The 70,045-nt window shown below is 51.1% G+C and overlaps 2 protein-coding genes across 4 annotated transcripts; both read left to right on the top strand.

Annotated features, from left to right (window-relative positions):
* The first annotated feature begins 21,102 nt into the window (after window positions 1–21,102).
* On the top strand, window positions 21,103–35,175 carry LOC142005027 (high affinity immunoglobulin epsilon receptor subunit alpha-like). 3 transcript variants are annotated; one of them, XM_074982706.1, is made up of 7 exons: window positions 21,103–21,243; window positions 21,341–21,379; window positions 26,059–26,352; window positions 30,460–30,759; window positions 33,292–33,550; window positions 33,887–33,988; window positions 35,105–35,175. In XM_074982706.1, the coding sequence occupies exons 1-6, from the start codon at window positions 21,213–21,215 to the stop codon at window positions 33,945–33,947; spliced, it is 984 nt and encodes a 327-aa protein (XP_074838807.1). In that variant the 5' UTR covers window positions 21,103–21,212; the 3' UTR covers window positions 33,948–33,988; window positions 35,105–35,175. The 3 variants fall into 3 exon arrangements, with proteins under 3 accessions (XP_074838807.1, XP_074838806.1, XP_074838808.1); XM_074982705.1 differs by having other exon boundaries at window positions 21,105–21,243; window positions 33,292–33,621; XM_074982707.1 differs by lacking the exon at window positions 26,059–26,352 and having other exon boundaries at window positions 21,110–21,243; window positions 33,292–33,621.
* A 3,782-nt stretch (window positions 35,176–38,957) lies between these two features.
* Window positions 38,958–67,115, top strand: LOC142004601 (immunoglobulin superfamily member 1-like). The gene is made up of 14 exons (XM_074982221.1): window positions 38,958–39,317; window positions 39,442–39,480; window positions 42,582–42,887; window positions 43,727–44,115; window positions 51,713–51,782; window positions 51,912–51,950; window positions 53,560–53,856; window positions 56,304–56,597; window positions 57,458–57,763; window positions 60,761–61,066; window positions 63,128–63,418; window positions 64,691–65,020; window positions 65,519–65,623; window positions 66,290–67,115. Exons 1-14 carry the CDS (start codon window positions 39,047–39,049, stop codon window positions 66,349–66,351), a joined length of 3,105 nt encoding a protein of 1,034 aa, XP_074838322.1. The 5' UTR covers window positions 38,958–39,046; the 3' UTR covers window positions 66,352–67,115.
* The last annotated feature ends 2,930 nt before the right edge of the window (window positions 67,116–70,045 follow it).

The raw sequence follows: 70,045 nt of genomic DNA, 5'->3' as shown, positions 1-70,045 counted from the left end.
GGTCTTCTGGTGCTGCTAAAGGGGCTTAGGCACTGGGGTGGGGGGAGGAAGAGTGCTAAGGAAAGGAGACGGCCAAGGCAGGGCATGGAGCTGAAGTGTGAGTGGTGGGGAATTGGTCTTGTTTGTCCAGCACCTGGTGGGCCCAGAGGACAGCAACTCATCAGCACAACCATCGTTCACAAATATCCAGCACTGTTGCAAGTGAGATGAGAAACGAAGTTGGAAACGTCCCCCCCCTTTACTCCTCTTCAACCTTTCTTCTGACTTAACAGTATCGAATGAGCCTTGCTCTGGGTGGATCCCTCCTGCCCCCTTCTGGAGAGGATGTGTCCTGTTACACGCCCCCGCGCAGGCTGCTACTTACTGGCTGGATGTTGTTTAGACATGGGCCAGGCCGACACTAGACGTTAAAGGCAATTGTATAGAGACAACACTAGTCCATTCTAGCTATGAAATGGATGGATCTGGATGTCCTCTGAGGAAAGCCAAGAGGAGACTCTTCCATCGCCCTCCCTTTCTCCAGGAGGTTGAGTAGAAGGATTGACATCTGTGTGTGTCCATCCCCACTAGGAGCAGGAAATAAACTCCAGGAGATTGTCTTCACTACCTGGAAGATTGACACTGACAGTGTCGGGGGGGGGGCTAACACCAGAGGCTTCAAGGTGGGTTTCATCCCATAGCCTAGGGATGCCTGGATGCACACGGACAGGACCTCTCTCCCAGGATGCAGCATCTCTGTGACCCAGTCCCTTTCTCAGCAAGGCCAGGATCTGGTGTCTCTGTGTTCTGCCCTTCCGTCTCCAGAGAGGCCACTGCCAGATTGCTTTGCAAGAACTAGAATCAGACTAAGGCCTGCTACCCATGGGCTGAGCCCATGAAGGGAGAAGGTTGTCCTTTGAGCAGATGCTATGCTCACTTGGGACTCCATCTGGAAGAGGAACAGAGATGAATGCCCAGAGCAAGAGGTCAGTAAGAGAAATACAGCCCCTATCCCACTCACAAATGCATCTGTCTCCCTCTTCGTGCTGTCTGCCGGGTTGGCTTCTGAAGAACGTGGCACTGGCCACCACCAGCCAGGACACTGGGACAAATGGACCTTTGCTGTTAACCAGGATGGTCACTTTATGTTTTTATGAGCTGCCAGGGGTAATGGGGGGCCATGGGATTTTGTGCTGATGTCGACACTTTCAGTACAAAGTTGGTTGTTTTTTTTTTTTTTCAGGGTGATGTATTGCCTCAAATGACAAATCAAAGCTATTGGTTCTGAAATGGTCCAGACGGCTTGTCCTCCACCTGGCTTACTTGGAGGGCAGGGTTTTTTCTGAGCCTTTGGCAAAATTGATATGATTTTTCTAAATATTTGTTTCAACAGTTTTCCAATCAGCTTTAGCTTTTGTTGCAAACAGGAGTTTTTGATTTACTGGTCACCATCCATGATGTCAGCAAGTCTCCACTCTGGCAGCGAGATTTAGAATACCGCTGGTACCCCCTAGAGGGGAAGTCCTTCTCTCGCATTGTGTGAATCTCAAGCCAGTTGAGTCCCTACCCTGGGGCCAGATCAGAGCCAGCACACACCAAAACCAGCACCCCCCAGAGAAGAAATTCCCCCATATCCCATGCCGTGGAGTAAACTAGCCTCCCACTGTGAGGCCAGATTGGACACAAGGCCCTCTAGAGGGGACAGACCTCATGTTCTGTTTCTCTGAGTCAGTCCAGCATTGAATTATAGAGTCATGGGGTTGGAAGAGCTCTCAGGAGATCGGCTCCGGCCCCTGCCCAAAGCAGGGCCAATTCCAACTAAGTCACCCCAGCTAAGGCTTGGCCAAACTCCACCTCGTAGTACGAAGCTTCCACGCCCTCTCTAGGTAACACATTCCAGTGCTTCATCACCTTCCTAGTGCCACAGTATTTTCCTAATCGCCACCCGAGATGTTTTCCACTGCAATGGAGACCATTGCTCCTTCTTTCATCTGCCACCACTGAGAACAGCCTCTCTCCCTCCTCTTTGGAACCTGCCTTCAGGTAATTGAAGGCTGCTATCAAATGCCCCCTCTCTTCTTGTCTGCAGAACAAGCCTAAATCCTTCAGCCTGTCTTCATAAGTCACATGTTTCAGTCTCCTAATCAGTTTAGTCCCCTTCTGCTGGACTTTCTCCAATGCATCCATATCCTTTCTATGATAGGGAGCCCCCAGAACTGGATGCATTACTCCAGATGTGGCCTCACCAGTGCCAAATAAAGGGAAAAGAACTTCCCTAGAGCTTCTAGGCCAGACTGGAACTGCAATGGACTTAGATGAAAGATCTCAGCTTGGCATGTTGGGACCTGGTGTTCACGAGGTCCTGCCCTAGGGCTCAGTGAGCTGGTACGTCCACCAGACTCCATGTTATTGTGCATGTTAAGTTCCTTGGGTCAGACAGGGACAATTTTGCAGCCGTTGCTCCGGGAGTCACATGCATGCTGGGGAAGGGGTGATTTGTAACCCAGCTTCCTTCCTGTTCTCAGACACCACAGAGGAGCAACAGCGGAGAGGCTACGGCTGAGTAAACCAGCCTGGGCAGAGCGAGTGAACCAAAACAACAGGACTTGATGATACGGGGAGAATGAACAGGAATCCCTACAAGAACCAAGGGAATAAACTTTTCTTTAGGGTATTCAGAGAACCCCAAATCTGCCTCTTTCCCCCTCGCTTACCTTCCTTTGCTGCTTTTCTTTCTCTCCGAACTTGTGGTCCAGGAGCTCCCATCATTTGAGGGATCCCAGCCACGCCAGGGATTCTAGCATCACGGGGCTCCCAAATGCAGGGGTAGACCAGGAACTGGAGCAGCACTGCCTCGCCCCACCTTTGAAGCTCCCCCGTGGGATTCATGAGTCTCATGGGCCTGTTGGGGAAACTGAGGCATGGGGGACCCCGACATGTCTGTCTGCTTTTGCCCCAGGTCTCCCTCCTGGCGTTTTCCTTGGTTCATAACTGAACTTCCCCAAGGGCCTCCACAGCCTGAGCCTGTCTCGGTCTGTTTACAACCACAGCTGTAGCAGAGCTCAGCAGCCAGGCTCAGGGAGATCTGGCTGGGTGGTGAAGGGAGTGGAAGAGATGCTTTAGGGGGCCCACAGTATTTTTGTGGAGCAGCATCAGAACTGATTATAGAATCCCAGGGCTGGAAGGGACCCCAGGAGGTCATCTAGTCCAGCCCCCTGCTTCAAGCGGGATCAACCCAAACTAAATCATCCCAGCCAGGACCTTGTCAAGCTGGGCCTTAAAAACCTAAAGGGATGGAGATTCCACCACCTCTCCAGGTAGCACATTCCAGTGCTTCACCCCCCTCCTGGGGAAGTAGTTTTTTCTAATATCCAACCTACTTCTCTCCTGTAGTATCGGACCATTGCTGCTTGTTCTGCCATCTGTCACCACTGAGAACAACCTCTTTAGATCACCCCTGGAGGAAGTTGAAGGCTGCTATCAAATCCCCCCCCACTTACTCTTCTCTTCTGCAAACTAAAGAAGCCCAAATCCCTCATGTGCTCCAGCCCATAAATCATTTTTGTCGCCCTCTGCTGAACCTGCTCCAGCGCTTCCACATCCTTTTTATACTGGGGGCTCCAAAACTGGACACAATATTCCAGATGTGGCCTCACCAGTGGTGAACAGAGGGGAGTAACAACCTCTCTCGATCTCCTAACGCACCCTAGTTTGCCGTTAGCCTTCTGGGCTGCAAGGGCTCATTGTTTACTCATATCCAGCCTTTCATCCACCATAACCCCTCGGTCCCTTTCCATCGTACTGCTGCTGAGCCAGTCGGTCCCCAGCCTGTAACGATGCTTCGGATTCTTCCGCCCCAGGTGCAGGACTCTACACTTCTCCTTGTTGAACCTCATCAGATTTCTTTGGGCCCAGTCCTCCAATTTATCCAGGTTACTCCGGATCTTGTATCTACCTCTCCCCCTAGTTTTGTGTCCTCTGCAAATTTGCTGAGGGTGCAGTCCAGTTCCTCATCCAGGTCATTAATAAAGATGTTGAACAAACTGATATTATCATCCCAATTCCCTGGTGCCACGTAAGGGAGCGTTCTGCTGCAGGGAGTCAAGAGGAGCTTGACAGCTCTGATCCTCGCCCTAAGCCTGGGGAGAGCAGCATGCGGGGGGGCAGGTAGGCTGTTAACAGCTGCCGCACCCCACACCAGAAGCAGCTGCATCTCGTCAGAGCTCAGAAAAGCACAATACAAGGGTGCTAGTTTTTTCTCACACGTGCATGCACCCTCGGCAGGAAATTGGCCAGAGCAAATTGTGGCAGAGACCAACACCACCCCAGATAACTGCCTAACCTCAGCCCAACCCTGGTTCCTTCCAGGTCACTTCCCTTGTCTCTGCAGGTGAGAGCAGGAAATTGATGATGAAAGATTCCAAAGCCAGGGACAGCAGAGGGCTGGAAAAAGATGCTCGTTGACTTCTCCTGCCCCAGCAATGGAATAACCCCTGGCGTGGGTGCTCTTGCTGCCAGGAGGGAATGACCCTCAGGGCTGTGAGCTTCCCTGCAGCAGTGCCTAGCCTGGGGACCACCAGACTGCAAGCTCCCCTGAAGCCATATTCTGCTGTGAGCTTGCCTGCAGTAGTCCCGTACCAGCCGTTAACCAAGACCCCCCACCCCGTGCAGTTGTAAGTAAATTTCGTTATCACTTCCTTATTTGCGTGTATTATCTTTTCATCAAAATGGAGTCAGTATTTACACAGAGAGGCTCTGTTATCTCTGTATCACTTCCTGCATATAGAAACGTTTTACTTCTGTTTCTCGGCACGCCCAGGGGTGTGTATCGAATCCTTTTGTAGAAATTGCGTATGAAGTCTATGAGAGAGAGGAAAATAGGTTAGAGGGTGGGGATAGGGTCCTGAGTGACCTACACAAATTGGAGGACTGGGCCAAAAGAAATTGGAGGTTCAACAAGAAGTGCAGAGTCCTGCCCTTGGGAAGAATCCCAAGCACGGTTACAGGCTGGGGACTGACTGGCTAAGTAGCAGTGCAGCAGAAAAGGACCTGGGGGTTAGGGGATGAAAGGCTGGCTAGGAGTTAACAGCGTGTCCTTGCAGCCAAGAAGGATAATGGCATATTGGGGTGCATAAGGAGGAGCATTTCCAGCAGCTCTGGAGAAGTTATTCCCCTCAACTTGGCACTGGTGAGGCCACATCTGAAGTATTGCATCCAGTCCTACCCGCCCCCCAGTATAGAAAGGATGTGGATGTATTGGAGAGGGTCTGGCAGAGGGCAAAGAAAATAATGAGGGGGCTGGAGCACGTGACCTGTGAGGAAACACTGAGGGATTTGTGATTATCTAGTTTGCAGAAGAGAAGAGTGAGGGGGGATTTGATAACAGCCTTCAACTTCCTAAAGGGGGGCTCTAAAGACCATGGAGAGAGGCTGTTCTCAGTGGTGATGGATGGCAGAACAAGGAGCCGTGGTCTCAAGTTACAGCAGGAGAGGTGTAGGTTGAATATTAGGAAAAACTACTTCCCCAGGCGGGTGGTGAAGCACTGGAATGTGTTACCCAGAGAGGTGGTGGATTCTCCATCCCTAGAGCTGCTTAAGTCCTGGCTTGACAAAGTCCAAGCAGCAATGATTCATTTGGGGTTGGTCCTGCTTCGGCAGGGGGCTGGGCCTGATGACCCCCACCAGGTAGGGGATAAAACCCAGCAACGGTTAGTTCCCTCCTTCCTCCTGGCCAGCCTTGATCTACTGGGTGATCAAACACTGGAACGAATTGCCAAGGGAGCTGGTAGAATCTCCATCACTGGAGATCTCTAAAAGAGGTTGGTTAGATGGCTTTCAGGGATGGTCTTGGTCCTGCCATGAGGGCAGGGGGCTGGACTCGATGGCTTCTTGAGGTCCCTTCCAGTCCTACTCTTCTATGAGTCTATCATTCTACTGTCCCCAACAAATGTCTCCCCCCTCTTGCATCTTTTCCAGAGTTGTTTACTTTGGGAGGGTCCCTGTAGAGCATGGGACACTGGAGTAGGGCAAGGGGCTGTCTCTGGGGCCCTGATCTAGGTGGAGGGACCAGCCCTGGTGAGGCCACATCTGGAATATTGTGTCCAGGTGGCAACAGACACGCGTGCACAGATCATGGCTTGTCCCCGACAGCGTGGAGAAGCAGTGGTACACACCAAGCAGGACTCATTCTCTCCAGCAGGGGGAAATAGAAGTCCATGGAGAACAGGTCTGTCAATGGCCGTTGACCAAGGTGGTCAGGGATGGCTCTGTGAGCCCGTCATGCTGCTGGAGGTTGGGTGTGGGTGACAAAGGGATAGGAGGAAAGGTCCTTTCATGGATCGGGAATTGGTTAAAAGACAGAAAACAAAGGGTTGGAATAAATGGTAAATTTTCACAATGGAGGGGGGTAACTAGTGGTGTTCCCCAGGGCTCAGTCCTGGGACCGATCCTGTTCAACTTGTTCATCAATGATCTAGAAAATGAGGTAAGCAGTGAGGTGGCAAAGTTTGCAGATGACACCAAGTTGTTCAGGACAGTCAAAACCAAAAGAGATTGTGAAGAACTACAAAAAGATCTCAGCAAACTGAGTGATTGGGCAGCAAAATGGCAAATGAAATTTAATGTGGGTAAGTGTAAGGTAATGCATGTTGGAAAAAATAACCCAAATTACACGTACTACATGATGGGGTCAAATTTAGCTACGACAGATCAGGAAAGGGATCTTGGAGTTATAGTGGATAGTTCTCTGAAGACATCCACGCAGTGTGCAGCGGCAGTTAGTAAGGCAAATAGGATGTTAGGAATTATTAAAAAAGGGATTGATAATAAGACAAAAGATATCATACTTCCCCTATATAAAAGTATGGTACGCCCACATCTCGAGTACTGCGTGCAGATGTGGTCTCCTCACCTCAAAAAAGATATATTGGCATTAGAAAAAGTTCAGAAAAGGGCGACTAAGATGATTAGGGGCTTGGAAAGGGTCCCATATGGGGAGAGGCTAGAGAGACTGGGACTTTTCAGTTTGGAAAAAAGGCGATTGAGGGGCGATATGATAGAGGTATATAAAATCATGAATGGTGTGGAGAAAGTGAATATAGAAAAATTATTTACCTTTTCCCATAATACAAGAACTAGGGGACACCAAATGAAATTGATGGGTAGTAGGTTCAAAACTAATAAAAGGAAATTTTTCTTCACACAGCGCACAGTCAACCTGTGGAACTCCTTGCCCGAGGAGGCTGTGAAGGCCAGGACTCTATTAGGGTTTAAAAAAGAGCTTGATAAATTTTTGCAGGTTAGGTCCATAAATGGCTATTAGCCAGGGATAAAGTATGGTGCCCTAGCCTTCAGAACAAGGGCAGGAGATGGATGGCAGGAGATAAATCACTTGATCATTGTCTTCTGTTCTCCTTCTCTGGGGCACCTGGCATTGGCCACCGTCGGCAGATGGGATGCTGGGCTTGATGGACCTTTGGTCTGACCCAGTATGGCCGTTCTTATGTTCTTATGTTCTTATGTTCTTATCGTTCTGTGATGACTCTCTTCCCTCTGAAGCATCTGGTAAAAGTCACTGTTGGAAGACCAGGATGCTGGACTAGGCGGACCACTGACATGATAACTTTGTTTGAAAAAAAAAACAAAAAACTGAGCAGTCCTGGAGCAGCTTCATCCTCACTAACAACTATGGGCTCAGCGCCCTTTGGTGTCCGATGCCTCCCTGAGTATTTCCTTCCATCTTCCTTTGTCCAGGGCAGAGACTAGCTCCAGACCAATCTACTATATCATCCATCCCTTCTCTGTGGGGTCTTCCTCTCCTGTTCGAGCCGTCCATTATGCCAAATACCAGGGTCTTGACTTTTTGCTCACCATTCGTTCTCCAGATGTGCCCGAATAGCTGTAATGTGCATTGTATAACCTTCGGCAGTAGAACAACAAGAAGTCTTGTGGCACCTTATAGACTAACAGATGTTTTGGAGCATAAGCTTTCACGGGCAACGACCCGCTTCATCAGATGCATGGGTGGGGGGTGGGGGTTTCAGAGAGGTATTTAAAGAGTGGGGTCCCAGTGAGAGGGAGGGCCAGAGCTGACGAGGTCTATTCAGCAAGGTGGAAATGGCCCAGTATCAACAGTACTTATCAAGAGAAGATAAAACAAGTCAGATCAGACAGGGGGATGTGAGCCTTTGTCAGAGGGTGCCACAGGGCTTCTTGTTGTTGTTCTCGAAGCTACAGACTAACAAGGCTGCCTCTCTGGTACTTCAGCCGTTGGTTCTCTTTCGGCTGTGTCTTCCTTTGATGACCTCCTTCATCCATGCTATTCTCGGCATCTTTCTATAACAACTTCTCTCCTACGCCAACATCCTTCTCTTCGAATCTTCCATTATCGCCCACGTCTTGCATCCATACCACACGGTGCTGAATACACACGTTTTCAAGATCCTCAGCTTTATTCCAAAACTCATCGCTGTGGGGGGGAAAAACTGCTTCAAGGGTTAAGTTTTTCACACGAGCCAGGCCTCACCCTGCAATGGAGGGTCATCTGCACTTCTTGGAAGTCCCTACCTTGCCACCTAGAGACGATTTATCCTGTAGGCTCCTCTGTCTGGGTTATCATGTACCTTTTTTAGTGTAAACTGACCTCAAGCACAGCTGGTTCTTACAGACACATCTCAGAGCAATTCTGCTGAGACTTTCATATGTTAGAGAAGACAATTAACGACTAAACTGTCGAAACGAACTGTACAAAGAGTCCTTGGAACTGGTTCTCAGGGCTCCCATTTCTTTGGAAGCTGGCAGCCTGCATAATAAATTTCCTTTAAGATCTCACTCTTGCCTCACTGCTTTGATCTCCAGCCTCGGACCTTTGGGGGACACTCTACCCCAGGGGAACGGGGTTCCCCAACATCGCTTTGCTTTTCCTGATCTTATCCATCGCCTTCAAACTCAATACTACGTTTGGTGTTCTACTTACTATTTCCTCCTTTCAGTCTAGATCGTATGTCGTGGTGTTCCCTTGATATGTGAACATCTGTAAGTTCTCTAGTTCACTCCCATTGATACTGATCTTCCTTCCAATGTCCTTATCTCCAACAACCGTCGTGTTCATCTTATCAACGTTCATAATCAGTTCATATTGCTTCTCTTCCTCCTTTAGCACCGGCATCATTTTTAAGAATGGGTAGATGATATGGTAGATTGGTGCGGAGCTAGTCTACAGAAACTAAGCCACTCTACACTGGACGGGGAAATATAGAAGGAAATAACGAGGGAGGCTTTGGACGGCAATGGGTGCTGAGCCCATGGTGGTTGGTGATGCTGAACAGGTCTTGGAGAAAACAATCTAATCTCAACATTTAAAATGGTGGGGGGTGTCCTTGGCCAGCTGTGCCAATGGCAAAAACTCCCACCTCTTTCTAGACTGAATCTCTTCAGTGCCAGCCATTAGAGCTTCTTAAACAGTTATCTTCTAGAGTGAACATCCTTTCACCAGGTTTTTGATCCCCTGGTAGATCTTCTCATGCTAAACTTGGAGTGCTCTGTCATGCTTTGGCCACCTATCCAGAGGGTATGCTTCCATAAGGATCATGCTCGTTTAAAAAAATAAGGGGTTAAAGTTATGGCTGAAAATTTCTCATTCTGGACAATAAACTCACTTGTTCTGGAGAAATTCTGGGATTAGGAGTGTTTAGGGGGTCACCTGGCAGTTTAACCCTGGCTGGTGAGACATAGGATCATAGGATCCTGGGCTGGAAGGGACCTCAAAGGGTCATCGAGTCCTGCTCCTTGCTGAACCAGGAGCAACCCCAAATAAATCATCCCAGCCAGGACTTTGTCAAGTTGGGACTGAAAAACCTCTAGGGATGGAGATCCCACCACCTCTGTAGGTCCCAGGTCCCAGTGCTTCACCACCCATTAGGACACTAAGAGGCTGTTAGTGAACGATGCAGGTAGGCCCTGCTTCAGCAAGACATTGTATGTCATCCACGGTTGCAGAGGTGCGGTGCTTCAACTCCCCCACGAGCCTGAATGTTAACATGGGACCAAGTGGTTTAGAGCAGGCGTGGGCAGGAGCCAGGACTCCTGAGTTCTACCCCTAGTTTTGGGCAGGAATTGAGGACGAGTGGGTTAGAACAGGGAGACTGGGATCCAGGACTCCTGGGATCTATTCTGGGTACGGGAGAGCAGTGGAGCCAAGTGGGTTAGAGCAGGGAACTGGCCACTGGGACTACTGGGTTCTTCTAGTTCAGCCAGGGGAAGCAGATGCCAGGCCCAGTGCACTGTCTGTTTAGCTTCTCAGTAAGCAAGAACACACTGAGAACAGAGTGTTTTGTAACCAGATAATTTAGTCTTGTAACATGCCTACACAAGTACAAGATATAGGGAATGAAAGCAACAGCTGCATTCAAGACTCTTCCTCCCATAGGGAGATCACAAACAATATCTGTGAAGACAAAACTGCAGATCCTCCACACAAATACGAAGAGTGTGTCCTAATAGGGATGAGACCTGGTGTCATAAAAAGTCTTCAAATTACAAGCTTCAGGTGTTTATGAACAGTTGCCTGAGGAAAGTCCTTCACATCGGAAGACAAGACTTGGTCACAAATGAGGAGTTTTGGAACACAGCAGGGCAAGAACCACTTGACGGTCAAGTCAAGAGAAGAAAGTGGGGCTGGCTGGGCCATGCTCTCAGAAAACCATCATCCAGTGTCGTCTGTCAAGCCCTTACATGGAACTTGCAAGGAAACGTAAAAGAGGAAGACATCAAACAACATGAAGAAGATCTCGATGACCCCCTGAGGTCCCTTCCAGCCCTAGGATTCTGTGATCCTATGTCTCACCAGCCAGAGTTACACTGCCGGGTGACCCCTTAAACACTCCTAATCCCAGAACTTCTCCGGAACAAACAAATGAGTTATTGCCCAGAATGAGATTGCAGAACAACAACTGGGTGACACCTGGGGTCAGCTAGAAGTTTGGACTTGAGACGAAGTAAAGTGGAAGAGATTGGAGTTGACTTTTTTCTCCATCTGGAGTGCAAAGGTTTTTCGGCAAGTCAAGTCACAAGATGTAGGCCTCAGACAAGCAACCAACAGCTATGTTGAAGTCTCGCCATCTTTGTTAGCATATTCTGATAAATTATAATACAGAGTAGAGTTAGTATCAGGAAGCGACTCTGTTGCTTTAGGTTTAAAGACTGACTGTACTACTACTCCTTTGCTGCTTTTCCATAAACGCCTTCTTTGTGTGAATGCAAGACAATGTTTGTTTCCAGAAGGATAAGAATGAAGGCTACTTCTGACTCTGATGGCCAAAGGTGGGACGGCAAGCTTGTCTTGATAGGGAACTGCTAACAACCTTGCACCAGAGGACAACACCTAGGAGGGGTTGACAACGTCCTGGTATCAGCTAACCGCAAGAACAACAGTCTGATAAACACGTTGCAGAAGGACTAGTTGTGAGTGAATGATTAAGGGGAAATGCATGGAGGCAAAACACTAAACGGGGTCGTGTTGTGTTGTATTGTCCTTCAGGTCTTGTTCTGTTGTGTCCCACTCTGGACAGACAGAACCTGGCTTCTCATGCCTGGCTTATCTGACCAGTAAGTTGGGCTGAGCAACAGACTGGTAATTGAACACCTACGGAACGTGAGAAATGGCCGTGTTAGTCTAACTTTTCAAGTGTTACTGGAGCGCTTTTCGAGCTACAGAACGCGTGCGTCTGTATGAAGCATCTGCTATTTTGTTAATTTACCAATCAGTGCAGCATGTGGCCTGACTCCTTGTGCTTCTATTAAGCATAACATGGTGAGAGTCAATCTTCACCAAGGGGAAAATACAGGCTGTGAAAAGGCTCGTGAATTCTCAGGAGGAAGGAAAGACGCGGAAGCCAGAGACCTAAAAACTGCAAATTGGTCACTTCTTCAGAACAAGCTCCCAAGACAGACTCCTGATGCTTTCCGTCCTGGAGTCGCTATCGCTCCGTGTCTCCCCCCAGCACTGGAGGCTCAAGAAAAGGTGAAAATGAGGCAATTTCCTGTTTCTAACCCCATGACAATGCAGGGTAACCCCAGCCCTCAACTCACAGCTAATGGAGAGTCAACAGCATGTGCCCTTCTAGACAAGAAGGCTAAGAGCATATTAGGAGAAGCATTTCCAGAAGATCTAGACAGAGTGTTGGGCACTGGTGAGGCTACATCTGGAATATTGCATCCAGTTCTGCCCATCCCCCCCGGTATAGAAAGGATGTGAGTGCATTGGAGAGGGCCCAGCAGAAGGCAATGAAAACGATTCAGGGCCTGGGGCACGTGACCTAAGAGGAGAGGTTGAGGGATTTGGGCTTATTTAGTTTGCAGAAGAGAAGAGCGAGGGGTGATTTGGAAGAAGCCTTCAGCTCCTGAAGGAGGGCTCTGAAGAGGATGGGGAGAGGATGGAGTGGATTCAGAACAAGGAGCAATAGTCTTAGTTTTTCCCAGTATCTAATCTAGACCGCCCCCTCTGCAACCTATTTCACTTGGAGGGTGGTGGAGCACTGGAATGTGTCCCCCAGAGAAGTGGGGGAATCTTCATCTCTAGAGGTTTTTAGGTCCTGGTTGGGATGACTTAGTTAACATTGGTCCTGTTTTGGGCAGGGGGCTGGACTTGACCTCCTGAGGCTGGACAAGAAGTCCTCACCAGTGCTGAAGAGACAAGAGTAACAGGTTCTCTAGATTTGTTGGAAATACTCCACCTAATACAAACATGGGAAACCCCCCCATTTAGCACTGAATGCTGAAATAACGGGTGTGGAGTCACCAGTTAAGTTGATTACAATGAGCAAAATCCCCCTTCATCTGCTGAACAGCTAACAAACGTCAGCAAAGCAGGAGCAAAATGTACTTACATAGTCACATCCAGGGTCTCTTCCTTACTCCTTCAAGTTCTCTGGGAATCATTCCTTCAGCCTTGGTTATACCTAAATGTTTTCCTGGCAGCTTTCCCCCAATGGGACTCTGCATCCTTGGTTAGAAAGTGTCGTGTGGCTGCTAGAAATTGAGACGACATTGCCATATGTAGGCTGTGCTGGGAGGGCAAAGCTTGTGGAGACAGTCAACAAAGAACTCTGAAGTCAGGAAATGAAAAACTTGGGGAAACCCTCCCCAGGAGGGTGAGAATTGTGTGTCCAGCTCTGAAAAGAAATGGCAGAAGAGCTGGGAGGATGGAGGTGGTGTAGGCACAGTTTTTTCTGAAGTGGAAGGGGAGCGCGGGCAGTGATCCAGGAAGTGGTCGCCCAAAGCCAGAAGTTGGGCTGTAGCAAGGAAAACAGATTGTGGTTGCTGCAAGATTTCCTGGTGCAGTGGGAGCTGGGGGACCAAGAGCTTTGGTCAGACGCCCTTGTGGAGGAGACCAGACTGGCGGCTGACCAAGACCTCAGCTCCCAGCCCAAGAGACCAGCTCAGTATGGTGGAAACTCTGCTTCTGCACCTGCTAGGTAAGTGACCTGCCTCATGCCCCATCCTTCTGTGTCTCTGTCTGGAGTCCCTCCCCTTCCTGCCCCATATCCTCCTCCGCATCACGTCCCCGGAGCTCTCGCCATCGTCAGAACGGAGGGGCCCATTCCCTTAATTGTGTGTAACCCACACAGCTCCTGGGTGTGAGTTACTGTCCCATCGAGTGGCACCCAGACCGCTTACAGCTACAGAACTAGCCTCTTCTGCAGCCTTAGCTGAGTGGCAGCTGGAATTTAGCTCAAACTGTAGAGGCTTCTGCTCTGAGCTCCAGAGGTCCCAGGTTCACGCCCCTCTCTTAGGGGTTACATGTGCTCACATGGAGAACAGCCCAACGTGGTGCTAACTCCTCCTCTTGCCTTTCCTAGGTAAGTGACCTCTTTCTCCTGTTACCCACTCCCCTCTCCTCCCAACATCCCACCTCCTGTGAACTTGGATCTCATCAGCTCTCCTCTCACTTCCAGCCTCTCTGCAGCTCCTTCCCCGGCCGGTGTCCTCTGCAGGTAAGACTGATCCCTGTCCATGCTGAGATGCCACTGCTGGGGCTGGGAATCTCTTAGGAGCCGGGGTGAGGTGTCCCCCCTCCCCACACTGAAGCTGTGGGATGTGGAAGTGTAGGCAGCTGTGTGTCTAGAAGCCTCTGACCCACTCTCTGCTCCTGACAACAAGCCAGCCCCTGCTCCTCCTGACCCAACAGGGCTCTCAGCCCAGAGCGGGTGGGACTCAGCCCAGGTCTTAGCTGAAAGGCTAAGGCCAGGTCAGACCCTGGAAGCTGAATGCCTCTTGGCCCCTTAAGGGGATGGGGGCCTTCCATGGGTGGGCTGGATTTTCTGTGTGTACAGGAGAATGATGAGTCGAGCTCTGGAAAATGCTGAAGCCGCACTTTCTCCTGGGAATGTGCAATGTGCTTTCTGACCCCTCCCCCTCTGCCCTGGCCCCATGCCTGCATGAAGCTCCCAGTTCCGCTTTCTCCTTCATCCCCTTTCCACCATGCCACGGGGCAGCCGTGAGGAGACGGGATGCCGGGAGGTCCCCCCCGCCCAGCTGTGTTCACCTCAGCCCTGTTGTATGAAGGCCAGCTCCCCCTTCTTCCAGCAAAGAAAAGGCATAAGAATGGCCACAGTGGGTCAGACCAAAGGTCCATCTAGCCCGGTCTCCTGTCTTCCAACAGTGGCCAATGCCAGGTGCCTGGAGGGAGTGAACCAAACAGGTAGTCATTGAGTGGTTCCTCTCCTGTCATCCGTTTCCAGCCTCTGACAAACAGAGGCCAGGGACACCGTCCCTCCCCATCCTGGCTAACAGCTCTGGGTGGCGCTAACCTCAGTGCAGAGCAGACTCTTAACCCTGCATACAAGGAGTTCACCTTAACTCTTGAGTTCTGGGACTCCAGAAGCAAAGCCCAAAGGAAAGGTCTGTGATAGCTCCAAGTGAGCCTCCCCACCTTGGCGGCTTGGAGGTCGGGCAAGTAGAAAGCTCTCCCTTGTGGTTGAGTCCACGTTGGTTATGAGCTGGTGACAAGGGACCTTTCTTGTCCCAGTGCTACACCCGGCCCCGAGCTTCTCTGTGACCCCGCAGCAGGATGAATACCTGTTTGGAGATGTCATCAACCTCTCTTGTTCGGCCCCCGCTATGAGAGATCGGCTGAGGGAATTCCACTACTACAGCGATGCGGGGTGGGGTGTGGCAGCCAGGGTGTCCTCTGGCAGGAAAGCCACCCAAAAGCTCGATATCGAGAGCTCACAGCAGAGTGGCTTGTACACCTGTGCCTATTACACACAGAAGAATGGTGCTTACACCAAGTCTGAGGAGAGCAATGGTGTCGCCATCAAAGTCGAAGGTGAGCATGGTTGGTCTGTCTGTCTGTCCGTCCATCCAACCATGAAATGATCCCTCCCCTGCTTCTCGTTCCCAGACTGGGGACACTCTTCCTCCATATCTTGTCTGAGGTCACTGATTGACCTATCCTCCCCGGATTTATATATCTCCTTCTTGAACCCCATAAAGTCCTGGTCTCCAAGACAACCGCTGGCAGCATGATGGCCCGGTTGAGCTGGGAACATGGCCACCACTTGGAGTGTCCAAAGAAAATCAAAGCCCAAAGGCATCCAGGAGTCTGGTTGTCCCACCCAGTAGCCGAATGGCTAGCTACACCCCCTGGAGCTTTTGGGGGAAGAAGTTCCCACTTCCAGCTTCAAAATCCTGCCCACGATCCTGAGCCTAACCCATTCCATTATCGAAAGCAATCTTGGCTGTCTTCCGTCTTCCACCTTGGCTGACCCCCATTTTGCTGTCCCCCCTCAGACCCTCCCCCAGCACCAACACTGACTGTGGATCCCCTGTCTGGAGAGATGGGCGAAGGGCACCCTCTGTCCTCTCCTGCACTGCCACCGGGGATGATACAGAGCGGAGGTTTCATTTCTACCACAACGACGCCCAGGTCCACCCCAAGGATGCAGGGTCGAACGTCAGCACTGTGGAGCCCAGCGCTGGAGTGATGAAGGTCTCCTCACTGAGCATCCCTCAGTTCAGTGCCAACACCACCGGGTGGTACGGCTGCCAGTACGACCAGTTGTACAGTGGCAGGTGGATCCCATCCACCAGGAGATGGTCACCTTGAAAGGTGAGGCTGCCCACGAGAAACACCCGGGCCTAGATGTGCAGACCATGTCCTACATCACAGGCACATAGACACGGAGAGAGCGTGGTTGATCAGTGAGGCAACCGAGAATTCAGTTCTCAAATGCTGCCACCCAACATGGTCACCCCATCCCTGCTCCCCTAGTGCCCATTATAGACTATAGATGCCCCTTTATTGCACTCGGCACTGGCGTTCCCTGGCTGACCTTCCCTCTCTGATGCTCCCCACAGATCCCCCTTCCCCGCCGGTGCTGAGCATGGATCCCCCCTCCGGAGTGGTGGCCGAAGGGCTCCCCCTGCTCCTCACCTGCACAGCCCATGGGGGCCCAGCTGAGCGGAGGTTTCACTTCTACAAGGATGGAGCAGAGCTGGTTCCTGGAGACGCTGGGTCTGATGTGAACATGACCAAGCCCGGCACCGGCTCAGCGAGTGTCTCCATGCTCAGCATCCCCCAGACCGGTTCAGACAGCGCCGGGATATTCGCCTGCGGGTACGAGGAGTCCGTGAACGGGAGATGGGTCTTGTCCCCCAGAAGCCAAGCGCTGAACGTCACCGTGAAGGGTGAGGCTGCCTCAGAATCCCCCATTCCAGGCTGGGTATGGGCAGGGCTTACTCAACCAGGGGGCGGGCGGGACCCTTGGGCATCGGTAGCTGTTCAGCTGCCCTTGAAGGGGAACAACACTTCAATGAGACAAACAATTCCACCACACGTCCACTTAATTCTGCCCATCGATTGCTCTAACGTCCCGTTGACTGACGTTTACCGTGGCGATGGGCTCGCCAGAGAGGTTTGCAAAAGGGCAGCGCGTGCAGCAAGCTAAACGAGGATCGAACGCATCCATGTTTCCAACCCGCCACCGAATACGCCGCCCGCCAGCGAGCACGGACGCGTTTCCAGCGTCTGCTCAACGCTGTGCCGGGGACGTTGCGTAAAGGTGGAAATACTGGGCACGGCTCCCCTCCCTGCCAGCCCATTGGAGCCAGGACTTGGCTTTGAAACAGCTGCGGTTCCCCCTCCCCTTTTGCCACAGCAGGGAGTGGGGGTGGGCTCTGTTACAGCTCTTATAGGCAAGGAAGCAGCATTTCAGCTGCCTCCCAGCACGAGCAGGGCCCTGTGGGGTCGGCATTTCCCCTCATGCTGGCTCTGCAGAGAGTCGCCCTGCAGGAGAAACTGATGAGCCCCTCATCAGTTGGGACTCGGGCAGCCTTGCTGCTTCAGCTCCAGCTGGCCTGGGGTCGTCTATTTCCCCCTTCCCAGTGGCTCTGCAAAGAGCCATCGGGGGGCAGAAATGGATGAAATTTCACGGCACACCTGAAGAATTCTCAGGACACACCAGTGTGCCGCAGCACACCAACTGAAAACCACTGCCCTATGTTGTCCCAAATTGCCTGCCGTCATGAAGACCTGTCCCTCTGCTGCCCTGGGTGCCCGTTATACAGTATAGCCACCGCTTCCCCCCCGAAGCTACCCTAGAGCCCACTCTACAGGATTGCCACCTATTCCCCACCCCCACCCTCTGCTGGCCCTAGTTATATGACCTTGGTGTGTCTCACACAATATGCGCTGTGGGTCTCTAAGTACCCAGGCTTATGTTCCCCTCAGAGCCCCCTCCCCAGCCACAGCTGCATGTGGATCCCCCTGCCGGAGCCGTGAGCGAAGGACTCCCCTTGCTCATCACCTGCACGGCCCCTGTGCCCTCTGGAGGGCAGAGGTTTCATTTCTACAAGGACGGGGCCGAGATCATCCCCGGGGACTCAGGACCGGAGCTCATTACCCCCAGGCCCGGCACCGTCTTGAAGAGGCTCAGCTTTCCAGAGGCCGGTCCTGACGCTGCTGGTGAATTCACCTGCACGTACGAGGAGAACGTGAGCGGGCAATGGGTCACCTCCCCCAGGAGCCAGGCTGTGACCTTTACTGTGAGAGGTGAGCGGCCTAATTGCACCCGTCGATCCCTAACGTTAAGGCACCCCCAGATCACACCAGCAGCCCGAGAGTTTGCAGCTAAGCATCAGAGGGGGTACTGAAAACAGTGCTGTAGTATCCGTGCTCAACCAACAGGTGGCAGCACTTCCTTTAGCAAAAGTCTCTGGCAGGCAGAAAACCATCCCTTAAAGGGATGGACGCTGCAATGCCCTGCACCAGCTGGTTTATTGTGATGGTAGGAGATTCTTATTTGCTGTCCTCCTTACCCTGTGATCACTGTCTGGTACCTCCTGCTTTTTTCCCTCTTCCTCCAGGTAGGACGTCTCTGCTCATCCCCCTGGTGGCTGGGTGCAGCGGCGTGGCTGTGGCTCTGATTTTGCTGCTGCATCTCATCTGTCTCTGCAGAAGGAAGAAGAAGAAAGGTGCGTGGGAAGGGGAGTGGGGATGGGAACTGGAAACCTGTAGTTTGCCATCGTATAAAGTCTATTAATTTAGTTGAAGCTTCTCTTTGGCCATATCTACACAGAGCCCTGGAGCCAGCAGCGTGATGCAAATGAGGCTTCTTGAAAAGATAAATGGCACAAATGCAAATTTTCATAGGCGTAATTTTCTCACGCACAAAATAGGATGCGGCTGCCGAAGGAGGATTGTGGCAGAAAGGGATCTAGGGGTTATAGTGCACCACAAGCTAAATATGAGTGAAGAGTCTGATGCTGTTGCAAAAAAAGCAAACATGATTCTGGGCTGCATTAACAGGGGTGTTTGTGAGCAAGACACAAGAAGTCATTCTTCTGCTGTACTCAGCTGGAGTATTGGTGCCAAATAGAGGGGAATAATAACTTCTCTAGATCTGCTGGAAATGCTCCTCCTAATGCACCCCAATATGTCATTAACTTTCTTGGAACAAGGGCACATTCTTGACTCATTTCCAGCCTTTCATATAGGTAGGAGGCTGGACTCTGACCTCCTGAGGTCCCTTCCAGCTCTAGGAGTCTATATGACCTATGCCTGTCACTGTTTACCACAATAACAACACGTTGACTCTTGATTCTTGAGACTGCAATACCCACCTGAGGAAGTGAGAAAACAAATCAACAGAGCCAGACGTGTGCCACGAAGCCTCCTGCTACAGGACAAGCCCAAGAGAGAAACCAACAGAACACCACTAGCCATCACCTACAGTCCTCAGCTAAAACCTCTACAGCGCATCATCAGGGATCTACAACCCATCCTGGACAATGATCCCCCACTTTCACAGGCCTTGGGAGGCAGACCAGTCCTTGCCCACAGACAACTTGCCAACCTGAAGCAAATCCTCACCAGCAACTATACACAGCACCACAGTCACTCTATCTCCGGGACCCATCCATGCAACAAACCTCGTTGCCAGCTCTGCCCACATATACACACCAGCAACATCATTACAGGACCTAACCAGATCAGCCACACCATTGTGGGTTCATTCAGCTGCACACCTACCAATATAATTTATGCCATCATGTGCCAGCAATGCCCCTCTGCTATAGACATCGGACAAACTGGACAGTCTCTACGTAAAAGAATAAATGCACACAAATCAGATATCAGAAATGGCAATATACAAAAACCCGTAGGAGAGCACTTCAATCTCCCAGGACACACAGTAGCAGATTTAAAAGTAGCTATCCTGCAGCAAAGAAATTTCAATAACAGACTCCAAAGAGAAATTGCTGAGCTACAATTCATCTGCAAATTCAATACCCTCAGCTCAGGATTAAACAAAGACTGTGAATGGCTGGCTAAATACAAAAGCAGCTTCCCCTCTCTTGGAGTTCACACCTCCAGATCTACTGATGACAATACAACTCAGCCTGCCTGACTGAGCTAACCTCGTTATCCCCAGCCTTGCTCTGGCCTATTTATACCTGGCCTTGCAGATTTCCAGGACCAGCATCTGAAGAAGTGAGTTAACTCACAAAAGCTCATGCTCTAAACTTTTCTGTTAGTCTATAAGGTGCCACAGGACCCTTCGTTGCTGCAACACGTTGACTGTCCGTCTGCTGCTTGCCAAGGAAGGAGATCATAATTCCACACCCCCACCTTACATACCTGGAAGCTCGGACCATCAGCTGCCCTCTCAGTGAATCCACCAATGAGGGACTCCTCATTGATCCTCCCTGAGAACTCCCTCGAGTCCTGAGCACCCGCTTCTCTGATGGAAGTCACCTATCAGCCTGCAAGATCAGGTCTCTACGTTCAGGTCTACTTACCACATTGGTTGTCCAGGGTAACTGTGGTGGATCTGGGCTTCATGTCTATTGGGGAAAGTGTTTCACCCATGTGTCTTTGATGTAATTGATTGCTGTTTGTTAAAGCTTTCCCCTTCTCAGAGGCTGTAAATTAATCCTTAACACACTTCATTTTGTTCTGGAATCACACTTTTGGCTCCTCGTTTTTGTGTTGAGAAAGGGAGACAACCTTCAGGGTAACACACAAGTGACAGACCCTTAATCAGAGGAACACGTGTCCTTCTTGGGCAGAAGTCAACACACTCCCACCCAGACACATTAAATCCTTTAGGCTCCTCTTTAACAACAGAAAGAGTCACCTGTTAAAAGAAAACACACAGTGCAGTATTAACCTCTGGGACTCCTCGCCACAGGATGTCCTTTTGAGACCAGGAATGAAGCAGCAGTCCATACAGGTTAAAACACACCCCTGTGACAGAAGACAGCTCTAAGGCCAAACAATTGAACCAGCTTCACCGAGGGAGCCTCTGAACTCTGCCAGCGCTGGCCCCGAAGGGGGCAGTAGGGGTCACTGCAGCCTGTCCTCTGGGTGAGGAGAATGGGATATGGGATTTGCTTCCTGTGATATCCCAGCCCAACCTGATGGACTCTGGCTGGAGTGTTTCTGTGGGAGGTCCGCTCGGAGCTTGGTGAAGGAAGTGAGGAAGATTGTAGCCCATTCCAGCCTGTCAGACCAGAAGGGAGGATTGGCTCATCTCAAGGCATCACATGAGATGGTGCTTCATTGGCAGCTGGCTGGCCTAGGTTTCCTCATTTCCGAGGGGAAGCCAGATGCTTGGCTTTGCTTCTCCTTTTCCAGCCAGAGGGGCATACAGAAGGCTCATGTTTGTAATATGCAGTGAGGAGACAGCATCGGTGTCAGAGCTGAGGACCAGATCCTGAGCCACCAGCCTTTCATGGCGCTGAATCTTCTTCTGCCCGTGCTGGGTAAGTGACCTCCCTCAGCCCCGTTGGTCTATCCTGATCTCTATACACTTCCCCCATCAGGAGCTTTCACTCCTTCTATTTTTTTTTTCTCTTCCAGCCTGTCTCCAGATCTTCCCCTGGCCAGAAACCATTGCAGGTAACATTATCTCCTAAAGGAGAAAGGGGTTGTCTACCCAGAGCCCATGTCCATGCCAGATGGTGGCTCAAAGTCCCCTGTAGAAATCAAGGTCCTTGGAGGTCACCCAGGACAAGTGCAGAGTCCTGCCTTTGGGATGGAAGAAACCCAAGCATTGTTACAGGCCGAGGACGGACTAGCTAAGTAGCAGCGCGGCAAAAAAGAACCTGGGGATTACAGTGGATGAGAGGCTGGATATAAGTAAACAGTGTGTTTGTAGCCAAGAAGGCGAATGGCATATTGGGGTGCATTAGGAGGAGCATTTCTAGCAGATCTAGAGAAGTGGTTGCTCCCCTCTATTCGGCACTGGTGAGGTCACATCTACAGCGTTGCATCAACTTCTGGGCCCCCCATTACAGAAAGGAAGTGGATGCATTGGAGAGAGTTCAACAGAGGGCAACCAAAATGATGAGGAGGCTGGAGCACATGACCTATGAGGAGAGGCTGAGGGATCTGGGCCCCTTAGCTTGCAGAAGAGAAGAGTTGAGTGGTGATTTGGTAGCAGCCATCAACTTACAGAAGGGGGATTACAAAGAGGATGGGGAGGGGCTGTTCTCAGTGGTGACAGATGGCAGAACAAAGAGCAGTGGTCTCAAGTCACAATGGGAGATATCTAGGTCAGATATTAGGAAAAACTGTTTCACCGCCCTCCTGGTGAAATACTGGAATGAGTTACCTAGACAGGTGGTGGTATCTCCATCCTTAGAAGTTCTGAAGTCCTGTCTTGACAAAGCCCTGGCTGGCATGATTTAGTTGGGGTTGATCTTGCTGTAGGCAGGAGGCTGGACTCCATTACCTCCTGAGCTCTCTTCCAGCCCCAGGATAGTATAATTCTATGGTTTTCGTTTAATTTTTAGGGGAAAAAACGAAATTAGTTGAATTAAGGGCCAAGTAATGCTGGATTAGTCTTCTACAGATCATATAATCTATGATAGTTCTTGTAACCCTGACCCACCCTTTCCCATGGGGAACTGCTCATCAATGGTTGAGATTAAGACTAACACTCAGATGCTCTTGTAATTGCATAAAGGTCTCGCCCCGCTTTGAATCTTGCTAACACTTGGCTTCTGGAACTTCCTGTGGTTGGGAGTTCTGTTGGTTAACCGCAGGCTTTGTTTGTGTGTGGGGAAAGAGCCCCTCCTCTACTCCGCTGGCCCCCACGTCTCAGGGCAGGGCTGAGGAAGGGACGTGTTGCCTCGGAACGCGTTGTACCACATTTCTTCTTCTTAGTCCCACCCACAGCTAGATTAAGAGATGAAGCTGAGTAGTGAATGCAATACATGGAGGAGCTTTTCTCCATGACTGCACCCCAGCAGGAGAGCCTTATTTGCATATTGTTTAACGCGTTTCCTCTGTGGGCTGTGGTAACCGAGCTGCAGGAACAGAATGTCTTCTTTCCAGAAAAGGCGTTTAACTGGGTGAATTCAGCCCCTCTGCTAATATGGGGAAACACCTCTCAAAGCAAGCAGTTATGTGATTCACCCATCAGCCGCTGAGCGTAGAATTAAAGAATCCTAGGGCTGGAAGGGACCTCAGGAGGTCATCTAGTCCAGCCCCCTGCTTCAAGCAGGATCAACCCCAGCTAAGTCATCCCAGCCAGGACCTTGTCAAGCTGGGACTTAAATCTCCTGAGATGGAGAATCCACCACCTCTCTAGGCAACGCAGTCCAGTGCTTCACCACCCGCCTGGGGAAGTAGTTTTTCCTAATATCCAACCTACCCCTCTCATTCTGTAACTTCAGACCATTGCTCCTTGTTCTGCCATTTGTCGCCACAGGGAACAGTTTCTCTCCATCCTCTTTGGCGCTCCCCTTCAGGACACTGAAGGCTGCTATTAAATCACCCCTAGGTCTTCTCTTCTGGAAACTAGAACAGCTCAAATCCCTCAGCCTCTCCTGACAGGTCATGTGCCCCAGCCTTTCGATCATTTTTGTTGCCTTCTGCTGAACCTGCTCCAGCACGTTCACATCCTTTCTGTACTGCGGGGCCCAAAACTGGGTACAATATTCCAAATGTAGCCTCACCAGTGCCGGATAGAGGGGGACAATAATCTCCCCTGGTCTTCTGGAAATGCTGCTCCTAATGCGCCCTAGTATGCCGTTCGTCGTCTTGGCTACAAGGGCACACTGTTGACTCATATATACAGCCTTTCATCCACCATAACCCATAGGTCCCTTTCCGCTGCACTGCTACTTAGCCGGTCAGTCCCCAGCCTATAACAATGCTTAGGATTCTTCCATCCCAAGTGCAGGACTCTACGCTTGTCCTTGCTGAACTGCATCAGACTTCTTTTTGGCTCAATCCTCCAATTTATTCAGGTCACTGGGGATCCTCTCCCTACCCTCCAGTGTATCTGCCTATCCCTCTAGCTTAGCGTCATCCACAAACCTTGCTGAGGGTGAAATCCAGGTCATTAATATGCTGGTGTCTGGAGCAATCACAGCTAACGATTCCATGGGTGGGCAGATATAGCAGGCCAGGGCCATTGTGTGAGGTTTGGTGGCACTTGGACATTTTTTTCCCCACTCCTGAACTGTGAAGAAAATCCAAACTCTCCCAGAAATGTGTGAATTGAAAATCTGAGCAACAGGCTAGCGGCTGGGAGCATGGGTGACGTGATGGTTTTGAGGCCTTGTGAGAAAGTGAGGTTTTTATTCCCCTTCTTACAGCTTCTGGAAATGTTCCTCCTAATGTGCCCCACTATGCCATGAGCTGCCTTGGCCGCAAGGGCACGCATGCTTCTTTAAACCATAGCTGTGTGATTGAGAGGGGGAGTTCGGTATGCAGCCTGCTGTGGGGAGAGAGATCAACCCCGTCCTCTGTTACTGCGCCAGCTTGGGGCCAGGTGAGAAGCACTTCTCCATGGCCACTGCAGCACCAGTAGGCACGGTTCTGGGGAGAGGTGCATGTCCCCCAACTTGGCCAAGTCCAGGTTCCTCTGCCCCATCAGGCAGAGTGAGGAATTCAGCAAACTGTGCACTTCCACCACACTCCCTGAGGAAGGGGAATGGCTAGAAATGTTCCCATACAAATAGGGGTGAGGCTTCTGTCTTTCCATCTGCTCAAAAGGGCACCTGTAGGGTGGGAGTCTCAGGGGTGGGGGGAGTTCTGGAGGGAGTGAGGGAGCCCCTAGCCAGCTCCTTTCACCTGCCTGGTGATTGTCCCTTTTCTCTCTGGTTTCATGGACACCATTCCATTCCAGGCACATCCCATTCTCCTGGCACAAACCCTGACCTTGCTTTAAGTTAGGAGAGGAGGAAGCTGCATCCCAAATTTGGTGGCCCTAACTTACGGTTCAGGAGGTCTTGAGCAGCCAGGCAGACTGACAGACGTATTCTCTCAAAGATATGATCAGCTGGTAGGGCCACCTCTGTAACACAGGCTGGGAAATATCTCTGAATTAATTGAACTGGAGCAGAGCTTGCAGAAGAAAAATCAAATCTCAATATTAAAAACAGCCAGAGATGGGTTGCCCTTGGCCATTTGTGCCAATGCTAATCTTCCTGCTTGGTCAAAAGTTGCACCTCTTTGCTCGGCTGAATCTGTTTGGCTCCAGCTATTAGATCTTCTCAAACCGTTGTCCTCTAGAGAGATGAGAGAGGTTGGTGTCCCTGATTCAGGAAGCAGGGTGCCAAATTGAAGAAGGGTCTGAGAAGAGCTACAAGAAAGTGAAGCATGAGACACGCAAGGATCTTAATCAATTTACCAAAAAGAGCTGGTTAAGGGGGGATTTATTTACAGATGTCAGCACCTACTGGGGGACCTTTGGTTATGTTTTTGGTCCCCCAGTAGATGCTGACATCTGTAAATAAATCCCCCCTTAACCAGCTCTTTTTGGTAAATTGATTAAGATCCTTGCGTGTCTCATGCTTCACTTTCTTGTAGCTCTTCTCAGACCCTTCTTCAATTTGGCACCTTACTTCCTGAATCGGGGACACCAACCTCTCTAATCCAGTCTGAGATTCCCAGTTATGCCTCAAAAGTCTAACAGCATACTGGGCTGCATTAGGAGGGACATTTCCAGCCGCTCTAGAGAAATGATTATTCCCCCTTATTCAGCATTGGTGAGGCTACAACTGTAGTCCTGGTCCCAGATGTGGATGCATTGGACAGGGTCCAGTGGAAGATGACAAAAATAATTTGGGGAGCTGCAGCGCGTGACTTACAAGGAGTAGCTGAGGGATTTGGGCTGCTTTAGTTTGCAGAAGAGAAGAGAGAGGGGTGATTTGATAACAGCCTTCATCATCCTGAAGGGGAGCGCTAAAGAGGATGGAGAGAGGCTGTTCTCAGTGGTGACAGACAGCAGAACAAGGAGCAACGGTCTGAAGTTGCAGAGGAGATGGTCTAGGTTGGATATTAGGGAAAACTATTTCAGCAGGAGGGTGGCGAAGCACTGGGATGCGTTGCCTAGAGAGGTGGTGGGATCTCCATCCCTGGAGGTTTTTAAGTCCCATCTTGACAAAGCCCTGTCTGGAATGATTTAGTTGGGATTAGTCCAGCTTTTACCAGGCGCTTGGATTTGATGACCACCTGTGGCCTCTTCCAACCCTGTGATACTATGATTCTATGACTTTGTTCTTGGAGAGGGGCTGATGAACAGCGCTAGGTAATATTATTATTCAACCACTTTCTGCTTCCAGGTGATGCTTCCCCAATGCCATTGCTGTCTGTGAACCCAAAATATTCCTCATACCTCATGGGAGACTCTGTTACCTTCACATGCTCAGTACCCAAAGGTCACCAAGCTACACAACTGCAGTTTTTAAAAGATGGAGATGAAGTGGCATCCAAGCAGACCCAAAGTCAGCATCCCCAGACCTATCATCTGCCTAGTCTAAATGTGCGCAGCTCGGGATCCTACCGCTGTCGGTACCTGGCAGCTGGGCAGAAGGCTCCATCCCAACTGAGTGATCCCGTCACCATAAATGTCCATGGTGAGCTCCTGTTGTTAGATGGAGTTTTTTCTTGTGACGATTGAACCCTCAGCAAACTTGTGGATGACCCTAAGCAAGGGGGAGAGGTAGCAAGAGTGGAGGGTAGGGACAGGGTCCAGAGTGACCTGGATAAATTGGAGGATTGGGCCAAAAGAAATCTGAGGTTCAACAAGGAGAAGTGCAGAGTCCTGCACCTGGGACAGAAAAAAACTCAAGCATTGTTGCAGGCTGGGGACTGACTGGTAAAGTAGCAGTGCAGCAGAAAGGGACCAGGTTGGGATGATTTAGTTGAGGTTTAAGCAGGAGTCTGGACTTGATGACCTCCTCAGGTCCCTTCCAGCCCCAGGATTATCTGATTATTCAGAGATTAGAGCCATGACGTTCCCAGTGAGACGTTTTCACTTCAGTTCTTACTGGGACTTGGAAAAGTAGTTTGTCCTCTACCTCCACCACAAAATATGGGTTTTATGGACAATGATCATGTGGGCCTCTCTGGACTGCATCATCCTCCCAGAAGATCAGGGTAGATCAGGGTGGGCAATAAATTTTGATGCAGGGGCACTCCAAGATTTTGGTCAGTGGTCAAGGGCTGCACTCGTCTATGGAGGGGGCGTGGGACTGGGATGGTGGCTGGGTGCAGAATGGAGCTCAGGGTAGTGGATAGGACGGTGAGTTTGGAGAGGGCATTTGGGTGAAGGTGGGGGTTGTGACCTGGGGGACAGAAGATTGGGGTACAGTGGATGTGGGTGTGGGAGAGGTGTGTAGGAGGGGTAAGAGCTTGCAGGAAGTTTGGGTAGTGACCCAGGACAGGCAGGTGGTGATGACCTGGAGCAGAAATCTGGGAAAAAGGAGGGGCGGGGGTGCCAGAGTCAGGCTCTGGCCAAGATGCACTAACCTCCAGGGCTCCCAGGAGGGACCTGGGGAATGGTCCTGTCTTGCTGCAATAGCTGGAGGCTCCCTCCATGTACCGATCTGCACCGCACACCTCTTGTGGGTGGGGGAGACTTGGTGTGCTGCTCCACACCCCCTCGCCCAGTGAGTACAGCTCCTCTTGGCTGGTTTCCCGTTGGATGCGATGATCATGCCGAGGGTGGGGGGTAGTGTTCCATGTCTTCCTCCTCATCTCCTACAAAGGTCATGCAGTCTTAGAAGGAACCAACAGCAGTTTTTATACCGGCCTTATGGGCCTGGGAGGGCAGACCACACATCTGACCAAAAGGCTTGGTGGGTCATATCCAACCTGCCAGCCGTATGTTGCCTTCCCCTGGGGGATGTGATCACAGATAGTGCCTTCTGCCTTATAACAGGTGTTCCCAACCTCATGCAGACTCCCCAATCACCCCTCCAAGGCATCTGCAGACCCCCATATCATCTCCCCCCAACTGTTCACAGGCTCCCATCAAAGTATTCATTGGGGTCTGGAAAAGTTTTATTCAACTTTTGTCCAAAGCAAGAAGGTAGCAAACGTTGGATACCTTCATCCATGTTTTTTTTCCATTTTTTTTTTGAGAGGGGGGAAATTCCTCAGGTTTCGTTTCCAATTTTTTCCCCCCTCTTGAGAAATTTCAAGAAATAAAAAAAATCCATCGTTGGGAATTATTTTTTTCCTATTTACGAAAAAAAAAGTCCTGTTCTCCCTAGGAAAAAAAATTCCGTGGAAAAGTCCTACCAAGAACAATGTTGCGTGTTCTTGAATGCCATCTACTGGTGTCTTATAGGTAACTATCTTGAGATGAAGCGGGTCTTTGACCACGAAAGTTGATGCTCCAAAATATCCATTAACCTGTAAGGCGCAACAGAACTTCTTATTGTTTTTGAGGGTACAGACTAACTCGGCTCCCTCTCTGATATCCCAAGATAGAAAAGCAAAAAAGCAGTCAGGTAGCACTTTAGTAGTAGATAGTAGTTGGCATCCTTCAGTCTACGTAGAGTATGGATCACGCCCCTCGTAATTCCATTTGGGATCATCATTTGCAGCGTCGGCTGTGACTGTGAAGACTCACACGAGAGTGACAGTCCTTGCTGCATCTGTTGCGTGTGTAGTGGGTGACTGGCAGGTCCTTACTGTGCTTTCTGTGGGCTCGCTTCTCCTCTGCTAGCTGTCTGATCCTCATCTCACCCTTCTGAAGGCCCTTGTGTAGTTCCCGCCTCCGTCTGCTGCAATCGTCTGCCAGCTCCTCCCAGCTGTCTGGCTTGATGGCTACCTCCCTGAGGTCCCTCTTGCAGACATCTTTGTAGCGCAGCTGGGGGGCGTCCGGGAGGTCTTTTGCCAGAGGCTAGCTCACCATACAGGATGTCTTTTGGAATCCTTCCATCGTTCATCCTGTGGACGTGGCCAAGCCAGCGGAGCCGACGCTGCCTGAGGAGGGTGTGCATGGCTGGGATTCCAGCTTGCTCGAGGACGGCGGTGTTGGGCACTCTGTCCTTCCATGATATTCCAAGGATGCGCCTGAGGCAGCGCAAGTGGAAGACGTTCAGCCTCTTTCCCTGGCGGGCGTACAGGGTCCAAGACTCACTGTCGTAAAGGAGGGTGCTGAGGATGCAGGCTCTGTAGACTTGCATTTTGGTGTGGTTGTACAACTTGATGTTGTTCCACACTCTCTCGCTGAGTCTGGACAGAGTTGTGGCTGCTTTTCCGATCCTCCACTTTTAAAGACTAACAAAATTAGTGTATTAGGTGATGAGCTTTCGTGGGACAGACCCACTTCTTCAAATCTCCAGACCTACCGGAACAGACTCAGTATGGAAAGCACGGAGGTCAAAAAATTGTTAAAGGTTGGCAAACCAGAAGAGAAAGTGGGGTGTGGGGTGGGGAAGTAAGTCTTAGGTCAAACATCAAAGTATGTGAAAGAGTCCTTGTAGTAGTAGTAGCATCCTTCAGTCTACGTAGACTATTTTTTTAGTGAAGAGTGTTTGCAGTTTGCCCTATATACATAGCGTGTGGTCATTGCTGGCACATGATGGCATATATGACACTAGTTGAGGAACAGGAGAATATGCCCTGATTGCTAACCATGTGGCTGTGTTAAAACTTTCTCTTCTGAGCATGAAGAAAGAAAGCAGCATTGCTGTTTGCTCTTGATGGTGGTTTTTGTTTGATTTTTTTTCCAGCAAACGGGAAGAAGAGGGGGAAAAAATTGGAGGGGGAGGGATACCTCAGTGGTTTGAGCATTGGCCTGCTAAACCCAGGGTTGTAAGCTCAGTCCTAGAGGATGCCATTTAGGGTTTGGGACAAATAGATGTTAGGGAGGGTGCTTGGTCCCATCAAGAGGGCAGAAGACTGGACTAGATCTCTTGAGGTCCCTTCCGGTTCTAGGAGAAGCAGATCTCCAATTAATTATTTTTTCTGTAATTTAGATGGTTAGGTTCAGTAATGGTATCTCCAGAACAGAGATGTGGATAGAGTTGGCAATGGGGCTTGTTGCAAGGAAAAGTTCCAGGATTAGTAATAGTGTGGTATAGCCTGTGGCTGCTAGTGAAAATCTTCATAAGGTTGGGAGGTTGTCCATAGGAGACAACAGGCCTGTCACCTAGGACCTTCTGGAGTGTGGCCTCATGGTTGAGGATAGGTTGTAGGTCTTTAACAAAGCATTGCAACGGCTTGAGTTGGGGGCTGTAGGTAATAACGAGTGGTGTTCTGTTAGTGGCTTTTTGGGCCTATTTTGGAGTAGCTGGTTTCTGGGTATTTGCCAGGCCCTGCTGATTTTGTTTTTTACTTGTCCTGGTGGGTGATTAAGGTTTATGAAGGTCTGTCTGTCTGTCTCTCTCACAAAAGTTCATCACCTAATACGTTATTTTGTTAGTCTTGAAAGTGCTACATGACTGCTATTTTTTGTTCTGATGGAATACAGACTAACTCAACTACCTCTCTGTTACCATCTTCACTATTAAGTTCTTCAGGAATAGGAACTGGGGATGAGCTTTTTTCAGAGATAATTTCATGGTTGCCCCCCATCGCTGCTTCTCTTGAGTTACATCCATTGGAAAGGATTCAACTCGCATTGCTCTATTAGAAGAGTAGGGGATCGCTCAATGGTTATTTTGTACCAGTGTATCACGTATCACTTAGTTACCCTCTTTCCACTAATCTCTTTGCTCCTGTTCCAGAAAAACCACCACCCACCTCACTCTCTCTGGACCCACCCTGTGCCAAGTACCTGGTGGGGGAACAGCTGATGCTCAGCTGCATAGATCCCAAGTTCGGAGAAGTGACGGGATACAGATTCTACAATAGAAGAAACATGGAGGTCTCCACCTATGATCCTGACCCACATGGCGGAGCCAAACACGTCTTCCTTTCACTTCACATGGATGATGCTGGGCCATATACGTGCAAATACTGGACCGCAATGCGTGGACAAGAGATACTTTCAGTGGAAAGTGAAGCTGTTTCTGTTTCAGTGCTGGGTGAGTCATCCCACCACCATCACTTGCCTCTTTGACGGAGATGGTCAGAAAATATGAACCCATGTCATGGTGGATTTTCCATAGCTCAAAATCTTATTTCATTCCAATTTGGAATAAAATACAAAAATATTGAAGTTATCCCTTGAAGGGAATGAATCTGTAACTCCAGGGGATCTTGAGCTTCCAAGGTCTCAGTTCTTCATTGACCAAGAAGCTAGAGCCCACACTGGTTGTGCAAGCTGAAAGGAAGCCAGGAAGTTTTTGATGGGTCTTGGCCTGGGGTCCATCAGAACTTGGCTGAAAGCTGTCTCCATGAAGATTTTTAATTATGACAAATCTGCAGAACCAAATGTTACTAAGTGGGACCATGTCTCATCCAGCAGAGTAAGCATAGCTCTGTAGGGTGAGACCATGTTATTGGGGTGAAGAGGACGCTGCAGAACTCATTTCTTCTCATAAGCCTCTCTCCAGAGGGTATTTTCTCCTCTTTCCTCCCTAGAACCAGATAGAAATTATTCCCTGATCTGAGTCCTTGCCCCTCTTTGAATATTCTAATAAGCCTTCCATTGTTTCAAATGGAGTCCAATGTGACCATCTCCCAGTCAACAATGTGTTTGTTCAATGTAATCTCCCTGTATGACCAATGGGCAGATCCCTGTCACTCAACACAGCAACTCAACTGCCATCATGGTTGCCCAAGCACATGGCTGTCCAGCATTGGTTTTTGAATATAGACCAGAGATCAGCAACTTTTCCGAGGCAGAGTGCCGAAATTTGATCTTTTGACCTCAGCATACGGCCCAAGTTCCAGTGACGCATTTTAAAGTCCTTAATAGTCCTACTTATAACAGCTTCATTAATACATTAATTAACATGCAAAGCCTCATCATTTAGATTGGTAGCATTAGCTTGTCTTCCATTAATCCATAGGCAGCATGCCTTTGAACAAGGTGCATGGGGAAGGAGGGATGGAGCTGAGCTGATCCAAATCAGTTCACCTACCACTCTCGGCGTGCTTGCCGGGGGGTGCTGGCCCTGAAATAGACAATGATCAAACCTATCATAGAAACTCATCTGCCAACAGGGCAACGCAACACCCAACAATATGGACACTCCAAGGTTCATAGATTATGGGGCAAGAAAGAACCTCTGTGATCTGCTAGTCTGACCTCCTGTATAAATATGGCCTATAGAAAGTTCCAAACTGTAGAGCAGATATTTAGGTTCGCCTGCCAAAACTGAACCTTCCATTATAGTCATCCAGCTACTAACGTCATTTTGGCTGCTCAACGTGGCCATGCACTATGGCCAATGATCAAAACAGTTACTGCCCCTGGCAACCCAACAGCCAACAGTAGAGCAGACAAAACAGACAATAGACTAAGCCAAACAGCCCAAGATGGTCGCCTGAGTGACAACAGGCCTTGCCAATTTCTAGCAGCGTGGCTGATCCATAGGGGGCTGGTGCCCAGCCACATGGCCTCCAATAGTCCCCCAGATGGGTGTTTTCTAATGGGGCCACCTTAATTGCTGCTCCATCTCACTACAGAACCCCAGTTGGACTGTCCAACTTAGAGCCCTTCTGGCCATAGGGAGTGGGGCTGAAATACCCTATTGCTGTGGGGGTAGCCCAGCAGTTACTGCATTGGCCCTGTAAACCCAGGGTTATGTGCTCAATCCTTAGAGGGGCCTGTCTAAGGCAGGCTAAACTAAAAAAATCTGCAGAGGATGGTGATACACTCATCCTTCATTTAAACAAGTACTTTACTTATGAGTACTTGTTAAAAGAGGGACACACACACCTACCTTTGCTCACTGGATGAATGAACTCCCCCCTCCCCCACCAACCTGCCACAGCCTGAAACCCTGCTGGCCTCACAGACCCAACATGCCATGGCCATAACCCTCCCCACGGACCCAATCTGCAGCAGTCTGAACCCTTCCTGCCCGTCCCATGGACCCAACCCACCACCAGGTTTTAACCTTCCCTCCCACTCATGGCCCCAAACCACCCCCAGACTTTAACCCTCTCCAACACCCCCCCACCCAAAGTTCACGTGTCTTTCAAGAGCAGTGCCACGTGCTGTCATGTCTTCTCCGAATTACGTGTACTTGGAACGAATCGGACTTTTACGTGTCTTGTGATGGGAATTTAGTGTCCCACGTATGAGTTCTCACCTACGAGCAGAAAACTGGGAGCCAATTGTGCTTGTATAGCGAGGGGTGAATGTTGGTCCCTCTGGGAATGCAGTGGACTGGGCTAGATAATTTATCAAGGTCCCCATGAGTACGTATGTTCATCTCCATGCAATCGATCCTTCCTTGATGAAGGTCTCCGTGGTCATTAGGCGGTATTGATAGCAATGAGAAGACAACAGTACAGAAAAAATTGCTATTTATAGTCAAGCTTTTGAGTACAAGGGGCCCAAAAGTCTCACTGAATAAAACCACGTCACCTCTAATATGTTCTACTCAGGTCATGTCCCATGAGACAAGCTTCTTCTAACTCCTTCCTTTTGCTGTTGCCTTCAGAGCCTCCTTCGCAGCCGGCACTGAGCATGGATCCCCCGTCTGGAGTGATTAAGGAAGGGCTCCCCCTGCTCATCACCTGCTCAGCCCCCAGGCACACTGGGGAGTGGAGATTCCGCTTCTACAAGAATGGAGTCGAGCTTGTCCCCGAGAACACACGCACTCCTCTCAACACCATGGACCCTGGGATCAGCTCCGTGAATGTCTCTGTGCTCAGCATCCCACGGGCCCGTCCAGATAGCACTGGGGAATTCACCTGCAGGTATGAGGAGAAAGTATGCCAGAGATGGACCCTGTCCCCCAGAAGCCAGGCTGTGAACGTCACCGTGGTAGGTGAGGAAACTCCTGTTTCCTGTCTCCTAAGTTAAAGACCTCTGAAGTCTATTGTCACGGCAATGTTGTTGTTTAATGGTGTGGCTATCCGCACCACTCACAAACAGAGCTGGTTGCATTTCCTCCGCCAGGGGACAGCAAACACCCACATATGCACACACAGAGGGAGAGACTCAATCCCTCCTGTAGGAGGCAGCAGACGGCCACATTTACAATTCATGGCCTCGTTTCCCAGGAGGAATTCTTTTTTCTTCTCTCTCTACAGCAGACAACGCTTTCCTGATTCGGTTCCTAGTGGTGGGTGTTTCCTTCTTCTTCATCAATAGCCTCATTCTCCTCATCTCCCACTGCTGCTTGTAGCAGACAGGTGAGTGGCCCAGGCTCCGGCTCTGACAGATGGCCCATTCCCATGAATATAAGTCTTCTGAGGTCTTCAAAGTTTCCCTACGCTGCCTCAGCTCTCAGCTCAGAGCTGTGGATTTACAGGGGAATTCTGCAACCAGTGAGACATCACTAACCCTCTCAGATGCAAACAACTCATGGCCTGATGCTAAAGAGGGAGAGGTGTAGGTTGGATATTAGGACAAACTACTTCACCAGGAGGGAGGTGAAGCACTGGAATGCGTTGCTGAGAGAGTTGGTGGATTCTCCATCTCTCGAGGTTCTGAAGTCCCGGCTTGACAAGGTCCTGGCTGGGATGACTTAGTGGGGGCTGATCCTGCCTGAAGCAGGAGGCTGGACTAGATGACCTCCTGAGGTCCCTTCTGGCCCTATGACTCTATGAACCCTAGTGCCAGTGAGAAAGATGTGTTTCCAGTGGTTAGAGCAGCCACCAGAAATAAGAGGTGAGGGTCAGAGCTAAAGTTAGGACTTGGTGCAGGACCATCCAACAGCCATGCATGAGGTGGGGAATGAAGACTCCAGCATCCATTGGTCTGTGAAGGATGAATTGTCGGGAGATGAAAGTGATGAATAAAAAAGGTCTGGGGATCCCGAACCACCAGTAATAGAGGTGAACGTGGCTTTGTGTGGTGAAGATGGCTGCTCCAGTAACGAAGCACCCCCTTAGCAGCACGCTCCAATGTCAGGGTCACAAATGACTCCCCTGGGACTGCCTCAGCTAACGAGCCTCCCCAGTGCACCTAGCACCTCCTTGTCGTGCTGGAGTCGGCACTAACTCTAAATGGATAGCACCATCGACTGGAGGGTCACCGCTCATCTCTAGAGCCTGGCACCCCCTGCGGCTGCTCAGGGGAACGGGGCTCTGAGCAGAGTTAAGGAAGAGCTTGCCCCATAGTGAACCCTCCCATAGCCTCCACTCCAGTTTTCCTGCCTCTAGGTGCAGATTTAGCCGCCTCTGGTTATCTGAAGGGTGTTTAGAAGGTCCCAGCCGCAGGGCGGGAGAGCAGTAGCTGAAGGTCCCTGGGTGATTGGGCAGAGAAGGCTACATAATACTCATTGTTTCTTGTATTTGTGTTCCCAGGGGCTGCAGGGTGCACTCGGGAAGAGTCGGGCAGGGGAATTTGGATCAATAAAAGGCTGGTGGCTGTTCTGTCTCTGTTTCAAGACACAGTTTGTTCATTTGGTGAATTCTCATGGCCAAGAATTCTCCAGACTTTGCACCACACCCTTTGCAGGTTTCATGCTGAGTGGTTAGAGCAGGGGAGGACCTGGGATTCTAGACAAATAGGGATGCAGTTCTGTGAAAGAAGTTGGGGGTACTGAATCAGCGCAGGGGAGGGGGAGGCTGGGAGTCCACATCTGGGCTTTACCCCCAGCTCTGGCAGATTATCGGGGTATCCTGAATTACAGCAGGAGGGCTGGAAGCCGGGACACCTGGGTTCTGGCCCCAGCTGTGGGAGCTCATGGGGGTCTCCTGGGTTACAGCAGGAGGGATGGGAACCAGGACACCTAGGCTCTGTCCCCAGCTGTGGGAGGGCAGTGGGGTCTTGTGAGCTAGACAAGGAGCAGCTGGGAGCTGAGACTCCTAGGTTCTAATTCTTGGTCGGGGAAAGAAGTGGTGTTTTCAGGAGATATCATCTTCGCTCTGCTACCCAGTTTACCGCTGCTCACTGTGAGCTATTAAGCTCCCTCACCGCAACTGTGTGGCCTCCTGTTTTGTAGGTAACACACTTACCACAGCACCAGTCGCTGCTCGTGTTTCCGTCTCTGGCAAGAAGTCTGGTTGCCTTCAGGATACCCACATCCCTCCTACCATACAACCACTGGCCGCACACCACCTGTGGAACCTCCTGCTACTTCATAACACCCCAGAAGCGGCCCTGGCTGACCCCAACACTCCATCTGAGACAGCAGAGTGCTAGCTTGCTAGACTAAACTCTGTACAGGCTCATGCCTCTGACCATCTACTTTCCTGCCCTCCTGGTCCACTGCAGCACTGACTGGAAGGTCATGTAGCCACCTGCGGAAGGCAGGAAGCCCTGCTGGGCCAATCTATCCTCCACTTTGGTCCTGCAGCCCAACCACGGTATTGGCTGGCAGCTCCTCCATGCAGCCATGAGCTGTAGGGTGTAGATAGAAGACATTGTGGGATGTAGACCCCTGCCCCTTTGGAAGGAAGGTGTCTACGCTGAGATCATCTGTGACCATCTGCTGTGGCTGCATCCCCCCACATTTGGGTCAAGGACAATCGGCTGCAGTTCCTTTTCCCGAACTCCTGACTGGGTTTCTGATGGCACTTTTCCCACCATTGGCTAACCCGACCATCCGCCAAACCCCGGAGGGAAGCTCAATAGAGGGGTATCTTGGTGGTTTGAGCATTGGCCTGCTAAACCCAGGGTGTAATATTACAGGTTTCTAGGCCAGTGCTGAGACGGTCAAAGTGCTTCAAGACAGGTCTACTTGCTGCCCAAGGCTGGGTTTCTCCACTATAGGTGGACAGACAGATAGGCGCATGTTGGGACAGACAGACAGGTGGGTGTGTACAGGGTTGGATGGACAGACAGGTATGTATGGGGATAGAGGGACAGGCAGACAAATGGGTGTGTGTGGGGATGGATAGGCAGATGGATGGGAGCGTTGGGGATGGACAGACAGAATGATGGGTACACATGGGAATGGATGGACGGATGGATGGATGGTGTATATGGGGATGGACAGACGAATGGCTGTGTGTGAGGATGGATGGACAGACAGACTTATGGGTGCATATGGGATGATGATCGAGTGCTGAATCCAAGCCCAAAGCATGGCCATGAGAGAGCGCTCCTTCTGAAACAGCTGTTTCATCATGAAGTCGAATTTGGTGAGCATTTTAACAAACACTCGTTAATTGTCCTCAAGAATGACTTTGAATCTGGCCCCTGTGTAGGGACTGGCTGGCACAGGGGGCAAAGAACAGGACATGGGACACGCTCCCCTTAAGGGACCCCAGTTCTGACCCCAGCGTAGGGAACCAGTTGCTCAGGGGATGAGACTGGAGGCATGGGACCTTGCAACTCGAGGGTGACTGGTTTCCTGCACTCCGGGGACGCACAGAGAATTCTACCTGCAGCATCTGCAGCCCTCCAGGGAGGCAAAAGTTGAAAAACAACCTAAGCTGAAAAGCTCAGCCTCGCCGCACAGGAGTGGGAAAAGCGGCTTGGGGGTTGGCCACCCACCACACCATCTCTTCCTTTCTTGGAAGCCTCTGAATAACCAACCCCGGGGGCCTAGAAGATGGGAGGTGATTGTGATCAGAGGCAACTTGTGGCCTACACCTCCCTTGGAGAAGAATCAGAGGGGAATAGGGCTGAACTCCCTGTGGGAGCTCTTCCTGGCTGGTCTCGTCTGCAGGTAATGCTGACTTACTAAGCTGAGAATAGCTCTCCTTTGGCTCCTGGGTGGAGCAAGGAAGGTTGGGGTTTCCTGTCCTCTCCCAGGAAAGGGGCAACCTCAAGACAGCCCCCTTACCATCTACCTCCTCTTCTGATGAAACCGGCCAGGCTCAGAAGTGGTACGTGCTACGTGATCACAGTTGCAAAGTCTCACTGAGGGCATCTGTGGGTTGGGAAGGAAACAACATCTCCTGCCTGGTGGGACGTGGGTCACTGGAGGAACTGAGGGAAGGTTGAGCTCTCCACTTTCTCGGCTTATTGCATGAGTGCACGGCAAGGGGCTTGGAGATCGTAATGGTCCCTTCTTGCCTTGTAGTCTCGGTGAGTTCTGGACCAGGAACCAGGCATCCTGGCCCTGTAGTCAGATCAGGAGTCAGGTCCCGTGGCAAGTATCCAGGAAGTCATAGAGTTAGTCTGTATCTTCAAAAACAGCAAGAAGTCCTGTGGCACCTTATAGACTAACAGATATTTTGGAGCATGAGTTTTGTGGGCCAAGTCCTGCTTCGTCCAGTGGGTAGATCAGGCAGTTGGGTGAGGAATGAAGCTGAGGTTCGGCACTACAGTTGATGGCCAACTACAAGAAATAGGGGTCCTGTCAGAGACTGGTGCTCAGGTCGGATACCAGCCACCTGGGAGCAGGGTCAAGGCAGAAGTCACGGTGTTGGGTCACCATCCGGACTGGGAACTGATGTGGGAAGGTGATGCTTGTGGGCAGAAACTGGCTGAGAAGCTAATACCCAGCATGCTGCTGCAATGAGGTGAGGAGTAGAAAACCGCTGCCCCACAAAACCACAAAGCTGCTCAGACAACTTCCTCTGCCTGCTTCTGACTTTAATAGCGCAAGCTGATGAGGTTCAACAAGGACGGTGCAGAGTCCTGCACTCGGGACGGGAGAATCCCAAGCGTTGTTAGGGGCTGGTGACGGACTGGCTAAGTAGCAATGAAGAAGAAAAGGACCTGGGGATTACAGTGGATGAGAGGCTGGATATGAGTCAACAGTGTGTCCTTATAGCCAAAAAGGCTAAGGGCACTTTGGGGTGCGTTAGGAGGAGCATTTCCAGCAGATCTAGAGAAGTGATTATTCCCGTCTATTCAGCATTGGTGAGGCCACATCAGTATTGCATCCAGTTCTGGGCTCCCCCGTACAGAAAGATGTGGACGCGTTGCAGAGAGTCCAACGGAAGGCGACCAAAATGCTGAGGGAGCTGGGGCACACGACCTATGAGGAGAGGCTGAGGAATTCGGACGTAAGTTTGCAGAAGAGAAGAGCGAGGGGCGATTTGGTAGCAGCCTTCAGCTTCTTGAAGAGGGGCTCTAAAGAGGACGGAGAGAGGCTGTGACAGATGGCAGAAGGAGCAAAGGTCTGAAGTTACGGTGGGGGAGGTCTAGGTTGGATATTGGGGGAAACCTATTTCACCAGGAGGGTGATGAAGCACTTGAATGTGTTACTGAGAAGTGGTGGAATCTCCATCCCTAGAGGTTTTTAAGTCCCCGGCTTGACAAAGTCCTGGCTGGGATGATTTAGATGGGGTTGATCCTGATTTGGGTGAGGGGCTGGACTCAATGACCTCCAAGGAGCGTATTATTCTATGACATTTCTTGGGGCAAAGGGCAACGCACTGCACGTAGTTATAAGAAGACCTGGTCATGCAGACTCTGCACCAGCCCCTGGTGTCTCTCCAGCCCCTGAGCTGAGCAAAGACCTCCCCGCTGGAAGGTGTGGCTTCCTCTGCCTCCTTCAGAGCGGAGGGTGTTCCACGCCCTGTGCCCAGACGGGACCAGCAGCTGAGCTGAGAACCTGGCTCCCAGCCCAGAGTGACCAGCTCGCCATGGATCTAAATCTCCTTCTGCCCTTGCTGGGTAAGTGACCTCCCTTGGCCCCTAACCCCTGTGTATTTGTCTGGAGATTTCCCCCCTCCCAGCTTCCAGCCCTCTTTGCTTCTCCATCCCACCCCACAGCTCTCACCACCTCCTTCTCTTACAGCTTCCCTCCAGCTTCTCCCCAGGCCTGTGTTCCCTGAAGGTAAGGATGTCTCCGGTCTTTGCAGAACAGGGACGTCTTTTGGGTCGGGGGGAGTCGAAACATGTTCCTTCTTCCCCCTCCCCTCTCTGGGGTGGCTATGGTTTTACTCAGGGTCATAGGAACGCAGAGCTGCATTGGGCAGAATCAAACACAGAGTTTGGTTTCACATTTGTTTCCTTGAAACAAGCTTGTCTCCAAGCCCCAGTGATGTTGCAAGGAAGGACGCCTGGGGCGTAGGTCAGATGTTGTTTCCTGGAGACTTCCTCAGGATCCACCCTTTGCCTTCACGTGGGGGCATGCCCCAGGCAAGAGCCAGAGTCTGGCGAGAGACAGCTCCTCCGGGAGGGCATGTGGGTCTGCTGGCCCAGCCACATCCAGGGATCACCCCACCACCACCCTCCACAGTCCCTGGTGGAAATTTTGGAACCCAAGATGAAGCCTGAGCTGCCCCTGGTGCAGATATTAGCGAGTAAATTAATTAATGCAAATAATATTTAAAAAGGTTGAAAAATAAATAGAACTAATTAAAACCGCCCAGGTTTTCTCAGCTCTCAAATTTCATAGTGAATGGTAATACCCCAGGGTAATACTAACATCAGGCTCTGCAGAGATCCATGGTTAGTGGAGAAACACCCTACTTTCCTTCCCCACTCCTGGCTGAGCTTCCTCTGTTCTCTTTCGTAGAATCCTAGGGCTGGAAGGGACCTCAGGAGGTCATTGAGTCCTGCCCAAAGCAGAGCCAACCCCAATTAAATCATCCCAGCCAGGGCTTTGTCAAGCGGGGATTTAAAAACCTATAGGGAAGGAGATTCCCAATCTCTCGGCATGCAGATGTGGTCACATCTCAAATACATCTTGGCACTGGAAAAAAATTCAGAAAAAGGCAACAAAAAATGTGTGGAAGAAAACAATCTTCACATTGGGTGTATCTCAGATTTGCCAGAGGCAACTTTATTAAAGAAAATCAGCAGCTGCTGGGAGAGTCGTCACTAGCCCACACAGTCAGTCGGACTGTGAAGTCAAGAGAGGCCCTCCCCCGAGCAGGCAAGTTACAAGGCTTTTATAGTTGGTATACAGCAAAGGCTTCTCAGTTTCAAATAAGCAACTTAGACAACTACCTAATTATGGAAGCAAGGTCGTACACGAAGATGAAGAGCATACTTCCCGAGACAGCTAGTTCGTTTAATTTAAAAAAACAAAGAAGTAAACATCCTCTTTATTTCTTACACAACCCCTTCTGGGACCTTCAGGCACGCAAACAGGCTTAGCCAAAGTTTAGGGCCGAGTTTACTCAGATTCAACAAATGATTAGGGATTTGGACCAGCTACCCTAAGAGGAGGAATTAAAAAACCTGGGACTTTCCAGTTTAGGAAAGAGGAGAGTAAGTGGAGATGGATAGAGGTCTACAAACTCATGAGTGGTGTGGAGAAAGTGAATAAGGAAGTCACCAAAGGAAATTAATAGGCAACAGGTTTAGAACAGGCAGAAGGAAGTATTTATTCATGCAACACACAATCAATCTGTGGAACTCCTGGCTGCAGAATGGGCCAAAGGCCAGGACTTTAACAGGGTTCAAAGAAGCACTAGATAAATTCTCGGAGGATAGGTCCATCGATGGCTATTAGAAAAGATGGGCATGTGTCAGAAGCTGGGAAGGGGTAACGGGGGATGGTTCACCTGAAGGTCATCTGTTCTCTTCTTCACTGCAGGAACACCTGACATTGGCCACTGTGGTAAGACAGGACCTCCAATCCTGGTGAGACAGGACATGGAGCTAGGAGGACCTTTGGTCCGATCAGTATAGTCGTTCTTATCGTCTTATGCAGGGTAGGTCTGAGGGTTGGCTGATTGGTTCTCCCCACAATTCTGCCCGTGCCTGTAGATGGCAGAACAAGGAGCAATGGCCTGAAGTTACAGAGGGGGAGGTGTACTATGGGTACGAGGAAAAGCTTTTTCCCCGGCAGGGTGGTGAAGCACTGGAATGTGTTACCCAGAGAGGCCGTGGAATCTCCATCCCTGGAGATTTTTAAGCCCTGACTTGACAAAGTCCTGGCTGGGATGATTTAATTAGAGTTGATCCTACTTTGGGCAGGGGTCTGGACTTGATGACCTCCTGAGGTCCCTTCCAGGCCCATCGTTCTAGGAAGCTCTGGATGCTGACTGTTGGGTGAATTCCCTCTTGGCAATGAGGGTGGCAGAATACGGGAATCTCTTGATACCCCCAAGAGAACGAAGGAATCTATAACACTCAGCCTTCTCTTCTCCCTCACCCCAGATGCAGTGCAGAGGTACATCCCAATGGAGGGCAATGGGCTGATCCCAGCTGGTGCATACCCATGGCTACTCAGGGGTCTGAGATGTCACCTACCACCTGCCCATAGTGCAGGGAAATCTGATGTGTGCTTGCTGGGAACAGCTCCCTGAGACACCCCTGGCCTCCATTGTACAAGCCCCCTCTAATCCCAGTCCATGCAGGCTGAGCTGGCCCTGGGCTGGAGGTACCACGCAGGGAACACTGTCCCACTGGGGTCATAAGAACGGCTATTACAGCCTCAAACCAAAGGTCCATCTAGCTCAGTATCCAGTCTGCAAACAGTGGCCAGTACCAGGTGCCCCAGAAGGGGTGGACCAAAGACAATTTTCAAGCAATTTTGTCTCCTGCCGTCCATCTTCAGCCTCTGACAATCAGAGGCCAGGGACACCATTCCTACCCCCTGGCTATAACAGCCTTTTATGGACCTAACCTCCACGAATTTATCTAGCTCTTCTTTGAACTCTCTTATAGTCCCAGCCTTCACAGCCTCCTCTGGCGAGGAGTTCCACAGGTTAACTACGCGCCGAGTGAAGAAGAACATTCTTTGATTAGTTTTAAACCTGCTACCCATTAATTTCATTTGGTGTCCCAGCAGAGGGAGATCTCTGCTGCTCAGTGTTTGCATGACCCAATAGGGACATGTTTCCAGGACATGGAACTGGGGCTGGCTGGGATCTGTATCCAGGATCCTCCCTCCTCTGCCCTTCACTGGCTCTTCCTCTGCCTCTGTGTCACCAGCCTCCCAAGTAGGAACCGTCTCCTCTCCTGATGTGTTTGTCTTTCCAGATCTTTTCCCAGCTCCCCAGTTCACTGTGTCCCCTCATCAGACCAAATACGTCAGCGGACAGAACGTGACCCTGACATGCTCACCTGCTGGAGCACCGAGTGTATCTGGCTTCCGGTTCTTCAAGGAGGGACAGCTAAGCCCCTTCAAGGAACTCCCCACACGCATGAACAGTTTTACCGATGTGATTCAGCTGTCAGGAGCTTCCGGACTTCTCGAAGGAAATTACACCTGTGAGTTCTGGACGAACGTTTCTGACCAAGAGAAGAAATCGCATAGGAGCCAATCCATCTCCATAGCAGTGGCAGGTTAGTCCTTCTCCCCACCCCCCCAAGAAAAGAGGCTGTTGCGCTCGGTCAGCCTGAGAGAGGTCGTATTGGACAGGGAGGTCGGGTGGTTTGTGTGTCAGGGACTTTGCTCACCTACCTCACCTCCTGCTCACTTTGTGGTGGTCCCCAACTCTATGCCCCTCCAGATCCTCCACCACCACATAGTCTCTGCCTTGACTTCCTGCACCTCACCTCTAGTCAACGGTACCTTGTCATGCCCACAAGGAGGTGCAGGTGATGGATCCAAGTGGGGAGCAGATCTCCACAGGATTCTTTAGCTTCACAGAGCTGCACCTCCCCAACAGAGAGTGAGTTGTGAGGGTCCCCTCAGTGCCCAGAGATCTGAGGAACACCACGCTTACTCGCCCTTGATACAAGCAGCCTCATCCCAGCCTGCTGAGGGCAGGTCTCTCACACACCCATCCTCAGCCACACAGGCCGCCTTCTGCAAGCCCACGTACACTGAAGAATCCCTGGCACAGAGGTGGGGCTGGCTGGATCCAAGAAATAGGGGAAGAGCCCGTGAAGTGAAGAGGAAACACTGTCTAACCACCCAACCCTCTTCTACGGTGCTGCTCAGGCATTGCTCATGGGCCTTGACCCTGGTGATGGGAACCAATCCAAAGACCGGAGATCTTTCCTGCTGAGTGTCTGCCTAGCCCAATGGGGATGTGGATCCTGGGCAAGGAGCTGGGACTGGCTGGGGTCAAAGTCCAGGATTTCTCTCTCTGCCCCGCACCAGCTCTCCCACTTCCTCTTTGTCACCAGCCTCCCAAACAGGAACTGTCTTCTCCCTGACTTCCTCGTCTTTTTTCCAGAGCCCGGCGAGGCTCCCAGACTCACCCCATTCCCAGAGAAGTCGATCTATACCAGAGGAGCGGACCTGACCCTGACGTGTTCAGCAGCTGGGACCCCCAGCGTGTCTGGGATGTGGTTCTTCAGGGGCGGCCAGGACATCAGCTCCACAGAACTCGCCTTACCTCAAGACGGTTACAGGGGCTCGTTTCATCTTTCTAACATTTCTCAGTCGCAGGCCGGAGAGTACAGCTGTAATTACAGGCAGAGAAAGTTCGGGAGGGAGATCCCTTCCAACAGCAGTCAACCCATCTCCATAGCAGTGAAAGGTGAGGCGCCCCGAGGTCCTCTGGTTCACTGGCTCCATGGCAGGGTATCTCACCCGCCCCCGTACAAGGTGAGACACAGCTGGGTCATGAAGTTCCACTCAGGGCTATCCACTGGGTAAATTTCAGCCCCTACCTCTGGATACTCTGAGGGATTTTTGCGGTGGATGCGAGGCAGGGAATTGGTGTTACTTTTGGGCTCCAGGATAGCCAAGCACATCACATTTGAACACTTGAGGAGGGTTAATTAATTGAACCCCAGATCTGGAGATAACACATGGAGAAGAAGGCTAACGGCATATTAGGGTGCATTAGGAGGAGTATTTTGAGCAGATCTAGAGAAGGGGTTGTTCCCCTCTATTTGGCACTGGTGAGGCCACAGCTGGAATATTGAATAGGGACAGCAATTACCTGGCCCGTTATAAGGACTTTTACATACTTTGTTTGATCTAACTCTTGACTTCCCCACCCCTCTGGGTGCTACTGGACTGCTTTTTTGTTTCGAGTGTTCTGAGTTCCCAAAGTGCTTGTAGGTTGCAGCCTGCTATAACCTCCCACCTCCTGCCTATGTCACCGTGTCAGAAGGTGATGTCTTTATGTGGTTGCTCTGTAACTATAAATGCTCAGGGTCTGGAGAGAAACGTGGCCGGCTGTGAAATGTAAGCTTGCATGGGGAGAGGTTCTGAATATAGTGGTATGCTCTTCTGGATCATGGAGGGGTAAAAAACTCCCAGTTACATTCCCTCTAACAAGAAACTAGAAGATCTCAACTGGTAGCCAGTCAGCCAGGCTGTACCTAGAGTAATCAGGTAATGAAACCTCTGTCAACGCAGTCCGTGTCTTCCTATGAGTTTTAACCTTCCAGCTTCCTGTTTGCACTGACTTTCTGTAACCCTCCCTAGCTTTGTTTCATTTGGCATCACTTAGTCCCCGACCCACAATGAATAAACTTGATGTATTTTAATCTAAACCATCCCAGTTCTGTGTTTTGAATTGAAGTTGCTGGTAAGTCCCGTTAACATGGTAAGCAGCTGGCGAATGTGTCTTTAAAGGGTCAAATGTCCCTCATTGTTTCTCTGGATGTTCAAGGATGGGATCAGACACTCCGGGGCAGATGATCTGGGATAAATTCACGCTGGGCTGGGAGGGTCCATTGGCTAGCCATAACTATGGATGGCAGAGACCAGAGCATGGCAGAAGGTACCAAGAAGGCTGCTGAACTCAGATCAGCCCAACGGGCGTTGATCCAACTTTTCTCAAAGACCTCCAATGAAAAGAGATTCCACAGCCATTTGTGCCAAGTTAAGCACAGTTTAATTGTCCTTAAAGTTGCCAAGTTTCTCTTAATATCTAACCTACATTTCCGTTGCCACATATTAAGGCCTCGTGTGGCTTGTGATAATTTCAGTGGACACAAAGAACACTTAAGACTCTGTCACGTTCGTAATGCCGTCTTAGAACATGGTCACCCTGTTTCCAGGTATCCTCTCTCTAGACTGAACATCCCCACTTCTTTCACCTTCAGCATGAGCTCAGTATTTTTTTTTTTCTGTCCTCTCAACTCTTTCATATCTAACATGGCGTACTGGTGTGCCTACATCTCGAGAGGGTATAGCATTTTCTTTAACAGCATTCTCCAGTTGACTTCACTAGGACTCCTTGTTCCACCTGGTCTTCAGTGAGACCTTAATTGCTTCACTCAGGAAGTGACTGGAATAGGGCAGTAAGTGACGGGTGCCAGCAGAAGAAGGGCAGCTGGCGAGGTCCAGGCGTGCTGAAGGGCAGTGAGTTGCAGCTCCCAGAGGTGGAGGGGCCTGCAACCTAACCCTCGTGGGAGGAGAGACCCCCAAGGGGGCTGGCACTCTGCAGGGGCCTCCCCAAACCATGGCAACGCCATAATACCAGCTCCTTAAAACGGACGTTGTGCAGGGGGAGAGGCTCCCTCATGGCAAATCCACCAAAGCCCACCTTACTGCTTGGCTGGAGGAGAACGAGCACTCCTGGGAGTTGGAGCCAAACCCCTGCCCAGCCGAGGCTCAGGAAGGGGCTGGGAGCAGCCAGCTATGCCCTAGGGGTGCAGGGATCCATGGAGCTGAAGCATCTGGAATTCGATCTGGGGCTACCCATTGGTTACGTAAAAAGTTATGGAACCATGATGGAAACAGATTACGGAGGTAGTTTAATAAAGAAACCAGCCCTAAACAACGGAATGTGGATTTACAAATCTGCATGGATTTAATGAATTGGCATATGAAGAACAACGTGATTTGCATGAAGCTGACATCAGCTGTTGCCCAGGGTAGGGTGGCCACTTTGTTGATTTCCATTAGAGCTAGAGCAGTTGGTATTCCCCTCTATTCACGACTGGCGAGGCCACATCTGGAGTATCGCGTCCAGATCGGGGGCCCCCTAATAGAGGATGTGGATGCATCTGAGAGGGTCCAGTGGAAGGCAAGCAAAATGAGCCGGCTGCTGGAGCACATGACCTACCTGGAGAAACTGAGGGATTTGGGCTTATTTAGTTTGCAGAAGAGAAGAGTGAGGGGGGGATTTAATAGCAGCCTCCAACTTCCTGCAGGGGGGCTCTACAGAGGATGGAGAGAGGCTGTTCTCGGTGGTCACAGGTGGAAGAATGAGGAGCGATGGTCTCAAGTTACAGTGGGGGAGGTGTAAGTTGGATATTCGGAAAAGCTATGTCACTAGGAGGTGGTGAAGCACTGGAGTGTTACCTAAGAGGTGGTGGAATCTCCATCCCTAGATGTTTTTTAAGTCCTGGCTTTTCATAGTCCTGGCTGGGATGATTTAATTAGGGTTGGTCCTGCTTTGGGCAGGTGGCTGGACTGATGACCTTCCAGCCCTAGGATTCTATGATTGCTTTCCCACATTCAAAAAAGATGAGCCTCCAAGGAGACCTGCATTGTCCTCCATGATCAGGAGTTCTCACCTGTCCCTGGCTTGCTGGAAATGAATTACAGCACCTACCATCAGCTGGTGGTGCCTGCCTGGTTTTGACGGGCTGTTCTGAGGTTGTTTATGAGCTGCCAACGCAGGTGCAGAAGGGGGCATGAAGGGGGCAGTTGCCCTGGGGCCCGGGGATTACAAGGTCTTCACCACTACTGGAGAAGAAAAAGCAGTCAGAATCATTGTTACAGGACACCCTAGTGGCACCGTCTGGCACCCCTGAGAGTACAGCAAGGGCTGGGAGGCTCTGATGTTTGGTTGTCCCCCTTTTTTCCAGGGGCCCAGAGCACTTCCCCTTCACCAGAATAACCACTTCCTTTTCTGTGTTTTCACCTCCGTTTTGGTTTCCCTTTCTGTTTCTCAGCAATCTCAGTCAAACAATGTTCACAGGACCTCTTGGGTCCAGGTTTAGTAGAATAAAGGTGCCACTCCCTGTCTCGGCCAGAGTCCAGTGCCACTCATCTGGCTTGTTAGATTCCCATATGTCTGTGAGAAACTTGGCAACCAGGTTGTCTTGCCCTGAGTGCATTTGAGAGCTGCAGCATTGTGGGAAAAGCTTATTTTGTCCCTGTTTATCCCTGACTTTCCCAGAGGAAACACACAGTGTTGGACCAGCAATGAAGGGTCCTGTGGCACCTTATAGACGAATAGAAAAGTTTTGAGCATGAGCTTTCGTGAGCACAGACTCACTTCATCAGATGCCTGTCTCCAGGAACTGATCCACCCTTTCACATAACTGGCTGTACTCCCGCTCCCTAGTAACCGGGAGTTTCATAACAATACATTTTCTCTTGGCTTTGATCTATTGTGGCTGTATTCCTTTGTAGGTACCACACGGCCAACCCTCTTCTGGTGAATTCAGCTCTGGCTTGTGCTTCCAAGGTTTCTGCTGCCCTGAAGATCTGGAGAGCTTTTTCTGAAGTGACATCTTCGTGGAGCAATTTCTCTCTTCATCCGTTGTCTTCAATCCCACTGTGATGAGGTTCAGGGGTCCCCAAGTTCTGCACCCCATCCAGGTAGAACAGGAAGTTTGAGGCACCAGAGGCCCAGCTCAGCACAGAGGGGTCAGTACAGTCGGCAGACAGACCCATCCTGGGAGGAGGAGCCTGAGGGATGTCCCATCTGGGGTGTAGCTTCCCCCCAGCCAGGCTGGCTGCCTTCCAACTCTCTCTCCCCTCTGCTTCTAACTGTTGCCTCCAATTCAAACCCAGCTCTGCTCTCCCCTCCTCTTTGTTCAGGGCAGAGGTGTTACCTGTCAGCTTAGGTTACAGCCCCAGGGATCATCCTTAGCCGCTGGGAGCGGCTCTGCCTGTCACACACTTCCAGCCTGAGTTTCACACATACTCCCCACACTCCATCATAGCCACACGTGAGTCTTTCCCTGTCCAAAGGCTTCATGAGCTCACCAGAGCCACAGCTTTATTGAATTCCCTTCAGTCTGTGACTTGTTGCTGTATGCCAGGAGTAGACGATGTATTTTATGGGGAGACACTCCAAGATTTTGCTATTTAAGAGAGACACTTTTTTTATGGAGGCTCTGGGGTTTGGGATGGACCTTGGGTGCAGAAGGGAGTTAGAGTAAAAACTGGGGGGACAGCAATGTGTTCGGGGTCTGAGAGGGAGCTGTGTTGAAGGAGGGAAGGAAGAAGATTGGGATGCAGGACAGGGAATGGGGTAGGGGTTCAGGAGAGGATTCTGGCTTGGGGAAAGGGTTTAGAAGGGGGTGCAGGGTCAGGGAAGGAGTTGGGGTGTAGGAGGGACTTACCCTAAGCAGCTTCTGTTCCACAGTACTCCAAGGCAAGGTTCTCTTCCTGCCAGCAGCCCCCGGACCACTTGATTCTCCATGCTTTACGATCCTTCCCCAGCTTCTGGAAACTTTCTCACCTCCTATTGGTCACTTTCCAGGCAATGGGAGCCGAGGAACTGTCGCACTGCCCCACCCACCCAGCAAGCACTCTGAGCTTCCATTGGCCAGTTTTCAGCCAACAGGAGCTCAGGGATTTCATTGGTGGAAAGGGCAGTGTACAAAGTTCTCCTTAGTGGTAGCAGGCGGGATTGAACTTTAGGTGGGCCAGATCCGGCCCGTGGGCCAGGTCTTTCATGGCTCTGCTCTATCATCTCAATTGTTTTTTGGCCTATCAAAATTTTGTCACTGAAAGGGCTCATTCTTTTTCTCATGCCATTTTCTTCCAATTTAGCCAGGATTTCACTGAACTTTGTGTTTTCAGCTTCCTCCAAATTAACATTGTTATGAATACCCACTGCTTCCTTCACAATTTTTTTTGTCTCCTCTGCCCCTAGAGCTGCAAATTACCATTCACGTATCAATCAGAATCATTTCCCGCCCCCTTTCTGCAGCGTTGTCTTGGCAAAAGCTCCCTGAGATGCACTAGAACCTCCATAAGTTTAAAACACAGCCTAAGGACAGACTGCCATCAATAAGACAGAACCTAGCTGGGGACAAGGTCCCATAACTGACCTGGAGTCAAAGGGGCCAGATCCCCTTTGGATGTAACTCCAGGGAGGTTCCCTTACACCAGCTGTGACTCTAGCCCCTCCCACTAGCGCTACTTTGCAGCAAAACCACACCTTGGAGAAGGTGGGGGAAGTGGTCAGGTGTCCTCAGCCCCTTCTAACCTCAGAACAGGCTGTGGGTCCAGCCACTGACCAGAGCAGCGGCTTCAAACGAGGCTTTGAATTTCTCCATCCCTGTCAGAGCAGAAGGGCCGTCCCTCTTCCGTTCCTAGATGGAGCCAGTGGCTGAGCTGAGAAACCAGCTCCCAGCCCAGAGTCACCGGCTCAGCATGTTGCTAACTCTCTGTAGGGTGAAAATTCCTCAGGCAGGCCCTGGTTTGTGCTCAAGACCCCCCTATTCAATTCTTACAGTCTGGAGTAGGCCTATAATATAGAAACTCAGCTAGCAAGAGTGGAAAGGTGCCTCGCTGGGCCCCTTCTCCCTTCTCTCTCACAAGACCCAGAGGAGGACATCCCAGCTCAGGCAGGAAGGGCCTTGAGGCCCTGCATGTGGAAACCAACTGTTCGTGCTGTTAATGATTTGTGCTTTAAATCTTCCAAATAACGCCCCCAGGTGCACCAGTGTGGAGGCTCTGTGTGTAATAAACCCCCCTGCTTGCTTCACACATGGTGTCCAGACTTTGTTCCAACTCTTCTCTTCTCTTCTCTTCCAGCATCTCTGCAGTTTCTCCCCAAACCGGTGTCCCTCACAGATAATGACATCTCTTGTCCTCTCTGAGGTGCTTGTGACTGGATTGGGGAGGGCTGAAGCGGAAAGAGGTTTTGCTCCCCCTTCTCTCACATGGTGATGTTTGGACGAGCAAGGATGGGGGGGAAATCTCAGGGTACTCTGTGTTGTCCCCTGGGTGGGTCAGGCCATTGGAGGAGAAGAACGACCCCAGTTGATGGCTGCTGGTTGATTCCCGTCGGGGGTCCCAAACCAGGTGCTCTTTGGCATCCTCTTAAGAGAGAATGAGGGCTCAGTGGGCCATGAAGGCTGAACACCCACCTCCCAATTGCACCAAGTCCCCCTAAATTTTTATTTAACCAGTGTATAGACTTGTTCCTGGGTGAGACGTCAAGAGCTGAGCCTCCCTCTTACTCCTCAGCAGGGATGCGGCCCAAAATCTGTGCTTTTGCTGGGAGAGACCCGACATCCTGACCAGCAGGATAGGGTGATGGGTCACCACGGAAGGCAGGTGGGTAAGATTTGCTCCTCAAAGGACAGTCTCAAGGAGATCTGAAATAAGGGACCGAGCCAGTAGAAACAGGACAAACCAACAACAGCTGCAAAGTTTGGAAAATTACACGCGTGGTGTTTATGGGTCACTCAAGGGAAGAGAGAGTGAATCCTGGAGAAACTCCCCTGAGTTACTGGAAATCAGTGCCTGGTGTGAAAGACTGAAACTCACAATGCTCAGAACAGAGAACGGGAAATCAACGCTGCAGCTCGGACAGCCCTGGTCATGAAGTGGTTGTTCCACAGGGCTCTCGCAATGCCAGATTCGTTCACTGGAGCGAGGAGAACGTTGCACACGGGTAAGCCGGTCTGGGGACTGCACCAGGGTCTGGCTGAGCTTGTGAGGTGGGGACTCAGTGCTGGAGGACTGGACGTAGCACCATTGCAGGTTCTAGCACAGGACAACTGCCAACAGGTCCTCTGGTGATTTCATGGACCTCCAGCTGAGCTGGTTTTAACATCTCCCATGGAAACAGAACATAGGGGTTGGAGGCAGCTGTCCCATCTCAGGTGGGCTGCCTTACTTTCTGCTCACTTCCCAGTCCTTCCCACTGGGCTCCATCTCCGACTGCGTCTGGCACGCACTTCTGCCCCTATGACACCCCTTAGTGCCAGTCTGGGGTCAATAGGTTCCCAGTACTGGGGCCAGATCCGTGGCAGGTATCTCTTCTCTCAAGTTCCTTTGCACCAGATAAGTCCCTGCCTAACTAGAGGTGTCAGTCATCTGGGGCAGCTCCTGAAGCCCCTCCCTCGGCTGCCAGACCCAGGAAATAGTCAGATCCCCTCCTCCCTCCCTGCACATCAGCCACCAGTGTCTCTGCAGCCCCTGACCTGAGCAGTGGCCACGCCTGGGGCGGTGACTTTCTCTGCCTCCGTCAGAATAGAGGGGCCCCTTCCCCTCCCTGTGCTCACACGCAGATGGTGGCTGAGCTCAGAACCCAGCTCCCAGCCCCGAGTGACCGGCTCAGCGTGGTGAGAACTCTCCTGCCCCAAGCAACCGGCTCAGCATGGTGATCTCTGTCCTCCTGCCTTTGCTGGGTAAGTGACCTGTTTCTGCTCCCAGCCCTCTGCGCCTCTCCAGAAATCCCCTACTGCATCCTTCCAGCTCTGTCCACGCCCACATCCTCTCCCCGCAGCTCTCACCCCCCGTTTTTCCTTCTCTTCCAGCCTCGCTCCAGGTTCTCCCCAAGCCGGTGTCCCCCACAGGTAACGACATCCCTTGTCCTTGCTGAGATGCTCACAGTAGGCTGGGTGGGGTTCCTGGGCGGTGGGGTTGAGGATTTCTCTCCTCTTGCAATGTGGTGCTTGGAATTACAAGGAAGGTTGGGGTCGCTGGGTGCCCCCGAGTCCAACCGTCGCTGGCCAGGCTGCTCCGTTCACAGGCATTTCTTGTGAACCTGCCCCGGCAGTGGCAGCTCGAGTCCAGAGTTATGTATAAGAGGGTGAGAAAGTGCCCCTGGTTGATGTCTCCCTGTTGGGCCCCTGCCCAGACTGTAGGGCAGAAGATGCCCCAGTCTTAAGGGTCATGGACACCTATCACCCACCTCCCCATTGCACTGAGTTCCTCGGGCAAGAGCCCCCCTCTATGGGCAGTTCTGGGGGTGAGGGGGGGTCTCTTCCCCAGCTGTGGGCTGTGAAAGAAGACAGAAGTGGGGGCACAGAAGCTGCTCCATCTAGCAGGACACGAACAGCAGGTTCTGCAACGGAAATGCAGAGGGTGGAGAAACTCTCCTCTCCCTTAACCCTCAACTGCCTGAGCTGCTTCATTTCTCTTTCTCTAGCTAGTGCTAGGAGGGTCTGATGGTTGGCCGATGGGTTCTCCATTCCCTTCTGCCCTGGATTGAATGTTGTCAGGTTTTGGGAGTTGAACAACTGGCATCAGCAAAGCTCTTCTCTCCCTACCTGTCCTGAAGGAAAGTGTTTGGATCTTGGGGTGTCTCAGGCAGGTGAAGGACCATCCCATGCTCAACCTGCCCTGTTCCGCTGGGATGGAGTGAGTGAGGATGATGGTACTCCCAGACCGGTGAAGGACCCTTTCCACCCCAGCTCTGTTCCTGTTAGCTCTCGCCCCTTGGGTGGGAAAGGCACTTTCTCTCTGGGTTCTTGCCTTCCTCCCTGAATTTCTCCACAGCTGATTGTGGGTCTGGTGCACGTGGGAGGTGGACCAGCTCCTGGGGACAGCAGACTGTGGGAAGTGGGGTGAAGATGCACGGACAAGGGGAGCTGGAATTTGCCCAGGGTTGCAGGCGTGTTCATCTTATAGTGAGGGCCTCCAGGAGATGGAGCTGTTTAGAGTAACAAAGAACGTTTTGCGAGGACATAATCCCACTCTCGTAGTTCCTCTGTGGCAACAGAAATTTGATAACTGGCAGCTCTTAAATTTAACAGACCCAAATTCAGACTGTAAATCAGGCGTGGCTTTTCATGGAGGAGGGAACAAACCACTGGGATTGTGGTGGATTCTCCAGCACTGGCAACTTCTGAATGAAGCAGGAACGTTTGTTTTTTCCTCTTGGAGATCTTCTCTTAGGTCACGGAGAAATCTGTTCAGGGAAGCTCGTGGTGATGCTGCATGAGCACGAGGGATGTTCTAGCCTGGGGATCTAGGAAGACCGTAGCACATAGAAGAGACACAGAGAGAGTCACACTGTGGCAGGGGGAGTCAGTGTGCTCTATTTGCCAGTGTGGGAGTGGGTGCTGGACGGTGAGATGAGGCTGGTTTGTGTTCAGATCTGACTATGACTCATCTTTAACCCATTCTCCTCTTCCCATTCTGGTCTCTCCTGCTTCACCCACCCCTCTGTCTCTATTCTAGTTCCCCTGCCGGCTCCCATTCTCTCTAGGTACCCCAGCAACACAGCATACCTCCCAGGGGAGCAGGTTACCCTCACGTGTTCTGCTCCTCATCATGAGAAGGTTTCAGGATACAGGTTCTTCCATCAAACGGGGCAGCAGGATCCCACCATAATCATCAGAATGAATGCACAGTCCCAGCTGAAGCTCACGGCTGAAAAGGGAAACGTTGGGTCCTACACCTGCGCATACTGGAGGTGGGAATCCCATCATGAGATCTCCTCTGGCAACAGCAGCTCCGTCTCCATCACAGTGACAGGTGAGCCCCCGACTTGACTGCTGGAATACTGTAGTCAGTTCTGGGGTTTTTATTGCAAAATGGAGGTGGACTCATTGGATGGAGTCCAGCGAAGGGCAACGAAAATGATTTGTGGGCTGGAGCACGTAACCTGTGAGGAGAAGCTATGGGATGTGGGGTTGTTTGGTTTGCAGAAGAGAAGAGTGAGGGGCTATTAGATAGCAGCCTTCAGCTTCCTGAAGGGAGGTTCTAAGGAGGATGGAGAGAGGCTGTGATGGATGGCGGAACAAGGAGCAATGGTCTGAAGTTAAAGTGAGGGAGGTGTAGGTTGGATATTAGGAAAAACTGTTTCCCCAGGAGGGCGGTGAAGCACCGGAATGTGTTACCAAGAGAGATGCTGAAATGTCCATCCCCGGAGGTTTTTAAGTCCCGGCTTGACAAAGTCCTGGCTGGGATGATTTAGTTGGAGCTGATCCTGCTTTGGGCAGGGGGCTGGACCCAATGACCTCCTGAGGTCCCTTCCAGCCCTGGCACTCTATGATTCTGTGCTCTTTGACGGGAGCATCTCAGGACTCCGCAGCCCATCCAGAGACCACAGCTGTGTGCTCTGTCTGTAGTGAAGGCCTCTACTGACAGCTCAGACAATCTGTAGCAGCAACGAAGGGTCCTGTGGCACCTTATAGACTAACAGAAAAGTTTACAGCATGAGCTTTCGTGAGTTAACTCACTTCTTCAGATGCACCAGCAATGAAGGGGCTTAAGTACATACATTTGCACATCAGGGACTTTGCTCATCTATCTCCCCTCCTCATTTTGTGGGGTCCCCCTTTCTGTCTTTATACCGGAAACTCTCTCTGTCTCATGCAAATGTATGTACTTAACTCACTTCTTCAGATGAACCAGCAACGAAGGGGCTTAAGAATAAGGGTTAATATTCACAGGGGATGTCACGGCATGTGGGGGTCTCCAGGCCCTTTACCCCATCTTCAGGCAGACGTGACTCCCACTCAGCAGGGAGAACAGAAGAGTTATTAGGTGGCAGGGACACAGTGTAGAACAGACATGGCAGTAGAGAAACCGGAGCCATCAGTACGATCCACCCTGGGGAGAGGGGCCCAGAGGGGGATCCCTGAGCCAAGCCCTGGCCCTTCTTCCTCCATCTGTAGCACATGAAACTGCCCCATTCAACAGCCCAGTTCCAACCGGTTGGGCCCCTCCTCCCACCTTTGTCCTGTTTCCTGGGGGGGAGAGGTGTCACCTGGTAGGTCTAGATTGCAAAGCCCCTGGAGACCTTTTGTATATGTGTGAGAAGTCATCACACCGAAGCTCCCCTCACCGTGCCCAGGGAAACTGCAGCACCCACCTCATTTTACTACAGCACAGTACGAAACACTTGCAACCCAACCACAGAAATAAAATCCTCACACACACCCCAACTTCTGGGCACAAGGCCAAACAGCCACTTAACCATTGTGCTTCATTTCCTGTTCATAGTTCATGCCTGGGCCTCTGGGAAATGCAGATTTAGGAGAGAAAAGACAAAATATTTAGAGAGTTTAATTATTTCCCCCCTACCTCTCTCGCCCACGCAGTTCCTTCCTGATGGCTCGCCTGAGTCATACCGTGACATCCAGGAAGAAACTACTTAAAAATATAACGCAACCTCCCATGTTTACTTGTAAGACGTAAACACAGCACTTTCACTTTTTCTTTCCACACAAACTGATGAAACAGGTCAAGCCACAGGCTAAGCATTGGATAAAGAGATGGTCAGTCAGGGTTTGGTTATATGGCAAGCTAGTGTAGATCCAGGTGAGATTTCTGCTGCAATATTTGCCTGGCCTCGTGGGGAAGTGGTTTCTGGACACAGACCTGGAGTGGGCTGGGGCAGGTGTCCATGTCTGGGCACCAAATCTTAGGAAGGATGTGGAGAAATTGGAGAAGGTCCAGAGAAGAGCAACAAGGCTGATGAAAGGTCTAGAGACATTAGCTATGAGGGAAGACTGACAGAACTGGCCTTGTTCAGTTTCGAGAAAAGACTGAGGGCGGGGACATGATAGGGGTTTTCAAGTATCTAAAAGGGAGTCATAAGGAGGAGGGTGAAAAACTTGTTCTTGGCCTCTGAGGTTAGGAGAAGAAGCAACGGGCTTAAACCGCAGCAAGGGAGGTTTAGGTTGGACATTTGGAAAAACTTCCTAACTGTCAGGGTTGGAATAAATTTCCTGGGGAGGTTGTGGAATCTCCATCACTGGAGATATTTAAGAGCAGGTCAGATAGACACCTATCGGGGTGGTCTAGAAGGTGCTTGGTCCTGCCGTGAGGGCTGGGGACTGGACTTGATGACCACTTAAGGTCCCTTCCACTTCCAGTGTTCTGTAATTCGATGCGTCCAGTCTCTTTCTCTGCCTCTGTGTCACCCACCTCCCAAGTAGGAACCGTCTCCTCCCCGACCCTCTTGTCTTCTCCAGCTCCCCAGCTCACCGTGTCCCCTCAGCAGCCTGTCTACATCACAGGAGAAAATGTCACCCTCATGTGCTCAGCTGCCAGGGCGCCCACCGTGTCCGGGGTGCGGATCTTCAAGGACGGCCGGCCGATCCTCTCCAGGCTACTCCCCTCCCGCCCCTACAGTCACACCGAGTCACTTCTGCTGTTGCGGGTGGTCATGTTGGATGCTGGAGTGTACAGCTGTGAATACTGGAGGACAGTGTTTGGGCAAAACACCACGTCAGAGAGGAGCCAACCTATCTCCATAGCAGTGACAGGTGACTCCCCCTCCCTTCATCCTCCTGCTTGGTGGTTCCCCAAGACACGTCAAACAGAGGCCACCATTTTCACAATCTCCTGCCCCACCTCTTGGTCCTTCACCCTGGGCCCTGAGCATCCAGGGACCTCCCTGGAGAATCTGTTACATTCCCACACTTGATTGCTCACAATCTTGCATGATTTTAATGGTACACGATATTTAGCTCCTCCTAGCCCCTTCTAGCTCAACATGAAATGACAAGGCAGAAACCCTCCCTTGCCCCATCACTCAACTTCTCTTCAAAAGCTCCCAAGGGTGCAGCAGAACCTCCACGCACTAGTTCAAAACGTTCCCCGAGAGCCCAGTGGGACCTAGGGGCTGGTTTCAAGTCTTTGCCGTGAATGAACAAGATCCCAGCATGTGAGAAGCTGCAAAGTCTTCAAAGAAGACGATAGGTCCAGCTAGACCCATTTCAGCGGAGTCACTGGGGCATGTCCCAGCTGGCATCTGTAAAGCTCTTCAGTATTACCCAGGGTTGTGACGCACGTGACTGACACCTGCCCCTGGTGCAGAGCAGAAAGGGCATTGCCTGCTGGGGGAAGTCCCAGCATCCTTGGTCTCAGTGGCACAAGGCTCCCCATCTCCCACCCCATGCAGGCTGAGCTGGCCCAGGCAGGAGCTGCCCTCTAGATGCCAAGCAGGAGATGCTGGCCCCACTGCACAGCTCAGTGTTTTCATTGCCCAGCAGGGATGTGGTTCCTGGGCATGGAACCAGGGCTGGCTGTGAGGTCTGTCCCCACGATCTCCCCTTCCTCTGCCTCTGTGTCACTAGCTCCCAAGCAGAAACCATCTCCTCCCACAACCCCTGGTATTTTCCAGATCGCCCCCCAGTTCCCTGGCTCACTGTGTCCCCACGGCGGCCTGTCTACATCACCGATGAAGCTGTGAACATGACCTGCTCAGTTGCTGGAGCAGCCACTGTGTCCGGGATCTGGTTCTTCAGGGATGGCCAACAAATCCACTCCAAGGAGCTCCCCTCGCCTCAGGAGAGTTATACCGACTCAATTCAGCTGTCGGGGCTGTCTGGCCTGCAACCAGGACGTTACTCCTGTGAGTCCTGGAAGAAAGTAAATGGGCGAGTGATCCCATCAATGAGAAGCCGACCCATGTCCATAGCAGTGACCGGTAAGCCCCCCTGTTTTCTGCCGTTGTTTGGCCCCATGCTGAGAGAGGTTCCCAGCTGATCAGAAGGCTGGGCAACAGGGAGACACCAGAGCCGTGTCTACACGTGCATGCGACTTCGAAGTAGCGGCACTAACTTCGAAATAGCGCCCGTCACGGCTACACACGTCGGGCGCTATTTCGAAGATAACTTCGACGTTAGGCGGCGAGACGTCAAAGTCGCTAACCCCATGAGGGGATCGGAATAGCGCCCTACTTCGACATTCAACGTCGAAGTAGGGACCGTGTAGACGATAAGCGTCCCGCAACATCGAAATTGCTGGGTCCTCCATGGCGGCCATCAGCTGAGGGGTTGAGAGATGCTCTCTCTCCAGCCCCTGCGGGGCTCTATGGTCACCGTGGGCAGCAGCCCTTAGCCCAGGGCTTCTGGCTGCTGCTGCTGCAGCTGGGGATCCATGCTGCAGGCACAGGGTCTGCAACCAGTTGTCGGCTCTGTGGATCTCGTGTTGTTTAGTGCAACTGTTTCTGGGAGGGGCCCTTTAAGGGAGCGGCTTGCTGTTGAGTCCGCCCTGTGACCCTGTCTGCAGCTGTACCTGGCACCCTTATTTCGATGTGTGCTACTTTGGTGTGTAGACGTTCCCTCGCAGCGCCTATTTCGATGTGGTGCTGCCCAACGTCGATGTGGAACGTCGACGTTGCCAGCCCTGGAGGACGTGTAGACGTTACTCATCGAACTAGCCTATTGCTACATCGAAATAAGCTATTTCGATGTTGGCTTCACGTGTAGACGTAGCCCATAGGCTGCAAATCCTTGTTTGAGAGCCGGGATCTGGTCTCCAAAGGGGACCCTGGTCCCAACGGATGCTAAAACCAGAGACGGAGCCCTCGGCATGGGAGAGCTGTGAGGTGCAGGGAGTGTCTCGTGGAGATTTTACTCATCTGCTCTAATTCACTAGATGAACTTGGCTGGGTACCACCTGCCCCTCCCCTCCCACATGCAGCCACAGGTTACTGCTGGGTGTCCCTTCTGCTATATGGAATACTGACTCCGGTATTACAGACCCTTTTTTAACCCCATCCCTCTGCCTGAGCCCCACCCCCGGGTACCTCCCCACAAAGCCAGTTCCCTTCACAGGCTGGGCTGCCCCTGGGGTCACAAAGCTCCCAGAATCTAATTCCAAAGTGGGGGAGATGGAGCATCTCAGATGGGGTGTGACCAAGAAGCAGCTTCCTTCCTACTCTGACTGGCCCAGGGCTGGGGGATTCTCTAGTCACGTATTGGATATCCCGTCCTCCCAAGAGATCCAAGCACTGAGGAGCCAGCTTCCACATGTGAACCTTGAGGAAAGCCGTACTGGGCAAGGAGATCGGAGTGGTTTGTGTGTCAGGGACTTTGCTCATCTACCCCACCCCCTGCTCACTTTGCAGTCGTCTCTTCCTCTATGCCCGCTCCAGACCTTCCACCATCTTGCAGGCTGTTTTTGGCTCCTTGCATCACATCTCGAGCCAGAGAGAGGGTGCCACCCTCGGGTGCTCTGTCCCCAAGTGCCTGAAGGTGAGGGGATGCTGGTTCCTCGGTCAAGGTGGGGAGCAGATCTCCAAGGAATTCTTTAGCCAGGGCAACTCAGTGATCCACGGAACTCAATCAGCAGAAAGTGTGGGTGAGGTTCCCAGGGGGACCCAGGGATCTGAGGCACATCGCTACCACTACCTGGTCCGTATCTTCCAAGCCTTCCCCAACAGCCCATGCAGGCTGAGGCAGCTCTGGCACAGAGCTGGAGCTGGCTGGGGTCCATGCCCAGGATCTCTCTCTCTTTCTCTCTCTCCTCTGCTCTTCACTGGCACCACCTCTGCATTGCCAGTGGTAGGGGAAGATCTAATGAAGAGCAGAGGAAGAACCATCTCCCCACCCAACCCTCTTGTCTGGTACTGCTCAGGCAAAGCTCTCAGCCCGCATCCTTGGGGACAGGAGCCAATTCAAAGCCCACAGATCTGAAGCTTCATTCATAATTATTAATAGGAGATGGATCCATTCATGCCATCTTTCCCTATCCCCTGTTGGCACCAATACCCCAGATCCCCCATGGTCCTATCTAGGGGAGGTGAAGGTGCTACCCTAAGGCTCTTGGCACTCAGAGAGGATGGACAAAAATTCTACAAAGGGGCTCTAAATTGGTCCCAACTCCTGTGCAGTAACTGGCTGATGCTCACAGCTGAGACAGAGACCACCCATCCCTTTTCCCTGGGAAAACCCAGCCCAGCCAGCAGATCCCACACTGAGTGTCCCTGCCCGAGGATGTGTACACAGAGCAAGGTTGAGATCCACAGATGCAAGGAGTTTACCATTGAAAACTCTCTATCTTTTACCTGGTAACATCTTCCCTGCCCTGCAAGGTCCTTCCAGAAACCCCTGCTAGGTGTGACATTCAACAACTAACAGTGTCCCCTGTCTTTGAGACCTCAATGCCTCCTTCATGAATGCCCTAGGGATCTCCTGGTGGAATGTGTCACTCCAATGGGAGAGTCTGTCCTGGTCATGTTACCCCTCTTAGAGTCACAGTAACATGAAACTATGGGTCAGAAACCCTCCCCAGCCCCTTCATGCCCCATTTGTTCAAAGCTACTGCTGATGCAGAACACCCTCTAAGACATTGATTTAAAACATACCCCAAGAGCCCAGTTTGTAAGAATTAGTGAAAGCTTTACAGGAGAACTCAGGTACATCCACACCCATATGAATGGGTCTCAGCTCCATTGGGGTCAGTGAATGGGGCATATCCCAGCTGGCATATGTCCCACTGGGTTCCCAACCATGAGATTGCTGGTAGTTAGGGTTTCCATGGCCCCATGGGGACATGGTTTGTGGGCACAGAGCTGGGGCTGGCTGGGGTCTGTGTCCAGGATCCTTCCCTCCTCATCCCTTCACTGGCTCTTTCTTTGCCTCTGTGTCACCAGCCCCCAAGTAGGAACTGTCTCCTCTGACCCCTTTGACTTTTCCAGATCCGCTCCCGACTCCCCAGCTCACCTTGTCACCACAGCACCCTGTCTACGTCACTGGAGAAACCGTCACCCTGACGTGCTCAGCTGGCAGGGTACCTACTGTGTCTGGGTTCCGGTTTTTCAGAGATGGCCAGAAAATCAACTCCGAGGGACTCTGCTCACCTCAGGAGGTTCACGCCAGCTCAGTTCAGCTCTCAGCAATCTCTGGGCTGGAATCAGGAAGTTACAGCTGTGAGTGCTGGAAGATAGAGTCCAGGCGAAAGATCCCCTCAGAGAGGAGTGAACCCATCTCCATAGCAGTGACAGGTGAGTCCCCCTATCTCCGGCTGTTTGCTGGCCCTGTGGTGGTATCTTTCTCCCACATGGATAAGGTAAGACACACCCTGGTCACTCCAGCTCTGGGACACCACCTGGGTCGGTTTCCACCCCTACCTCTGGCTCCTCTGTTGGGTTTGGGGATGGGCCTTGGTACTGCTTTGGGGTCTGGGAGCTCCCAGCCCTCAGCAACATTTGAAATCCTGGAGAAGTTGAAGGAAAGAAACTCCAGATCTCCCCTTCCACCCTGGTGTGTGACAGGCCGTGCAGGGAGAGGCTCCCATCTGACCACTGGTTATTCACTCAGAAAGCCGTGCCAGAGGGAGAACCCTTAGGCTGCAAATCCTTGTTTGAGAGCCAGGATCTGCCCTTCAAAGAGGACTCAGGTCCCAGTGGAGTGACTGGCTGATGCTAACACTTGAGACAGAGACCTCTTGTCCCTTACCTGTTGTGTGCCCGGGGCAACCAGCCCAGCCAGTGGTTCCCACAGAGAAAGAGGCCTTCCCTCCTGCTGGGTAATTTGTGGGTGCAGTGCAGCTCTGAAGACCACTGAGGTACAGGGATGGAGGGAATTTCCCATGGAGAATTTTCCCTGCCCCCTCGAAATCATTAGATGAATTTGACCTGGTAATACGTACCTCTCCCCTCCCAGATCCATCCCCGGATCCTTGCTGGTTGTGACCTTTCTGTTGTATGGAATACTGACCCCATATGACCCTGTCTCTCTGCCCGAGTCCCCAAATACCTGCCACAGGGCCTGTTTCCTTCATACGCTGAGCTGCCTCTTGGCTCACAAAGCTCCCAGAATTCAAATCCATAATTCAAGAAGATGGAGCATCTCAGCTGAGGTCTGATCTGGGAGCAGCTTTCCTCATACCCTGAATGGCGCAGAGGTGGGCCAGGGAGGTTGTTGGGTCATGCCCCTGTCTGCACCAGGTTGAACCATATGGATGGGAGCTCTAAGCTGGGAGGAGCCATCCAACCTCTGTGAGCCTGGGGGAGGACTCTCTGGGCGGGGAGATCTGGTTGGTTAGTGCTTCAGTATCCCCATCTCTGTTCAGTGTCAGAAATGCCAGGGAGATGTCCTGGCCCCCGACAGCAGGGCGCGGTGCTTGGCTCATGGGTAAAGTTTTTCACTTACAACTCACTGCTGTGGGGGAACTTGCAACCCTATCACCCCGGCTGACCAGGGACCCAGGTCTACATCCTGATGCTTCATTCATAATTATTGCCAGAAGAGGGACCCCTTTCTGATATCCCGGACCACCTGCCAGTACCAGTTCACCAGGATCATTACAACCCATCTGTAGGAGAGGTCGAAGTCCTCCACTGACAAGCTCTGTCCTCAGTAATGAAAGCACCATCTCTCTGAAAGACGAGATCTGGTTTCCAAAGTGTTCCTGGTCATAGGAGAGGGACCCAGCTGAGACAGAGATGGCCTCTCCCTTACCCCAGATATGCACGGGGCAGACCAGCCAGTGGATCCTGTAGAGAGGTCCTCCCCGCTGCTGGGGAACATGTGGGCATGGGATAGGGTTGGAAAGCGGTGAGGTACGGGGTCTTTGGGCGCTATACCCAGGGAACTCTCCATCTGTCTCTCGTTCATTAGATGAACGTGAGTTGTAACATCTACCCCTCGCCTCCCAGGGCTGTCCAGTGATCTCAGTGTGCGCTGGGTCAGGCAACTGATGCTACTGAGACCACCATCCAACCAGGAGACCCACCCTGGGTAGAACCAACCTCCACCTTTCATCCTGGGAGAGGCAGCTTTGGTCAGGGAGGTTGAAGGAGTTTGTGTATAGGCACATCAGGGACTTCGCTCATCTGTCTCCCCTCCTCATTTTGTGGGGTCCCCCTTTCTGTCTTTATACCGGAAACTCTCTCTGTCTCATGCAAATGTATGTACTAGGTAGAAACCAATATCCCTCAGCCTGGGGGAGGCAGCGGTGGGCAGAGAGATTAAAGTAGTTTGTGTCTGTGTGCATGAGGGACTTTGTTCGTCTTTCTCCTCTTCTCGTGTTGTGGGGATTTTTCCCTCTGTTTCTCTACCAGAACCTCCACCTCCCCCGAGACTGTCTCTGGACCCTCTTTACCCCATCTACGTCCGAGGGGAGTTGGTCACACTCTGGTGCCTGGCTCCACCCAGTGAGAAAGCAAATGGATACAGGTTCTTCAATCAAAGAGGGGAGCAGGTCTCCAATGGGGTGTCCAGCCAGGGCACCTGGCTGCTGAGCGCGACCAACACAGCAGAGAGTGACGCATACACCTGTCTGTACTGGAGAATGGAGCTTGGGCGAGAGATCCCATCAGAAAGGAGCTATCCTGTCCCGGTGCCAGTGGCGGGTAAGAGGCTTTTCCCACCGGGGTGAGGGTGGTCACTGGGAAGGGTCCATTTCCATGAGCGGCTGCAACCCCAGGCCCTGCTCCCACTACCGCCTCCCCCACTCCAGAACTACCCCCAGGCTGACTGACCACAGGCACTTTAGCAGAGCCCGGGAATTTCTCCTCCCACCCTCTGCACTATCCCACATACTCCTGTCCTCAGCTCCATCATTTCCCCCTCCCTCTGGTCTCCAGAACTTTCCTAAGCTCAGCCTCCTTAGGCAAAGACACCCACATACTCTGAGAAGGTCCCCACCTCCACCAGGAGGGGCCAGATGGGGCTCACGGCCAAGGTAAAGAAACCAGAGCCCCAGCCCAGGCCAGCTCATTTCACTCACTAGACCACAGATCATACTTCAGAGAAGGCCGAGCGAGAAGAAAACCTGTGTCCACCTTGTCTGAGCTCCTGCATCACACAGGCCGGAGAATGGGAGAAGAACCAGCCCAAACTTCCCTCTGGCCCCAACTCCGATCTCCTCTGATTTTGGTTCTGATCATTCTCCCCCTACTGTGCTGGGCTCTGGCCTTTGGATTCACCTCTGCCCCATCTTCGCTCTTTCATGTTCCTTATCAGCCTCGCGCCACTCTGGCCCAAGGTGGCTGCCCAGATGAGAAAATGGCCTCCTCTCTGCCTCATGTGCCCATCCATCTGGGTACAGGGTGGCTGTACAGACATCAGTACAGGCTCCCAAAAAGGCAGCTTGGCACGACCAAGGACACGTCTACCCAGCAAGGCTGCCTGATTTCCAATACGGCCGCCCTCAGAGAGCTGTGCAGCACATGGCCACTCAAAATAGTCAAGAAAATGGCTCCCAAAGGGACACTGGCCTGGGCCTATGGTATGCCTACCTTGCTCTCTACCTTCAGGGATGGTAGCGTCCCAGAAGATCCATCCAGCTTCCACTGTGGCCAAAGGGGATGGGATCCCCAGATGCCCACTGTTCTCCTCATCTATACAGGCATGAATAAATATCAAGGGTGGGAGCATTAGGAAGCAGGGTTAAGAAGAAAACTCATGTCCCGGTGAACCTGGTCAGCTCCTAACCACACAGCCGAGCTCCACGTTGTATCTGAGAGAAGCACCACCACCCCCCATCCCTAGTACAAGTCTCATTTATTTCTGTTGAGTCCCTGAGCACCCTGAGGTGAAACACGCTTTAAAGGTAGCACAGCCATCTTCACTTCCCCTCTGCCCTATCTCTGCTGACCCCTCCTCTTTCCTGCTCCCCACAGATCTCCTGCCCCAGCCAGTGATGAGCATGAATTGCCCAGCTGGAGTGGTGTGCAAAGGGCTCCCCCTGCTCCTCACCTGTGTGGTCCCCGGGGACGCAGGTGAACGGAGGTTTCACTTCTACAAGGATGGAGCCAAGATCCCACCTGGGGACCTGGGATCTGAGGTCAACACCACGGAGTCCGATGCTGGCCCTGTGAATGTCTCTGTGCTCAGCATCCCATGGGCCAGTTTGACCAGCACTGGGGCATTCACTTGTGCATACATGCAGAACATGAGTGGGAGGTGGGTCCTGTCCCCAAGGAGCCAAGCCATGAACATGACTGTTAGAGGTGAGACGTCCCCAATTTCGTAATCCAGCTACCTGTGCTGTTCCTACTGCAGGAGAGCCATCCCTGGGCGTGTCTCCTGGAAAGGGAGGTTGGATGAGATGAAAGACAATAGAAAATAAAGTAGAGATGGAAAACACCTATCCCCCAACGGTCTTTCTAGCTATTATGATTCAGGGTCTAGACTCTGAGCACCTGGCTATGTTGTTAGTAGAGTTAGAGCTTCAGTGCCCACTTAAGAAACCATGAACGAAAGCAGAAAGGTGAGAAGTCTCACAAGGTACTTGTAATATATCATGAATTGAAGATCTATAGGCAATGTCCCAGGCCAGCCCCATAATCACTGGGCCTTCCTCCCAACCTTCAGAGACAGGAGCAAGCTGTTGCTGTTACAGCACCAGCTTGTTACAGCGAATGCCTCTCAAGATCTCCGGCCTTTCCCCAGGGCTGCCTCTCCGTTCTCACTTGCCCTCCCTTCTCTTTTCCTTGCACCGTGGGCAGCTTCACACGGAACCCATGGTATTGTGCTGATAACTGGCGGAGCCATCCTGCTTCTAACTGGAGCCCTGGCTGCTCTTCTCTGCTACTTCTACAGGAAGGAAAGAGGTGGGTGAAGAGGGCAAGGGCTGGGGTCTGCCACCTGCCCCTCAGACATCATCCAGGGAAAACTATTCTGTAGTGATCAGTGTAAGTATTTTAAACCACAACAACCACTGAGCATCCTACCATGGTGTGGTGATGGCCATCAACAACCACCGAGCATCCTACCATGGTGTAGTGGTGGCCATCAACAACCACCGAGCATCCTACCACGGTGTGGTGATGGCCATTAAGAATCAGCAACTGTCCAGCCATGGTGAGTCTATGGAAACCAAATCTTAGAAGTGCAAGGAAAACGAGGTATTTACCATTGAATGAGCAAGTAAAGAAGATGGAGGTCTAAAAACACATTTATTGGCTTTCCCATGTTTGACTTTATTCACATGTGAAGTCAAATTAACAACTTAGCTGAAGGTTGATTTGTCTTAAACAAATACAGAGCAATTGCAGGACAGTTTTCCAAAGAAGTTGGCTAGGGAGGATGGTGAATTATCATCAATGGAGATATTTCAGAGCAGGTTAATCACCTGGTATGAGCTGCAGAGTAACATACTCTAAAATGAATGGTTACGAAGTGGAGTTTAATTTCTTCTTTAGGTTACAAATGGGAACTAGACATTTCCTCGGGATAACTCCCCACTTCACCTCCATTCTCTTTTGGTTCTGTTTTAGTTCTGAAACCACTAAATAGCACTGAAGATGCTGGAGTGGAGCAGACAGATCCGGTAACATGAATGTCCCAGTGGCCCTGGTCCGCTCCCGGATGAGGAAGACCACCTTTTCCCAAGAGATTCTTTCAGCAAAAAATGTGTGTAGATGCCCCAGGCCCCTTTCTTCGAAAGAGCAGTCCTCACGGTGCTGGATTTTTCGATCCCTGGCCTGCTCTTTAGAAAGAGTGGAGGCCGGGTGGATTCTCTCTCTCAAAAAAGCAGAACGATTTTTTGGATCTACTTTTTTGTGTGTGGGGACACACTTTCAAAAGAAGTTTTTTCAGAGAAGATCTTCCATAAGAACTTCTTTTGAAGGGTCACTGTAGTGTAGATGTCGCCATAAAGAGTGGGTTCTCTGATGGCATGCAGCCAGGGGAGCCAATGGAGGAGGGAGAGGGATCATTTTGAACTGAAGCAGTTTCCTGCTGAGGGGATCTTTTGTTCTCTGGCTGGACCAGAGGGAGAGAGATCAAGATGCTTAATCCTAAACAGGTTTAATGAATCCAGTAAATATCCTGGCAACAACATAATGCGGGCATACTTATATGTAAGTAGAAAGAAAAGGTTTAGTTAGATGTGATCGGGTTACTTTTATTTAGAGTTTAGTGTGGGACTTCTCAGGCTGGTTGATGTATTTTACCCTGTACTCTGTAATTTCCAAAGTGAATTCCAGGGAAAAAATGCGCAGTTCTAACCTTGTATTTTAGTTTCTTTGCAACATCTAGCAACCAAGTATGCTTGGTCACCTTCTTGGTGTACCTTCATCTTTTGTTTTGTTAATAAATTTACTTTTAAAGGCAACAGTTCAATTCCTATGTCCTAAGGAAAAGTCTGTGTATGTTCATGCCTAGACCGAAAGGCCAGCTATTAACTTTCAGTTTAATGTCTTCTCCTTGTTTTTCTCATTATTGCTGTATCTCAGCCCCCAGAGGCTGTAGGGGTTCCCTGGCCTCCCAGCCCTGGCAGAGCTCCACTGCCTGGCCCTGGGCCTGCCGGCAGAGCTCCCCCAGCCCCAGGGCTGCTGAAGGAGCACCACACCCCAGAGCCGCTGGAGTTCCCATGAACCTGGCGCCTTGGCTAGCACCCTGCCGCTACATCCTCTCTATCCACTGACATATTTGAGCATCCAGCAACTTCTCCTTCCCTGTACTGTGTGAATGATTTACACTGAGCAGTCGCTCAACTCCCGCATGTTTGAGAAGAGGAGAGGTGAGGCACAGGCCTATGTAACAGAGGGGAAGAGCTGTGGCGGAAGAGGGAGAATTGTAGCTGCCTTTTGCTGACAAAATTGTGTAATGCAGATGTGGATTTAGATTTATAAGAATGTTTTTAGTGTTTAAAGGCTGCAAAATGCTCGTAGGCTGCTGCCTGTCTGAAGCTCATTGTAGTAAGAACACAAGAACGGCCATTACTGGGTCAGACCAAAGGTCCATCCAGCCCAGCATCCTGTCTGCCAATAGTGGCCAGTGCCCCAGAGGGGTTGGACCGAAGACAATGATCAAATGACTTGTCTCCTACCATCCAGCTCCAGCCTTTGACCAACAGAGGCCAGGGACACAAACTCCAGGGTCTACGGTGATATTTAAATGGTTCCTCTGAAACTGTCAATGCCCACACAGTCTGGAGAGAAACATGACCAAGGAAAAAAGCAATCCAGTAGCACTTTGAAGACTAACAAAGTAATTTATTAGGTGATGAGCTTTCGTGGGACAGACCCACTTCTGACAAGGGAGACGATGGAGCATGCACCTGCCTGTGGTGGAGGTGGGAATCCAATCCAGACGTCTCACCTGGGAACAGGAGCTCTGTCTCCATCAATGTAAGAGGTAAGTCCCTGGTTTTTTTGCACTTTGATGGGGAAGTACCGGCCTCGCATCTGGCTACCCAGAATCCCCCACATGGTATTTCTTGGGGGAGGGGAAAAAGGTGGGGTCAGAGCATGGGTAGGATTTGGTCAATAGGGAGGAGTTCTGCAGTGGGAAGTTTGCCCTGGGCCCCACGACTGAATCGCTGCAGGTTGTCTCAGGCCCTACACCTCTTGGGACAGCCCTGTCCTCTACTCATGAAGAGGAGTTAACGAGATTGGTAGTGGCTCTATGGCCATGCTGGTAGAGTAGATCAAGGGTTTGCATCTGACACTGTCTTGTGGAAAACATATTACAAGACCTAACATTAGGTGGGGCATCTGCCCTGTTTTAGATGGACTGCTCAGAGTTTTTGGTTTTTTTTGTTTTTTGTTTTTGCTTCTTGCTAGTCAGGACCATGGACAGAGGACGGGCAGTTGCCCCAAAGATCATGATTTAGAAGGTCCTAGGACCTGCAGAACTTTCAATCCCCATGAGAGCTCCATGTGATGTGATCCAAAAAGTACCGAGGACTGGTGAGGGAAGCGGCAGCATGGTCCATGTAACACTCTTCGCTCCATCCCATCAACCAGAGGTCCAGCATTCTTCTACAGGCCCAGAGCTGAGCTCCCCTCTCACATTGGCAAGGGCTTTGCAAATCGAACACCAGCTCTGATGCTAACTGACACTGCACTTCCCTTCACCAGCGCATCTCTCCCAAGAAAAACACTTCCTTTTCCTTGTCTTGGTTTCACTTTCAGTTTCGCTTTTGGTTTCTCAGAAATCTCTCTGACACAATGTTAACTGGAGCTCCTGGGTTCAGGTTCAGAAGCTTCCAGGCAGTGTCTAGTCCCTCTCACCCAGCTTGTTTGAGCCCCGTGTGCCTTTTGGAGACTCAACAACCAGGTCGTCTTTCCCTGAGTGCACTGGACTTTTCTGTGGGTGGGATCGGCCGTGGTTTGCAAAATGTTTCCCTCGATATTCAACTGTCTGAAAGGGAAACGTTTGAGGTCAGGCAATGCTCCATGCCTTCGTGCAACTGGCGGTACCCCCTCTCCCCTGTTAATCAAAGGAGTTCTTTCCCCAGAATTCAGCCACAAGGAAAATACGAAGCAGTTTTATCAGCAATGCATCAGGGAGGGCTGCACAAGCAGCTATTTCTGAGGAGAAATCCATAATCCACATCTTTCTCTACTGGTTCCATATGTCATGCATCTCATCACACCAGCTACCACTAGTTGGCCAGTTCTTTGTCGAAGAAGGAGCAGACCTTGTAACTAGAGGAGGGGTCAGGGTAGGAGGTAAGGTGGAATGAACTGGTTTTAGAGAATAGAAGCAGACCAGAATAGGGAGCAGGAGATGAAATAAAAACAACTTGTGAGACAGTTACACCAGTTTTAACAACTCAGCAAGAGTTTCCACTATCCCCATGGGCTTTGGTGCAGCTGGGCTCCCATCCCAGGCAGACAGTTCATCTTTGGGGTCCAACACAGGAAGGTGAGCTCATCTCTAGTCAGGGAAATCATCCTTGAGCCCAACTTTGGGTTTTGTAGAGCATTTGGCTTACCACCTTCATACCGAGTGGTTCCCCTTTTGGATTTGATCCCTTCTGGCTGTATTCTCTTGTACGTCACACACGCAAAAGAAGATTTCTGGAGAATTCACCTCCTCTGCTTGTGACTGCACAGTTTGTGCAGCCCTGCAGCTCTGGGGAGATTTTCTTTCTAAATTAATGCTCCCTTCACAGTTTCGCTAACCACAATTTCTCTGATGCAATCTTTAATTCGAAGCAACGTTGGTAGATGAAAGCCACAGCTTGGCAGCCTTTTTTTTTTTTCCTCCGCAACTAGAGCTGCTAAATACAATTCAGTTCT

The sequence above is a fragment of the Carettochelys insculpta genome, chromosome 32, assembly GCF_033958435.1.
Source record: "Carettochelys insculpta isolate YL-2023 chromosome 32, ASM3395843v1, whole genome shotgun sequence".
Classification (NCBI taxonomy): domain Eukaryota; kingdom Metazoa; phylum Chordata; order Testudines; family Carettochelyidae; genus Carettochelys; species Carettochelys insculpta.
The sequence above is the reverse complement of the archived record's forward strand: the minus strand, read 5'-3'. Positions and strand labels throughout refer to the sequence as shown.

Coding starts and splice junctions, on each gene's coding strand:
- LOC142005027 (XM_074982705.1), top strand. CDS start 21,213: ATGGCGCTGAATCTTCTTCTGCCCGTGCTGG. Junction 21,380..26,058: donor CTGGCCAGAAACCATTGCAG/GTAACATTATCT, acceptor TTCTGCTTCCAG/GTGATGCTTCCCCAATGCCA. Junction 26,353..30,459: donor CGTCACCATAAATGTCCATG/GTGAGCTCCTGT, acceptor CTCCTGTTCCAG/AAAAACCACCACCCACCTCA.
- LOC142004601 (XM_074982221.1), top strand. CDS start 39,047: ATGACATTTCTTGGGGCAAAGGGCAACGCACTGCACGTAGTTATAAGA. Junction 53,857..56,303: donor CGTCTCCATCACAGTGACAG/GTGAGCCCCCGA, acceptor TGTCTTCTCCAG/CTCCCCAGCTCACCGTGTCC. Junction 63,419..64,690: donor TGTCCCGGTGCCAGTGGCGG/GTAAGAGGCTTT, acceptor TGCTCCCCACAG/ATCTCCTGCCCCAGCCAGTG.